At 35.7% G+C, this 71,744-nt stretch overlaps 5 protein-coding genes, 1 non-coding gene and 1 pseudogene across 6 annotated transcripts; 6 read left to right on the top strand and 1 right to left on the bottom strand.

Annotated features, from left to right (window-relative positions):
• The first annotated feature begins 28,443 nt into the window (after positions 1-28,443).
• LOC148568902 (uncharacterized) lies at positions 28,444-29,037 on the top strand. Its single transcript, XM_088484816.1, has one exon. It carries the CDS (start codon positions 28,444-28,446, stop codon positions 29,035-29,037), a length of 594 nt encoding a protein of 197 aa, XP_088340942.1.
• Positions 29,038-33,488: 4,451 nt separating this feature from the next.
• Positions 33,489-34,823, top strand: LOC148568901 (uncharacterized; annotated as a pseudogene).
• Positions 34,824-44,406: 9,583 nt separating this feature from the next.
• Positions 44,407-45,905, top strand: LOC107639683 (la-related protein 1A). Its single transcript, XM_021121445.2, has 6 exons — positions 44,407-44,437; positions 44,553-44,588; positions 44,710-44,850; positions 44,954-45,017; positions 45,627-45,704; positions 45,862-45,905. The coding sequence occupies exons 1-5, from the start codon at positions 44,430-44,432 to the stop codon at positions 45,651-45,653; spliced, it is 276 nt and encodes a 91-aa protein (XP_020977104.1). The 5' UTR covers positions 44,407-44,429; the 3' UTR covers positions 45,654-45,704; positions 45,862-45,905.
• An 8,548-nt stretch (positions 45,906-54,453) lies between these two features.
• On the top strand, positions 54,454-57,333 carry LOC107639685 (uncharacterized protein At5g01610). The gene is made up of 3 exons (XM_016343243.3): positions 54,454-54,673; positions 56,162-56,216; positions 56,791-57,333. Exons 1-3 carry the CDS (start codon positions 54,587-54,589, stop codon positions 57,159-57,161), a joined length of 513 nt encoding a protein of 170 aa, XP_016198729.1. The 5' UTR covers positions 54,454-54,586; the 3' UTR covers positions 57,162-57,333.
• Positions 57,334-57,448: 115 nt separating this feature from the next.
• Positions 57,449-57,519, bottom strand: TRNAG-GCC (transfer RNA glycine (anticodon GCC)). The gene has a single exon. It is a non-coding gene; the product is annotated as a tRNA-Gly (tRNA).
• Positions 57,520-59,850: 2,331 nt separating this feature from the next.
• LOC107636918 (uncharacterized) lies at positions 59,851-61,688 on the top strand. Its single transcript, XM_016340388.2, has 3 exons — positions 59,851-60,607; positions 60,688-61,167; positions 61,612-61,688. Exons 1-3 carry the CDS (start codon positions 59,866-59,868, stop codon positions 61,686-61,688), a joined length of 1,299 nt encoding a protein of 432 aa, XP_016195874.2. The 5' UTR covers positions 59,851-59,865.
• A 217-nt stretch (positions 61,689-61,905) lies between these two features.
• On the top strand, positions 61,906-67,117 carry LOC107639688 (uncharacterized). Its single transcript, XM_021121443.2, is given in 13 exon segments — positions 61,906-62,115; positions 62,204-62,879; positions 63,179-63,263; positions 63,347-63,436; positions 63,736-63,809; positions 63,999-64,083; positions 64,197-64,286; positions 64,629-64,760; positions 65,736-65,817; positions 65,900-65,946; positions 66,107-66,179; positions 66,290-66,393; positions 66,826-67,117. Coding segments are annotated over 13 exon segments (1,746 nt in total). The 5' UTR covers positions 61,906-62,024; the 3' UTR covers positions 66,943-67,117.
• Positions 67,118-71,744: the final 4,627 nt, after the last annotated feature.

Raw genomic sequence — 71,744 nt, 5'->3', positions numbered from 1 at the left:
GCGTGGAGCACGCGGTCGCGTGGTTGGGGTGAAAATGGGAGTGACGCGATCGCGTGGGGCGCGTGATCGCATGGAAGGGGTGGAAGAGGGGATGACGCGATCGCGTGGGTCGCGCGATCGCCTCGCTGGAAATTGTGCTAAACGCACGACTCCAGCAATGTTTCAGCGCAACTCTCTGTCTCTTCCTAGGGTGTTGTGCAATCCATGCGATGCGATCGCGTCGCTCACGCGGTCGCGTGGGATTGGTATTGTGCAAGTGACGCGATCGCGTGGGACTCGCGATCGCGTGGGTCAATTTGTGCAAAACGCACAAGGGCCGCATGATTCCTGCCTAACTCTCTGGACGTTAGATTTTTTACGCCGATCTCCAAGGCACGCGGCCGCGTGGATGACGCGGTCGCGTGGATAGTGTTTTCGCAGTATGACGCGATCGCATAGGGCATGCGGTCGCGTCGTGCATCCTTTTTTTTTTACTGAATGCAAGATGCAATGCTTAATGTGAATGCTATGCATGATTCCAGGTTCAATAAAATAAAATGAAAATAAAATAAAAAAAATGAAAGCAATTAACAAGAAATAAATTGAAAAAGAAGCGACCATACCATGGTGGGTTGTCTCCCACCTAGCACTTTTAGTTAAAGTCCTTAAGTTGGACATTGGAAGGGCTTCCTGTTATGGTGGCTTGTGTTTAAATTCATCCAGAAATCTCCACCAGTGCTTGGAATGCCAATAGCCTCCGGGGTCCCAAACTAGGCATGTAAAGCTTCTGAGCAGCTTCAAACAGATTTTCAGGTTCCCGGGGTGACGAATGTCAGAATAGATTCCAGGATCCCAAGCTTTGCTATTAAATCCGCCTCCGTTTTGATCTATATGTTTCCATCCAGGCGGTTTAAAAAGTAGAATCTCACCATGGTGACCAAACATTCTCCGTGATCCATGCAATTGAGCATGATACCAATCCGTGTACTTCGAGGTGAAGCGTAGAACTTTATTGAACCTTGTGCACCAGCTCTGAGTACGAACCATTTCCCTCTTACTCTTAAAGCCGCAAAGAGCTCTAAGCTGGCCATCTGTTTCAAGCAAACCATATTCAAGTGAATAAGTAAAGTTATAGGTTAAGGATTGTACCCACTTGAAGCTTGTATTAGGTGGCAATGGCCTTGGGGTAGATGTTTCTGGTGGTTCTGTAAGTTCTTCTCCCTTGGGCTCTTATGTGAATTCTTCCACTTCCTTGCAAGGTTCTACAATTGTATCTATGTCCTGGTCAAAGTCTTCTATGTCTTCCTCATCACTTGAGTCATAGATTGGAGGTTGAGAGAAATCTACCTCCGCATCGTCTTCGTATTCACTTGGGGAAGATACTTCGATCTCAGAGAATTCACTTGCAGATGCAAATTCATTACTAAGAGAATTTGACTTGTGACTATCATCATCAAGGGAATTTGTGTCCTGGGTTATTCCGTCCGATTCTTCATAAACAACTTGCCTTGGAGATTGTACAATATCCTCCTTAGCATCAACTGTAGCGTCTTTGACGGAGTCCTCTTTAGTTCTGGGTTCCCATAGAGGTTCAGCATCTCCTAGATCTTCAACCAACTCTTCTTCTTGAACAATGACAGCTTCTTCTACTTGTTCTAGTACAAATTCATTTTCTGTCTTGTCCACTGGAGTCTCCGGTATCTCTTTCATGCTACGCTCTTCGTTAGACTGTTCACATGGGGCTGTGGTTGATCCTTGTGTATTTGAGCGCCTAGAAACCCATTGAATTATTATTTGCTCCAGTTGTCGAATGGTTGTTTGAAGTTTATTTACTGTTTCCTTTAGGCGAACCTCTTCTTCTCGGGTTGCTAGACTTGGACATGATACAAAGGAAAGTGGTGGTGATTGGGAGTGATTGGATTGGTACTGGAGTAAGAAAGGATCATATGGTGGCGAAAAGTGAAGAGAAGCTTGTGAGTGTGGTGGTCCGAGGTTATGTTGAAAGGATGGTTTATATGCACGGGGTGGGGCTTGTTGATAGTTACAAGGTTTTCCACCATATCTTTCAGCTGGGTATGCACGGTAGAATGGTCGTTGTCCAGGATATCTCGGAGGGTGTTGCTGCCTAAAGGGTTGATTAGATCCTCTTGGCTCCATCCATCCTTGATTGGTCTGACCTTGATGCATATTCCTGCTGTAACTTCTATTTCCTTCAACAAAATTAGAACCAAACTCAAAGCGAGAGGGGTGAGAATTCATGGTAGTAAATAAAGATAAAAAAGAAAAACAAAAATAAAGAAACAAGCAAAAGAAAAATATTTACAATAACCAATAATAAGGCACACGTTAGCAGTTCCCCGGCAACGGCGCCATTTTGACGTTAAGATTTTTGCCAGTAAAGAATTTCATAAAACAGTTGCGTTGTAGATATAGTCTCTAAACCAACAAAAATCCCTTCGTACAAACGTTTTGGTTGTCACAAGTAACAAACCCCTTAAAAATTGTTAACTGAGTATTCAAACCTCGGGTCGTCTCTCAAGGAACTGCAAGGAAGTATGTTCTTATTATTGGCTATAAAGGTTGTAATCGGGGTTTAGAAGGTGGGAAGCAAGTGATTTGAATGACAAGTAGAGTAAATGGCAATTAAAATAAATAAATACTGTAAAGCAAACTTCTGGCAAGGTAAGAGAAATTGGAAGTCCAACTTAATTATCTCTTTCAATAATAATGAAAGTTGAATCTAAATTCCACTTAGTTAACCTTTACTAGAGCAAAGGAAAGTCAAGGAACTAATTAGTTTGACCTTCGAATCCTATTTATTTCCTAAGAAAAAGTTGGGATTATTGAAGTTCAGTTCAATTAGCAAGATAGCGATTATCAATTATGCTAAGTTTAATAATGTTGAGTTACTGATTTCTTAACCAAGACCAAAAGGGGAAGAAGTAAAATTGCTGGAATAAAAATGTCCTTAGATGGAAAGCAATGGTAACACAAATTAAAGAGAAAGCAATCAATAACTGAAATACCTCAAATAACCATTAACTCAAATCATAACATGGAAAGGGTTCATAAGTCAAGTTGGCAACATTTATAGATACGAATAAAAGCATTAAAGTAAATATTAAACCTGGATCGAGAGTCACTCTTACAAACTAAGAGAAGTCCTAAATCCTAATCCTAATCCTAAGAGAGAAGGGAAAAAATCTCCCACTCAAAACTAAATCTAAATCATGGAAAGTAATAAAAAATGCGAGCTCCCTTTGAATGGATGCATTCCCCCACTTTATAGCCTCTAGTCTGTGTGTTCTGGACTTGGAATTGGGCCAAAAAGGGCTTCAGAATTCGCTAGGGGCGTATTCTATAAATTCTGATACGTGGCCTCTGTCACGCGTCCGCGTGGGTCACGCGGTCGCGTCATCTGGAGCTTTTCCTTGCCACGCGGTCACGTCAGTCACGCATCCGCGTCGTATGCGTTCTACTTAAGGCGCGCGGTCACGTCAGTCATGCGGCCGCGTCGTTGCTTCTTCGCTTCTGGCACACGATCGCGTCGTCTATCCGATCGCGTGGATACTAGTTTCTGCAAAACTCCGTTTCACACTTTCCTTCCATTTTTGTACGTTTCCTTTTCCATCTTTTAAGTCATTCTGCCTTAGAAAATCTGAAACTACTCAACACACTAATCACGGTATCGAATGAAAATATAGGTAATTAAAATAATTGATTTTAAAGCTTAGGAAACATGTTTTTCACATACATCACATAATAAGGAAGGGAAAGTAAAACCATGCAATTAATATGAATAAGTGGATGAAGGATTGAATAAATCACTCAAATTAAGCACAAAATAACTCATGAAATATGGGTTTATCAACCTCCCCACACTTAAACAATAGCATGTCCTCATGCTAAATCCAAGGTAAAGAATAAGGTAAGGTTAAAGTGGTGGAATGTTATGTAATGCAACCTATTCTAAATGCATCTACTTAAATGAGTCATGCAATTCCAATTTATCCACTCATATATAAAGCTTACATGTAGTCAAATTAATTCACATTCTCAAGGAGTCATATATATATATATATATATATATATATATATATATATATATATATATATATAGCCAACCCTTAAATAATAAAGCATTTTAGCAAATGAGATGGGAAATAAAAATATTGTACAAACTTGTAAAACAATTAGTAAATTAAACACAGATATATGTTGATGAGCTATTGAACCCTCACTGGATTTTGTGTTTACCCTCTAGTCACTTAGTGTTTATTGGGTTTATTCACTCTACTTTTCTTTTTTTTTCCTACTTTCTATAACTTTGTTCTTCATCTAACCAATCAACAATTATAGAGTACAGTCATACCAAAAGTCATGAGGTCTTTAATTAAGGTTGTAATGGGGTCAAGGTAAAGGTAAGGATATATGTATAAGGCTAAGTGAGCTAATAAGTGAATCCTTAATTAGACTAAGATCTCACCTAACATACATATTTAATAGAACAAAACTTCTTTACCAATTTTCTCATATTATCCCACTTGTTGTTACATGCTCATGTTTCAATTTTATTTTTATTTTTATTCCATGTGCATTGCTTTTAATTTGCATTGGGGAATTCTTTTGTATCCCCTTTTTATTAAATGCTGAAAAAAAATAACTTTTTTTTAATGCACATGGTAATTGAATCACTTTTATTTCTCATGAGCATGCTTCCCAAATTTTATTTTATTTCTTTCAACTTTTCTACCTTTTGTTTCTATCATCCATGTTTCCAATAGGTTTCCCACATTTTAATCTATTCATAATTTTCTATCTTAAGCTAACCAAGGATTCAACTTGGGATTTTTATTTTGTTTTTCTGCTTAAGGCTAGTAGTGTGGCTAAATAGAATAAAAGGGGTTTTAAAGGCTCAAGGGGGCTAACAAGGGTGATGTGAAAGGTAGGTTATTTTTGGGGTAAGTGAGATAAAATCAAATGATGGCCTCAATCATTCTTTTGGCATGTATCTCTATTCTATAATTGGACATATAGATTAAAGCAAAGTAAAGAACATCAGAATAAAAAGAAGCGAAACACACAGAAATGAAATTATGGTTTGAATGCAACCATACGATTAAGCACAAGACTCACAGGCTGTGTGTTCTCTAACTCAAGCATCATATATCATTCATATATGTTATGTAGGTTTAGTTAAAAATTCTCATTATTCTCATAAAAAAATTATTTAGGGTAGCCTTTAAAGTTTTGATGTTCCTACTTGATGAAATGTTGTCAACTTAACTATATGATGTAATGCTATATATACAAGGTTTATGGATTTAAATCTGTTATGTTCAATTTCCTAGCTTACTTCCTTTTTATATTTTTCAATTTAACTATTCTATCTTATGCTAAAAAGGGTCAACTATACTAATTAATCCATTAATAAGTCAGAATTGTCAACTAAACTAAATAACTAAAATATGAACTAAAAATGCAAAATACAAAAATAGAGTAAAAATACATAAAAGCAGCAATGTATAAGTACTCAGAAAAAAAAAAAGAAAAATACAGAAAAATATCCAAAATAAAAGAAAAAGAGATGTAGTGGTTCACCAAAATAAAACGCCAGAGATGGCGACCTCCCCACACTTAAAAGGAAGCATCGTCCCTGATGCTCAGTCAAGCCGGGTGTGAAGGAGTGTCATCACTGGTAGGGATGGTGGTGGTGGGCTGAGGGTCTGGCTGCTCTAGAGGCGGTGCGGACTGGATCGGGATCTCCGGATCTGCAGCCTCGATCTGATGCGTAACCTCCTGATGTGGGGTAGCCTGCTCTGTGTCTGCCTGTGGATGGGTCTCCTCCTGGAGCTCATCCTCCTCCTCCTCTGATGGCTCTGATGGTGTGTCGGGCTCGGAGGGGATGTCACCACCCTGTCGGATCATCAGCTTCAGATGCGAATAGCGTCGCTGGCTGCGACGCTCCAATCTCTCATACCGGCGCCGGTTACGGCGCTCCATCTGATCAAGCTGTCGGAATAAGCGGTGCACGAGGCGGTATACGGGCTCCGAGGCAGGTGGAGGTGCAGTGGTGGCAGCAGGGGCAGCAGAGGCAGCCGTGGAAGAAGAGGGTCCAGCAGACGGTGGGGCTGTCTCATCAGTAGCAGGGAAGGGTGGTGGTCTGGAGCCCAAAGCTAGGAAGTTTTTGCTGTGAGGAATGATCTTTATGCAGTATGCTGCTGGTGGTCTCTCATCGGCATCCTCCCATGGCACGTCAGCTTGACGGCCTAGCTGTGTAACCAGATACGGGAAAGGGAGGGTGCCTCGGACGTGGACCCTGGCCATATAATGCCGGATAAAGCGTGGTAGATAAAGGTCCTTACCCTCCAACACACACCATAGGAGAGTGATCATAGCAGCCGGGATCTCCGTCTCATGAGTACTCGGCATGACATAATTGCTCAAGATCTGGTGCCATAACCGAGCCTCATCATTTAAGTACGCCCTCTTGATCCCTCTAGGCATGGTGGTGTCCTGACCCATCTCCCAAGGAACCGTCGGGTCGTGAGCTATCCGTGCCTTTACAGCATCCCAATCAAACTGCAACAGGCGCATGTCCTCCTCAGCCTTTGAATAACCATCAGGCTTATCGGACTTGGCTGGGAGCCGGAGAATGTCCTCTAAGGCCTCCTCAGTGACTAGAATTTGTTTTCCTCTCAGGTTCACTGCATCGAGGGTGGTGATGTAGTAGTTGCAGTAGAATTTCCGGACCCAAGATGCATTGACCTCTGTCAGTGCTCTTTCCAGAAAGAACCAACCTCTTTGCTTGATTTGATCAGTGGTGTACTGCTGGAGTGCTTCTGGAATCCTCAGAGTTCTCTCCAGGTATAGATTCCTAGAGTTCGCAAATGCCGTATACTTCAACTCGCAGTACCGGTTTGCAAATTTTATTGGATCATTTGCAGGGAGCAGCTGGTCAGCTTTTTCCTGCTGTGTAAAGTTCTTCTCCCGCCATGAGGAATCATGCATTAGGTCAATGATGGATTGGGAGGAATCTCTTCTCTTGCGCTTGCCAGTAGCCTTGCCTTTTCCTTTCCTCTGTGAGGCAGACATCCTGAAAAATGGAAAACCAGGATATGGATAAAATAGGAAAGCAAATAGGCAAATAAACAAAGAAAATTCAAAGCAGCAAAAGAGAATTGGAAATAGGTAAATGAGTTAAGTAATGGTGTATTAAGGATTGTATAGTAGTTTAAAAGTTTGAAAGGAAGAATTTACAATCCAAAATTTATCAGAATCCAAGTGAAATAGAAAAATAGTCATTATGCCATGGTTAGAAAGTTAGAGGAAAGTGAAAAATCAGAAAAGAGACTTTGAAAGGTTAGTATGGTTACAATTTGAAAAAGAAGTTAGTAAATTAAAATTAGTGAGTCAGTAAGTGGCATAAAGAAAATAGTCCATGAAACAAGGATTCACAATTATGACTAGAAATAACTCATAACCGAACAAGGAAAACAGGGTGATATTGATTCAAATAGATATAAAGAAAGCAAGAACTGGAATCAGAATATCACAAATGCAGTTTATAAACCAGGAAATCAAAGAGGAAAAGAAAGTCTACCACAGCATTCATGAAGTGGTTTGGGTAAAGCAGAGGACAACAGATTTCAGATTGCCAAACCAAAACATGAATGAAAATAATTCACAAAAAAAATTTGGGCAGCATTCCGGCTAAAGTTGAATTATCCCGGAAAATAAATAGCAAACAAGGCAGTTCATATGAATTAAAAAAAACTTGCTGCAGTTACCTATAATTAATAGAAACAGGAAAATTCAGAGTAACAAGCAGCAAATGCAGGAAATTACAGCATATGAACAAGGTCACAGGAACAGCAGAATTGCAGTTTTGATAAAACAGAAGCATGAACAGTGCAAGTAAGCAGACCTAGATCCACTAACCACAGCCTAATCTATTTAACAACCTAAAAATCCACTACAGCATGCATATCTATCTATCCTAATTATGAACAAAAACAGAAAAAAATTGTAAAATAACTGCGAAGGACAGAAAGGCGGCGTTCATCGGAACCTGGTAGGCGGGAGGAGGAGATCTGGGAAGAAAGTGGCTGGGTGGTGGCTGCGGCGGCATCCGGCGCGGTGGAGGGGCACGGCGGCGCGGTGGCGGCTGAGGGGGTAGTGGAGAAGGGGGTAATGGGGATAGGGTTTAGGGTAATTGATAGAGGAGGGGAGGGGGGTTGCGTGTGGGTGGCGGAGGGGGCGCGGCTGGGTTGGGTGCGGCGGTGTAAGGTGGGCAGTGGCGGAGGGCAGGGGCGGAGAAGGAGAGAGAAAGAGGAAGAAGGAGAAAGAGGAAGAGAGAAGGGGTGGGGGTGGTACGGCGGTGGCTGGACGGCGGCGGCATCTGGGTGGTGGTCGGGGCGGCGGCAATGGTGGCTGGGTGGTGGTTGGGAGAAGAAGAAGAAGAGAGGGAGAAGAGGGTTGGGGGGCTGCGCGACTGATAGGGTTCGTGTGGCTGGGGGTTATATTTTCGAATCCACATGGCTGCGTGGAGCACGCGGTCGCGTGGTTGGGGTGAAAATGGGAGTGACGCGATCGCGTGGGGCGCGTGATCGCATGGAAGGGGTGGAAGAGGGGATGACGCGATCGCGTGGGTCGCGCGATCGCCTCGCTGGAAATTGTGCTAAACGCACGACTCCAGCAATGTTTCAGCGCAACTCTCTGTCTCTTCCTAGGGTGTTGTGCAATCCATGCGATGCGATCGCGTCGCTCACGCGGTCGCGTGGGATTGGTATTGTGCAAGTGACGCGATCGCGTGGGACTCGCGATCGCGTGGGTCAATTTGTGCAAAACGCACAAGGGCCGCATGATTCCTGCCTAACTCTCTGGACGTTAGATTTTTTACGCCGATCTCCAAGGCACGCGGCCGCGTGGATGACGCGGTCGCGTGGATAGTGTTTTCGCAGTATGACGCGATCGCATAGGGCATGCGGTCGCGTCGTGCATCCTTTTTTTTTTACTGAATGCAAGATGCAATGCTTAATGTGAATGCTATGCATGATTCCAGGTTCAATAAAATAAAATGAAAATAAAATAAAAAAAAATGAAAGCAATTAACAAGAAATAAATTGAAAAAGAAGCGACCATACCATGGTGGGTTGTCTCCCACCTAGCACTTTTAGTTAAAGTCCTTAAGTTGGACATTGGAAGGGCTTCCTGTTATGGTGGCTTGTGTTTAAATTCATCCAGAAATCTCCACCAGTGCTTGGAATGCCAATAGCCTCCGGGGTCCCAAACTAGGCATGTAAAGCTTCTGAGCAGCTTCAAACAGATTTTCAGGTTCCCGGGGTGACGAATGTCAGAATAGATTCCAGGATCCCAAGCTTTGCTATTAAATCCGCCTCCGTTTTGATCTATATGTTTCCATCCAGGCGGTTTAAAAAGTAGAATCTCACCATGGTGACCAAACATTCTCCGTGATCCATGCAATTGAGCATGATACCAATCCGTGTACTTCGAGGTGAAGCGTAGAACTTTATTGAACCTTGTGCACCAGCTCTGAGTACGAACCATTTCCCTCTTACTCTTAAAGCCGCAAAGAGCTCTAAGCTGGCCATCTGTTTCAAGCAAACCATATTCAAGTGAATAAGTAAAGTTATAGGTTAAGGATTGTACCCACTTGAAGCTTGTATTAGGTGGCAATGGCCTTGGGGTAGATGTTTCTGGTGGTTCTGTAAGTTCTTCTCCCTTGGGCTCTTATGTGAATTCTTCCACTTCCTTGCAAGGTTCTACAATTGTATCTATGTCCTGGTCAAAGTCTTCTATGTCTTCCTCATCACTTGAGTCATAGATTGGAGGTTGAGAGAAATCTACCTCCGCATCGTCTTCGTATTCACTTGGGGAAGATACTTCGATCTCAGAGAATTCACTTGCAGATGCAAATTCATTACTAAGAGAATTTGACTTGTGACTATCATCATCAAGGGAATTTGTGTCCTGGGTTATTCCGTCCGATTCTTCATAAACAACTTGCCTTGGAGATTGTACAATATCCTCCTTAGCATCAACTGTAGCGTCTTTGACGGAGTCCTCTTTAGTTCTGGGTTCCCATAGAGGTTCAGCATCTCCTAGATCTTCAACCAACTCTTCTTCTTGAACAATGACAGCTTCTTCTACTTGTTCTAGTACAAATTCATTTTCTGTCTTGTCCACTGGAGTCTCCGGTATCTCTTTCATGCTACGCTCTTCGTTAGACTGTTCACATGGGGCTGTGGTTGATCCTTGTGTATTTGAGCGCCTAGAAACCCATTGAATTATTATTTGCTCCAGTTGTCGAATGGTTGTTTGAAGTTTATTTACTGTTTCCTTTAGGCGAACCTCTTCTTCTCGGGTTGCTAGACTTGGACATGATACAAAGGAAAGTGGTGGTGATTGGGAGTGATTGGATTGGTACTGGAGTAAGAAAGGATCATATGGTGGCGAAAAGTGAAGAGAAGCTTGTGAGTGTGGTGGTCCGAGGTTATGTTGAAAGGATGGTTTATATGCACGGGGTGGGGCTTGTTGATAGTTACAAGGTTTTCCACCATATCTTTCAGCTGGGTATGCACGGTAGAATGGTCGTTGTCCAGGATATCTCGGAGGGTGTTGCTGCCTAAAGGGTTGATTAGATCCTCTTGGCTCCATCCATCCTTGATTGGTCTGACCTTGATGCATATTCCTGCTGTAACTTCTATTTCCTTCAACAAAATTAGAACCAAACTCAAAGCGAGAGGGGTGAGAATTCATGGTAGTAAATAAAGATAAAAAAGAAAAACAAAAATAAAGAAACAAGCAAAAGAAAAATATTTACAATAACCAATAATAAGGCACACGTTAGCAGTTCCCCGGCAACGGCGCCATTTTGACGTTAAGATTTTTGCCAGTAAAGAATTTCATAAAACAGTTGCGTTGTAGATATAGTCTCTAAACCAACAAAAATCCCTTCGTACAAACGTTTTGGTTGTCACAAGTAACAAACCCCTTAAAAATTGTTAACTGAGTATTCAAACCTCGGGTCGTCTCTCAAGGAACTGCAAGGAAGTATGTTCTTATTATTGGCTATAAAGGTTGTAATCGGGGTTTAGAAGGTGGGAAGCAAGTGATTTGAATGACAAGTAGAGTAAATGGCAATTAAAATAAATAAATACTGTAAAGCAAACTTCTGGCAAGGTAAGAGAAATTGGAAGTCCAACTTAATTATCTCTTTCAATAATAATGAAAGTTGAATCTAAATTCCACTTAGTTAACCTTTACTAGAGCAAAGGAAAGTCAAGGAACTAATTAGTTTGACCTTCGAATCCTATTTATTTCCTAAGAAAAAGTTGGGATTATTGAAGTTCAGTTCAATTAGCAAGATAGCGATTATCAATTATGCTAAGTTTAATAATGTTGAGTTACTGATTTCTTAACCAAGACCAAAAGGGGAAGAAGTAAAATTGCTGGAATAAAAATGTCCTTAGATGGAAAGCAATGGTAACACAAATTAAAGAGAAAGCAATCAATAACTGAAATACCTCAAATAACCATTAACTCAAATCATAACATGGAAAGGGTTCATAAGTCAAGTTGGCAACATTTATAGATACGAATAAAAGCATTAAAGTAAATATTAAACCTGGATCGAGAGTCACTCTTACAAACTAAGAGAAGTCCTAAATCCTAATCCTAATCCTAAGAGAGAAGGGAAAAAATCTCCCACTCAAAACTAAATCTAAATCATGGAAAGTAATAAAAAATGCGAGCTCCCTTTGAATGGATGCATTCCCCCACTTTATAGCCTCTAGTCTGTGTGTTCTGGACTTGGAATTAGGCCAAAAAGGGCTTCAGAATTCGCTAGGGGCGTATTCTATAAATTCTGATACGTGGCCTCTGTCACGCGTCCGCGTGGGTCACGCGGTCGCGTCATCTGGAGCTTTTCCTTGCCACGCGGTCACGTCAGTCACGCATCCGCGTCGTATGCGTTCTACTTAAGGCGCGCGGTCACGTCAGTCATGCGGCCGCGTCGTTGCTTCTTCGCTTCTGGCACACGATCGCGTCGTCTATCCGATCGCGTGGATACTAGTTTCTGCAAAACTCCGTTTCACACTTTCCTTCCATTTTTGTACGTTTCCTTTTCCATCTTTTAAGTCATTCTGCCTTAGAAAATCTGAAACTACTCAACACACTAATCACGGTATCGAATGAAAATATAGGTAATTAAAATAATTGATTTTAAAGCTTAGGAAACATGTTTTTCACATACATCACATAATAAGGAAGGGAAAGTAAAACCATGCAATTAATATGAATAAGTGGATGAAGGATTGAATAAATCACTCAAATTAAGCACAAAATAACTCATGAAATATGGGTTTATCAACCTCCCCACACTTAAACAATAGCATGTCCTCATGCTAAATCCAAGGTAAAGAATAAGGTAAGGTTAAAGTGGTGGAATGTTATGTAATGCAACCTATTGCATCTACCTAAATGAGTCATGCAATTCCAATTTATCCACTCATATATAAAGCTTACATGTAGTCAAATTAATTCACATTCTCAAGGAGTCATATATATATATATATATATATATATATATATATATATATATAGCCAACCCTTAAATAATAAAGCATTTTAGCAAATGAGATGGGAAATATAAATATTGTACAAACTTGCAAAACAATTAGTAAATTAAACACAGATATATGTTGATGAGCTATTGAATCCTCACTGGATTTTGTGTTTACCCTCTAGTCACTCAGTGTTTATTGGGTTTTTTCACTGTACTTTTCTTTTTATTCCTACTTTCTATAACTTTGTTCTTCATCTAACCAATCAACAATTATAGAGTACAGTCATACCAAAAGTCATGAGGTCTTTAATTAAGGTTGTAATGGGGCCAAGGTAAAGGTAAGGATATATGTATAAGGCTAAGTGATCTAATAAGTGAATCCTTAATTAGACTAAGATCTCACCTAACATACATATTTAATAGAACAAAACTTCTTTACCAATTTTCCCATATTATCCCACTTGTTGTTACATGCTCATGTTTCAATTTTATTTTTATTTTTATTCCATGTGCATTGCTTTTAATTTGCATTGGAGAATTCTTTTGTATCCCCTTTTTATTAAATGCTGAAAAAAATAACTTTTTTTTTAATGCACATGGTAATTGAATCACTTTGATTTCTCATGAGCATGCTTCCCAAATTTTATTTTATTTCTTTCAACTTTTCTACCTTTTGTTTCTATCATCCATGTTTCCAATAGGTTTCCCACATTTTAATCTATTCATAATTTTCTATCTTAAGCTAACCAAGGATTCAACTTGGGATTTTTATTTTGTTTTTCTGCTTAAGGCTAGTAGTGTGGCTAAATAGAATAAAAGGGGTTTTAAAGGCTCAAGGGGGCTAACAAGGGTGATGTGAAAGGTAGGTTATTTTTGGGGTAAGTGAGCTAAAATTAAATGATGGCCTCAATCATTCTTTTGGCATGTATCTCTATTCTATAATTGGACATATAGATTAAAGCAAAGTAAAGAACATCAGAATAAAAAGAAGCGAAACACACAGAAATAAAATTATGGTTTGAATGCAACCATACGATTAAGCACAAGACTCACAGGCTGTGTGTTCTCTAACTCAAGCATCATATATCATTCATATATGTTATGCAGGTTTAGTTAAAAATTCCCATTATTATCATAAAAAAATTATTTAGGGTAGCCTTTAAAGTTTTGATGTTCCTCCTTGATGAAATGTTGTCAACTTAACTATATGATGTAATGCTATATATACAAGGTTTATGGATTTAAATCTGTTATGTTCAATTTCCTAGCTTACTTCCTTTTTATATTTTTCAATTTAACTATTCTATCTTATGCTAAAAAGGGTCAACTATACTAATTAATCCACTAATAAGTCAGAATTGCCAACTAAACTAAATAACTAAAATATGAACCAAAAATGCAAAATACAAAAAATAGAGTAAAAATACATAAAAGCAGCAATGTATAAGTACTCAAAAAAAAAGAAAAATACAGAAAAATATCCAAAATAAAAGAAAAAGAGATGTAGTGGTTCACCAAAATAAAACGCCAGAGATGGCGACCTCCCCACACTTAAAAGGAAGCATCGTCCCTGATGCTCAGTCAAGCCAGGTGTGAAGGGGTGTCATCACTGGTAGGGATGGTGGTGGTGGGCTGAGGGTCTGGCTGCTCTAGAGGCGGTGCGGACTGGATTGGGATCTCCGGATCTGCAGCCTCGATCTGATGCGTAACCTCCTGATGTGGGGTAGCCTGCTCTGTGTCTGCCTGCGGATGGGTCTCCTCCTGGGGCTTATCCTCCTCCTCCTCTGATGGCTCTGATGGTGTGTCGGGCTCGGAGGGGATGTCACCACCCTGTCGGATCATCAGCTTCAGATGCGAATAGCGTCGCTGGCTGCGACGCTTCAATCTCTCATACTGGCGCCGGTTACGGCGCTCCATCTGATCAAGCTATCGTAATAGGCGGTGCACGAGGCGGTATACGGGCTCCGAGGCAGGTGGAGGTGCAGTGGTGGCAGCAGGGGCAGCAGGGGCAGCCGTGGAAGAAGAGGGTCCAGCAGACGGTGGGGCTGTCTCATCAGTAGTAGGGAAGGGTGGTGGTCTGGAGCCCAAAGCTAGGAAGTTCCTGCTGTGATGAATGATCTTCCTGCAGTCTGCTGCTGGTGGTCTCTCATCGGCATCCTCCCATGGCACGTCAGCTCGACGGCCTAGCTGTGTAACCAGATACGGAAAAGGGAGGGTGCCTCGGACGTGGACCCTGGCCATATAATGCCGGATAAAGCGTGGTAGATAAAGGTCCTTACCTCCAACACACACCATAGGAGGGTGATCATAGCAGCCAGGATCTCCGTCTCATGAGTACTCGGCATGACATAATTGCTCAAGATCTGGTTCCATAACCGAGCCTCATCATTTAAGTACGCCCTCTTGATCCCTCTAGGCATGGTGGTGTCCTGACCCATCTCCCAAGGAACCGTCGGGTCGTGAGCTATCCGTGCCTTTACAGCATCCCAATCAAACTGCATCAGGCGCATGTCCTCCTCAGCCTTTGAATAACCATCAGGCTTATCGGACTTGGCTGGGAGCCGGAGAATGTCCTCTAAGGCCTCCTCAGTGACTAGAATTTGTTTTCCTCTCAGGTTCACTACATCGAGGGTGGTGATATAGTAGTTGCAGTAGAATTCCCGGACCCAAGATGCATTGACCTCTGTCAGTGCTCTTTCCAGAAAGAACCAGCCTCTTTGCTTGATTTGATCAGTGGTGTACTGCTGGAGTGCTTCTGGAATCCTCAGAGTTCTCTCCAAGTATAGATTCCTAGAGTTCGCAAATGTCGTATACTTCAGCTCGCAGTACCGGTTTGCAAATTTTATTGGATCATTTGCAGGGAGCAGCTGGTCAGCTTTTTCCTGCTGTGTAAAGTTCTTCTCCTGCCATGAGGAATCATGCATTAGGTCAATGATGGACTGGGAGGAATCTCTTCTCTTGCGCTTGCCAGTAGCCTTGCCTTTTCCTTTCCTCTGTGAGGCAGACATCCTGAAAAATAGAAAACCAGGATATGGATAAATAGGGAAGCAAATAGGCAAATAAACAAAGAAAATTCAAAGCAGCAAAAGAGAATTGAAAATAGGTAAATGAGTTAAGTAATGGTGTATTAAGGATTGTATAGTAGTTTAAAAGTTTGAAAGGAAGAATTTACAATCCAAAATTTATCATAATCCAAGTGAAATAGAAAAATAGTCATTATGCCATGGTTAGAAAGTTAGAGGAAAGTGAAAAATCAGAAAAGAGACTTTGAAAGGTTAGTATGGTTAGAATTTGAAAAAGAAGTTAGTAAATTAAAATTAGTGAGTCAGTAAGTGGCATAAAGAAAATAGTCCATGGAACAAGGATTCACAATTATGACTAGAAATAACTCATAACCGAACAAGGAAAACAGGGTGATGTTGATTCAAATAGATATAAAGAAAGCAAGAACTGGAATCAGAATATCACAAATGCAGTTTATAAACCAGGAAATCAAAGAGGAAAAGAAAGTCTGCCACAGCATTCATGAAGTGGTTTGGGTAAAGCAGAGGACAACAGATTTCAAATTGCCAAACCAAAACATGAATGAAAATAATTCACAAAAAAAATTTGGGCAGCATTCCGGCTAAAGTTGGATTGTCCTGGAAAATAAATAGCAAACAAGGCAGTTCATATGAATTAAAAAAAACTTGCTGCAGTTACCTATAATCAATAGAAACAGAAAAATTCAGAGTAACAAGCAGCAAATGTAGGAAATCACAGCATATGAACAAGGTCACAGGAACAGCAGAATTGCAGTTTTGATAAAACAGAAGCATGAACAGTACAAGTAAACAGACCTAGATCCACTAACCACAGCCTAATCTATTTAACAACCTAAAAATCCACTACAGCATGCATATCTATCTATCCTAATTATGAACAAAAATAAAAAAAAATCGTAAAATAACTGCGAAGGATAGAAAGGCGGCGTTCATCGGAACCTGGTAGGCGGGAGGAGGAGAACTGGGAAGAAAGTGGCTGGGTGGTGGCTGCGGCGGCGTCCGGCGCGGTGGAGGGGCACGGCGGCGCGGTGGCGGCTGAGGGGGTAGTGGAGAAGGGGGTAATGGGGATAGGGTTTAGGGTAATTGATAGAGGAGGGGAGGGGGTTGCGTGTGGGTGGCGGAGGGGGCGCGGCTGGGTTGGGTGCGGCGGTGTAAGGTGGGCAGTGGCGGAGGGCAGGGGCGGAGAAGGAGGGAGAAAGAGGAAGAAGGAGAAAGAGGAAGAGAGAAGGGGTGGGGGTGGTACGGCGGTGGCTGGACGGCGGCGACGTCTGGGTGGTGGTCGGGGCGGCGGCAATGGTGGCTGGGTGGTGGTTGGGAGAAGAAAAAGAAGAGAGGGAGAAGAGGGTTGGGGGGCTGCGCGACTGATAGGGTTCGCGTGGCTGGGGGGTTATATTTTCGAATCCACGCGGCCGCGTGGAGCACGCGGTCGCGTGGTTGGGGTGAAAATGGGAGTGACGTGATCGCGTGGGGCGCGCGATCGCATGAAAGGGGTGGAAGAGGGAATGACGCAATCGCGTGGGTCGCGCGATCGCGTCGCTGGAAATTGTGCTAAACGCACGACTCCAGAACCGTTTCAGCGCAACTCTCTGTCTCGTCCTAGGGTGTTGTGCAATCCATGCGACGCGATCGCGTCGCTCACGCGGTCGCGTGGGATTGGTATTGTGCAAGTGACGCGATCGCGTGGGGCGCGCGATCGCGTGGGTCAATTTGTGCAAAACGCCCAAGGGCCGCATGATTCCTGCCTAACTCTCTGGACGTTAGATTTTTTATGCCGATCTCCAAGGCACGCGGCCGCGTGGATGACGTGGTCGCATGGATAGTGTTTTCGCAGTATGACGCGATCGCATGGGCATGCGGTCGCGTCGTGCATCCTTTTTTTTTTACTGAATGCAAGATGCAATGCTTAATGTGAATGCTATGCATGATTCCAGGTTCAATAAAATAAAATGAAAACAAATAAAAAAAATGAAAGCAATTAACAAGAAATAAATTGAAAAAGAAGCGACCATACCATGGTGGGTTGTCTCCCACCTAGCACTTTTAGTTAAAGTCCTTAAGTTGGACATTGGAAGGGCTTCCTGTTATGGTGGCTTGTGTTTAAATTCATCCAGAAATCTCCACCAGTGCTTGGAATGCCAATAGCCTCCGGCGTCCCAAACTAGGCATGTAAAGCTTCTGAGCAGCTTCAAACAGATTTTCAGGTTCCCGGGGTGACGAATGTCAGAATAGATTCCAGGATCCCAAGCTTTGCTATTAAATCTGCCTCCGTTTTGATCTATATGTTTCCATCCGGGCGGTTTAAAAAGAAGAATCTCACCATGGTGACCAAACGTTCTCCGTGATCCATGCAATTGAGCATGATACCAATCCGTGTACTTCGAGGTGAAGCATAAAACTTTGTTGAACCTTGTGCACCAGCTCTGAGTATGAACCATTACCCTCTTACTCTTAAAGCTACAAAGAGCTCTAAGATGGCCATCTGTTTCAAGCAAACCATATTCAAGTGAATAAGTAAAGTTATAGGTTAAGGATTGTACCCACTTAAAGCTTGTATTAGGTGGCAATGGCCTTGGGGTAGATGTTTCTGGTGGTTCTGTAAGTTCTTCTCCCTTAGGCTCTTCTGTGAATTCTTCCACTTCCTTGCAAGATTCTACAATTGTATCTATGTCCTAGTCAAAGTCTTCTATGTCTTCCTCATCACTTGAGTCATAGATTGGAGGTTGAGAGAAATCTACCTCCGCATCATCTTCGTATTCACTTGGGGAAGATACTTCGATCTCAGAGAATTCACTTGCAGATGCAAATTCATTACTAAGAGAATTTGACTTGTGACTATCATCATCAAGGGAATTTGTGTCCTGAGTTATTCCGTCCGATTCTTCATAAACAACTTGCCTTGGAGATTGTACAATATCCTCCTTAGCATCAACTGTAGCGTCTTTGACGGAGTTCTCTTCAGTTCTGGGTTCCCATGGAGGTTCAGCATCTCCTAGATCTTCAACCAACTCTTCTTCTTGAACAATGACAGCTTCTTCTACTTGTTCTAGTACAAATTCATTTTCTGTCTTGTCCACTGGAGTCTCCGGTATCTCTTTCATGCTACGCTCTTCGTTAGACTGTTCACATGGGGCTGTGGTTGATCCTTGTGTATTTGAGCGCCTAGAAACCCATTGAATTATTGTTTGCTCCAGTTGTCGAATGGTTGTTTGAAGTTTATTTACTGTTTCCTTTAGGCGAACTTCTGCTTCTCGGGTTGCTGGACTTGGACATGATACAAAGGAAAGTGGTGGTGATTGGGAGTGATTGGATTGGTACTGGGTAAGGAAGGATCATATGGTGGCGAATGGTGAAGAGAAGCTTGTGAGTGTGGTGGTCCGAGGTTATGTTGAAAGGATGGTTTATATACACGGGGTGGGGCTTGTTGATAGTTACAAGGTTGTCCACCATATCTTTCAGCTGGGTATGCCTGGTAGAATGGTCGTTGTCCAGGATATCTCGGAGGGTGTTGCTGCCTAAAGGGTTGATTAGATCCTCTTGCCTCCATCCATCCTTGATTGGTCTGACCTTGATGCATATTCCTGCTGTAACTTCTATTTCCTTCAACAAAGTTAGAACCAAACTCAAAGCGAGAGGGGTGAGAATTCATGGTAGTAAATAAAGATAAAAAAGAAAAACAAAAATAAAGAAACAAGCAAAAGAAAAATATTTACAATAACCAATAATAAGGCACACGTTAGCAGTTCCCCGGCAATGGCGCCATTTTGACGTTAAGATTTTTGCCAGTAAAGAATTTCATAAAAACAGTTGCGTTGTAGATATAGTCTCTAAACCAACAAAAATCCCTTCGTACAAACGTTTTGGTTGTCACAAGTAACAAACCCCTTAAAAATTGTTAACCGAGTATTCAAACCTCGGGTCGTCTTCTCAAATAACTGCAAGAAAGTATGTTCTTATTATTGGCTATAAAGGTTGTAATCGGGGTTTAGAAGGTGAGAAGCAAGTGATTTGAATGACAAGTAGAGTAAATGGCAATTAAAATAAATAAATACTGTAAAGCAAACTTCTGGCAAGGTAAGAGAAATTGGAAGTCCAACTTAATTATCTCTCTCAACAATAATGAAAGTTGAATCTAAATTCCACTTAGTTAACCTTTACTAGAGCAAAGGAAAGTCAAGGGACTAATTAGTTTGACCTTCGAATCCTATTTATTTCCTAAGAAAAAGTTGGGATTATTGAAGTTCAGTTCAATTAGCAAGATAGCGATTATCAATTATGCTGAGTTTAATAATGTTGAGTTACTGATTTCTTAACCAAGACCAAAAGGGGACGAAGTAAAATTGCTGGAATAAAAATGTCCTTAGATGGAAAGCAATGGTAACACAAATTAAAGAGAAAGCAATCAATAACTGAAATACCTCAAATAACCATTAACTCAAATCATAACATGGCAGAGAGTTATGATGGAGCGGGGCTGGAATGGTGCTAGCATCACAAGCCCCACCACGCGAACGCGTCACCCACGCGTCCGCGTCATATTGGAAATAAGGCCACCCGCGCGATCGCGTCAACCACGCGAACGCGTCACCCTGGAATTTGGCAATAATGAGTTTCGAACAGAGAGTTGTGCGAGCGCGAGGCTGCCCTCGCGCCAGTAGCACAAAACGAGTCACGCGTCCGCGTCGCCTGCGCCGCACAACTTATCCAAATCAGTGCCAATTATCTTATCTTTTCTTTTCTAATCCTAATTTCTTCTATCTTTTCTTCTTTCTTCTTTCTTTCTTACTTTATTTCTTTCACTTCTCATTCCTTTTCACCTTCATTCTATTTTACTGAATTTATTTTCATATTTCATTCATTACATTTTAATTTTGTGCATATTTTTATTTCTTATTTTACCATTGGTGTTAAAAGTTCTTATTCAACTGTCACTACAACAAAAACGCCATTTAGCGGCGGTTCCTGGAGCCGTTTAGCGGCGGTTTTGAACTACCGCAAAACATTTCGCGGCGGTTTCATGAAACGCCGGAAGTAGGGCGCGGCAAAATAGATAGCGGCGGTTTTAGTCAACCGCTGAAATAACCGCCGCAAAATGCAATTTGGGTTTAGCGGCGATTATTAACCGCCGCAGTATGCCAAGGAAAATTGTAATTGCCCAATTTGCGGTGGTTACAAACCGCCGCTAAATGTCGAACAGGAAGAAAACATATTATAGTTTTGCGGCGGTTTCAAAACCGCTGCCAAATTTAAATTTCCCATTAAATCCCAGTCCATAGTTATTAGAATCAAACCGACCGGTGGTCCAATGGTCCAACCGACTCAATCATTAAATCTGCGCCCACCAATAGACCCACAACGTGTGGATCATTGTAGAATATCAACTCTATGTAAACCTTCCACAAATGAAGAAGGCAGGGCTCGAACCTGTAACCTGGAAGAAGGAAAAGCTTTAACAATGTCATGTTACCACCAAGCCAAATGACTCTTCGATGTATATAGCGCTAATAATTATATAGATGATTGATTGGTTTTCATATAAAAATATTTTTATTCTATTTAGTATTTAATTTTGATAAAACATTAATTAATTTTGAATTTAGTTATTATGAATTTTTATATCTAAGAATACAAGTTAAGATTGTTATTAAAAAAATTTTAAATTTTTTATTTTAATAAATGCTCAACAAACCATTAAAATAAAAAATTTAAAATTTAAAATTATAATTTTGGTAAAATTATAAAGTTTTGAATTTTTAATGACTTGTGGAAAATATTTTTAATTATTAATTTTTCGCTAGGTCAATACAATATTGGAGAGAAATTTTGATTTTTTTATTATAAGAGTTATGTTGATTCCCTTAATTTAATAATTTGGGTCGCAGGTTTACATGTTTATCTACTCTTAGAGTTTCCTGATTTATGTTTAGTAAGGCATAACTTCAAAGAAGAGTAACTTTAATATATGCTCGTTACAAATTTATTTTAACTTTATAAAATCAGCCTATGACTATATTTTCTTATTTTATATTTATGTTTGAATGCAAATTTAAATGACAATAAAGTAAACGAGAAAATCTTATTGGTAAATTTGTTCACATGAGTTAACATATATAGCTTATTTAATTTGTGAAATTTTTTACGTAAAACAGATCTAAAAAAAGTGTTACGAAATTAAGTAACAATGATTAAACTATATGTAGGCTAAAATAGTAGTCTTAAATTAATTAGATTATATCCAGATGGTTGTTATTAAAGGAAGGGAGCCACTTAGATAAAGACGCTTAAAACGTCTTTTTTTAAAGATGTTTTTAAGTAATTAAAATTCAATGCATATAATTGATTAAACTATATTATTTTTATCAAAATTAGATCAGATAAATTGATTTGGCCAAAAAATCAATAAATTATACCTTAAACCAGTCTAAATTTATTTTTTATTAAAAATAATTACAATATTTCTATTATAAAAATTGACTAAAATATTCTTTTATATATATATATATATATTAATATTCCTAAATTTTAATATTTTTTCCTTTTTTTGTATCGTTATAGGGTTAGAATTTAAGATTTTTAAAATTAAAAAAAAATATATAATAAAAATATTTTACTCAGTTTCTATAATAAGATTATTTTAGTCATTTTCTATAAAAAATATTAATTTAAATCGGTTCAAGGTTTGGTTTATCAATTTTTTGACCAAATCAATTTATCTGATCTTTGACAAAAATAATATAGTTTAATCAATTATATGTATTAAATGTTAGTTAATAACAAACATCTTTAAAAAAAATACGTTTTAAGCATCTTTATCGGAGTGTCTCCCTTAAAGGAAACCAATGAAATATGTCGTTATACGCATTTTGCGGCAGTTGAAATAAAAACCGCCGCAGAATGTAACATGACGAGTCACTTGACGTTACAGATAGCGGCGGTTCGCTGAAAAACCGCCGCCAAATACAATCCTGATTGAAGCATCGCCGCTAACCGCCGCGATATGCGCCGTAATATGTCATTTGGCGGCGGTTCAAGAAAAACCACCGCTAAATACAATCCTGATTGCAGCCTCGTCTCTAACCGCCGCGATATGCGCCGCAATATGTCATTTGGCGGCGGTTTTGTAAAACCGCCGCAAAATTTCCGCCGCTATCTGCCGGATTTGTTGTAGTGTGTTGCATCTTTTCTTGAATTATTTTGGTGCTAAGTGACTTATTTTACACTATGGGGTGTTATTAATTATCTGCCAATGCCAATCTTTTATGATACTTGCACTTCATTTGAATTGACATGAACTTATATTGATATTTTCATTTACCCACACTCCTCCCCTTTGTTGCAAATTTTGCACCACTGGTATGGCATGTGCTTCTATTATTTTCTCACGTACATGTTGAAGCTTCCATGTAAATGAGACCCTTATCAGTTGGCATTAACCTACCCATACTTCATTTATTTTCTTATCTTTATCTCTGGGTTACTGTTCTTCTTTTTCTCTTCTTTCAGGCTGGCCACCGAAGACGGAAAAAGGGAGACACTTCTAAAAAGGGAGACAAACAAGTCCATCTGCACAATCCTTGAAGAAAAGCATCAGTTGGAACAACCCATCCACCTACACATCTCAGCATGCACCGAGGACGGTGCAATCTTTAAGTGTGGGGAGGTCGATACCGATCTCCATGGGTTAGTTACCTTCTTCTCAACACCAATGTTTTATTTTCTTTGTTAATTCATTGTTGCATTTGCATATTTAATTGCATATTTGTTTGATTTTATGCATTTAGTTACTACTTGGTTGAAGCAATATTTTCTTTTTCAAGAAATTTTTATAGTATTTCACTAATCTAAATTGAAAAAAATTTCTATGTTAAACTTGTTTGAAGTTGTATTTGGAACATGAATTATAGCTAAGAACACACGACCTGTGAGATTTTGAGCTTATTTACATGGTTACATTATTTAACCATAAATTTTTATTCTTGTGTGTTTTCTTCTTTATGATCGCAATCTTTGCTTTGTTCCATTCTATATGTCCACTATTTAGTGTATTTACATGCTTGCACATGATTGAGGCCATTATTTGTTATTAGCTCACTTATCCCAAATAAGCCCACCTTTTACATCACCCTTGTTAGCCACTTTGAACTTTTTAACCCCCTTCTATTTTCATAACCACATTACTAGCCTTGAGCAGAAAAATAAAATAAAAATCCCAAGTTGAATCCTTGGTTAGCTTAAGATAGATATTGTGTATAATTTAAGTGTGAGGAATTTTATGGGAACATGGGATGATATGAAAAGTAGAGAATTAAATTGAATAAGTTATTTAAAAATTTGGGAAGCATGCTCATGTGAAATCAAAATAATTAAATTACCATGTGCATTGAAAAAAAATATTAAGTAATTAAATAAGGGGATACAAAAAAAAGAGAAAAGAAAAGAGAAGAAAAATAATATTACCCCAAATGCAAAATAAAAAGGATCAATGCACATGGGACAAAATTCAAAAAATAAGTTTGATACATGAGCATGTAATACAAAAGTGGAAAAAATTTGGGTAGCTAGGTAAAGCATTTTTTATTATATAAAGTATGTATATGTTAGGTGAGATCTTAGACTAATCAAGGATTTACTTTATAAAGCTCACTTAGCCATATATATATACCCTTACCCTTACCTTAGCCCCATTACAACCTTGAAAAGACCTCATGATGTTTGCATTGATACATTAAATATTGTTGATTGGTTAGATGAAGAACAAAGTTTTAGAAAGCATGACTAGAGAAGAGTAGAGTGATTAACCCTAGACACTTGAGAGATTAGAGTAATATACACTACCAGTAAGGGTTCAATGCTTGATTCTATGTTCCCTGCTTTCATGAGCTATCTTCTTACAAGTTTACTTGTCTTTTATTGTATAATTTGAATTAGTGAAATCTGATTTATGTATATTCTTGGAGAATTTAATTTACTTTTAACCAAGTAGGTAGAAATATTTTTGCATGTAGTTGCATTCATATAGGTAGGTTGCATTTCATACATTCTATCATTTCTCTTCACTTTTATACCTTCTCTTGAGCTTAGCATGAGGACATGCTAATGTTTAAGTGTGGGAAGGTTGATAAACCACTATTTCATGGTTTATCTTGTGCTCAATTGAGTGGTTTTTATCAACTCTTTACCCACTTATTCATACTATTTGCATGGTTTTACATTTGTCTTCCTAATTATGTGCTTTAATTGAAAACATGCTTCTTTGGCCTTAAGTTCCCTATGTTTAATAATCTCTTATTACCATTAGATGCCTTGATATGTGTGTTAAGTGATTTCAGAGATTACAGGACAGGAATGGCTCAGAGGATAGAAAGGAAGCATGCAAAAGTGGAAGGAGTACAAGAAGTTGGAGAAATTGCTAAGCTGTCCAGCCTGACCTCTTCGCACTCAAACAGCTATAACTTTAGCTATAGAGGTCCAAATGATGTGGTTCTAGTTGTGTTGGAAAGCTAACGTCTGGGACTTCGATTTGATATATAATATGCCATAGTTTCTCTGACGCTAGGCAACACGAACGTGTGCTCCACGCGGACACATTGCAGTGGCAAAAATCAACGTGGCAGATTTCTTCTCCAGCGATTTCTGTGCTATTTTTGACCTAGTTTTCAGCCCAGAAAATACAGATTAGAGGATATAAAGTGGGGGAATGTACCCATTCATAATCATCAGCTCATAATTCATAATTTTTAGTTTTAGATGTAGTTTTTAGAGAGAGAGGTTCTCTCCTCTCTCTTAGGATTTATGATTTAGATTTTTAGAATTAAGATTCTTCTCAGTTTATGGTTATTTCTTAATTTCAGGTTCAATGTTCTTCAATTTATATTTCTCTTATACTTTTAGATACTCTAATACTTTTATCTGTTAATTACTTATGTTGCCCATTTGATTTATAAATCTTTCCATGTTAGGACTTAAATTTATGTTTAAATGCAATTTAAGGTATTTCAGATTTATGATTGTTTTATTCTAGTTAAGATTGCTTTTAATTTAATTTAGATAATTTCTTCTCTTTTGGATTTGGTTAGGTAATTGGTAACACTTGAGTTGTCAAACTCAGCAGTGGTTAAAATTGGCAGATTCTAATTGATCTAGATCGCTCTAAAGCTAGTCCTCCCACAGGGATTGACTAGGACTTGAGGATCAAGCTAATTAGTCCACTTGACTTAACTAAGTGGGATTAAAACCCAATTCTCATCACATCTGATAAGGATAACTAGGATAGAAATTCCAAATTCTTATACCTTGCCAAGAGATTTTATTATTATTAATTTATTTTTCTCGTCATTTAAATTACATGTTCCTTATTTTAAAAACCCAAAATTCTACCTTTTTCATAGCTAATAATAAGTCATACCTTCCTGCAGTTCCTTGAGAAGACGACCCGAGGTTTAAATACTCGGTTATCAATTTTATTGGACTTGCTTAAGTGACAAACAAAATTTTTGTAAGAAAGGTTGATTGCTTGGTTTAGAAACTATACTTGCAACGAGAATTTATTCTGAATTCTAAACCGTCAATCTTCCGTTCTTCAAAGGGACATGCTTTTTTCTTGGTTGTGAAGGCTTAGATTGTAATTGCTAAAATTGCTTGCAGTATCACTACCGTCATTTTCAATTATTTTCTCTACTTGACCAACCTTGATCCAATCGCCAATGCTTTCCACTTTAATATCACCTGAAGCGGAGTCTGACATGAAGATCTGGCAATGCTTTGAATCATGTTCAAGGTGAGCACAATAAATGTAAAAGATCCCAATACGCTCATATCTCAATCCAATTTCTATCATTTTATTTTTACCTCCTAGAGTTGCAATTCAAATCAAGTCCTACATTCATATCTCAATCCAATTTTCAGTACTTTACCTTCTAAAGCAACCATTCGATCCTTCACCCTTTTATCAACATTGATCAAAATTCTAGATTTAAGAATTATGGATTCCTTTTTTCTAATAGAGAAAATCCAATATTAATAATCTTACCAATTTTCTCACCCAATTTACGACTAACTTCACTCTTGAATTTTTCTGGAAACCCCCAGAATTAAATCCAAAATGGAAAAGAACTAATTTTCTCGTAGTCTTGAGAGTTAGCATCTATCCACTTCTGAACATGTAAAATATAATCCTTCAATAACCATGAGGATCCCTTCTCAATTTTGAGTATATCTAACTCGTTCTCAAAAAAGAATTAGAATTGGTTTGATCCTAATTTCACTCGTCTAAATTCATCCGACCTCTCCTAAATAGCCTTCAATGCATTGTCAATGGTTCTTATTGAAAACACCTTGTCGGCAAACACATGATCAAATAGACTTTTAGTACATGTGTATAGCCTTTTAGAGAAGTTTTTCTTTATCACAAATACCAATTTCTCATCTTCTTCCATGCTCCTTGGGTTCAAATGTGGATTCCCCCCCCCCCTTTTTGAGTTTATGATATGAATGAGGGTGTGATGATGATAAGGTTAGAGAAAAATAAGAAGAATAGAAAGAGTGGAAGAAGGAAAGAAAGTTGTAATAAGGAACGGATTCGGATAAGAAAAGGATTTGGAAGAATAAAAAAAGAATTAGAGAATTAAAGTTGGAAAGAAAGAAAGAAAAAGAAAGAAAAATCCTTTGGGGCATAACAAAATTCTAGTAGAACAATTTGAAAATCAATCACAATTTCGCTAGATAATCAACAAGGGTTTAGCCAACAAATATTTTTAAACTGTACTCCATATTAATTAATTGTCATTAATTAATAATTGTTTAAATTTATTGTTTAAAATATAAAATTAATTATTATTAATTACAGTTGTTTAAAATTAGTTAGTTATGAGTTGTTTACCTATACTTTTTCAATTAAATTAGATTGCTTTTTTTAACGTTAATAACTTTTGCTAAACAATGACTCCTAAGTAGCTTAATGGTAAGGAGAAATGATATTTGTTAAACTAATTGAATCTTAAGAAGTAACATAAGTTATATTTGATTTAACAGCGACCAATGCTTTTTTCTTTTTGGGGCCCAGACAGTGGCCAATTTATTGTTGATATAAAAACTCATAACACCACAAACCAATGCTAGAAAAGTAGGGAGAAAAATTGGTCCCTCCCCACAACAATAACAAAGTGGATCTAAATTGAATAACCAAAATGAGCATAATGGTCATGTCATAACAAAATTACAAAAGTTTTATATCACATGGGCTAATAACTTAAGCCCACTATAACCATGAATTTGGATCAAATTCTAATTAAAAAAACCTAAATCCAAACCAATTATTTTCTTAGCTTCTGTACCTGTAGAGGAGGCCTAGACTAAGTAACAATCATATTACCTCTTAATCAAGTTACATTGAGTTCAAACTCCAGCTCAGATTGGGATGAAGTTTACGAAAACCTCAAAGTATGGGTGTGTGGACGCATACTTGACATTGAAGATGACGCTGTTAAAAACTTAAAATTATAGATTCTCCACTAAGGAGCTCTTCTTCTCTCAATAGGAGAGTCTTTTAAGAACTTTGGGTTTTTCTCCAAAAGGGAGTTTTTTCAACTTGTTTCAATACACAAATCTATATTCCTACATAATCCTCGCTCAACATGAACCTTCAAAACCATTGGAAAACCTAAAATACACAACAACATTTTTAGCAACCTACAACATGAAAGCATCGAAGGAAAAGTCATCAAGCTCAACAAGTCTGGAGAACTGGGATATAAGAAAGACTGCTTAAATGTGGTGGGAAAGTTAATAAGTGACAAGGAGATAAATTTTAAAACATATAAGAATGCTTTACTGGGAATGTGGGAAAACCATCAAGATGTTGCAATTATAGACATTGGTTGGAAGAAGATGTTATTCAGCTTCAAAGACAGGAAGAAAGGGCTGCAGAATATTCAGAATGGTCCATGGAATGTCAAAGGAAATATGGTCAATCTTAGATTATGGAGGGAGGGCGAATCAGTTTTTGAAGTTGATCATGACTTCATGGAGTTTTTTATTCAAGCGCATGGCATTCCACATGATCTCATGGACAAAGAGACAGGTATTCTTATCGGCGAAATATTGGGAGTCTTGGCCGAGGCTGAAGATTCAAAAGTAGATGGCATCCTCAGAAGACCATATCTGAGAATTAGGGTTATCATCAACATCACCAATGCTCTGCCTATAGGATTCTGGTTAGATATAGAGAAGACGCGACCATTGTGGGTCTTTTTCAAGTATGAGAGGCTGCCGGACAGCTACTGTTTCAACTGTGGTATACTAGGGCATGAGAAGAAAATATGCAAGAATCCAACAGTCATGGCATACTGGGATCCAACCAAGAACAAGTACTCACCAGGACTGGGAGTAAGCCAAAGACGACCTGGTCCAACCATGGGAGGAAGATTCTGAAAACAACAAGGATGGAGAGAGGAAGGAGAGGAGCAGGCGCAGGAGCAACTGGACCCCGATAGAGATAGTAGTGATGAACAAAGTTCTGGGGAGAGTAGGATTAGGGCTGAGCAAGTACTAAAGCAGAAAATCAGGCAAGAAAGTGTTTGGAAAAACCAAATGAGGAGAGAAGAAGAGATGGCAGAGGCAAAAGAGCAAGTAGAAGAAGTACCAAAAATCCATGATTTTCAGGAAGAGAATGATACGCAGCGTGACCTAGGAACAACCTAAAAACTCAGCAATCTCATTAAGGAGATAAAAGAGAGGAACAACAAATGGGCCAATAACAAAAAGGCCCAAAGGGAGAAAAGAGGTATGAGGTGCAGAAATCAAATGGAAACGGACCAATAAGGGATATTGGGCCCTACACAGGAGAATTACATCTGCAAGCTTGGAACGTTGAAGGAAGTGGGCTGAATCATTATATAATTGAAAAAAGGGGAGTGAACAGCTATAAAATGGAAGATTGGAAGTTGGGCCCGGAGAAAAAAAAAAGAAAAAGAAACTATAAGCCAGGAATTAAAAAGACTTATGTTAGCAAGAACGAGAGAAAAACAAGCGTGTAAAGCCAGAACGGAGGGGAAGGAACATCAAGAACTGCTGAAGAGTGTAATGGAAGAGAATGCATTAAAGAAGCTATCCAAGGAAGCTCATAATAGAGAACATGAATCTGTGGGTCAGCATGTTAAGTCGGGTGAGATCATCTACTATGTAGAGTTAGCAAGTGATGAAGATGAAGATAAAGGAACAGAAGCACAGACAAATTGGGAAACATGACTAGCTAAGAAGTTGGAATTGAAGCTGAACTTGAAAAGAAAACGAGAAAAGAAACAGGTTCCATTGCTAACAAACAGGGAATGGAAGGAGGAGCAAGAGGACATGGAACCCAAGAAATTAAAGAATAGCATCACTGCTCTGGGCACAGGGGAGTATCAGTTAGCTATGTATATCTTTGGTCAGATTAAGAGAATACAAATGGCTGAGGAGGCGGGCTTTAACATGCCCCAACCTCAGCCATGAGTATCATTAGTTGGAATTGTCGGAGAATAGCAGTTGCCCCAACAATTTCTGAGTTGTATAATCTATGTAAAAAAGTAAAGCCGCTTTAGTGTTTTTAATGGAAACTAAATCCAGTCAAGAAAAAATGAATAGGATAAGAAGAAGGCTTAATTTTGACAATATATTTTGCGTAGAACTCCGGGGCTTGTCCGGTGGACTATGTTTGCTATGGAAATCTAATACTAATATCGATGTTTATGAGTAGTGTGATAACTATATTAAAGCTAATATTAACATCAATAATATTCTGAAATGGCAGGGTATTTTTGTGTATGATAACCCAGTTTTCCAAAAGCGAAGGAAACTATGGCAGGAGCTTACGGTAAGTAATAGGAGCAGGGAAGAACCTCAAGATTATTTGGGGGACTTCAACTATATTTTAAGTCAAGACGAAAAGGTAGGCATTCATCCACAACCACGAATTTATTTAGATACTTTTAGAAGGTTTGTATATGATAATGGTTTAATGGATGTTGACCTTAAAGGAAATAAATATACATGGTTCAGTAATGCAAAAAACAACTTTAGTACTAGGGAATGACTAGATAGGGTGTTAGTAAATTAGAAATGGCTGCATATATACCAGAATGTTATTCTAAAAGCTGATCCGACTATAAGTTCGGACCATTGTGCCTTAATTTTGAAAACACAACCGCAAGTTAGGATAAAAAAAAAAGAGTTCAGGTTTGAGGCTTTTTGAATAGAGCATGAGGAGTGCAAAGAGGTAATAAGGAGGAGTTGGCAACAGGATGACGGAAATAGGAATTGTTGGAATCAATTTACAAGAGAAGCAGATGCAAAAAGGAGTTGATAAAGTGGAGCAAGGGAAAGTTTAAAAGAGCAGATAAAGAAATAGAATGAAAGAAAATTGAGCTACATCAAATGGAAGAGGCTGATATGACGGATAGAGATCAAAGAAGAGAGAGAGAATTGAAGAACCAGATATCAGGTCTTTGGAAACAAGAGAAAAAATATTGGGGACAAAGATCAAGGTTGAAATGGTTAAAATGGGGCAACAAAAACACAGCCTTCTTTCATGCAACAACCATTCAGAGAAGAATGAGGAATAGAATTAACAAATTGAAAGATGAGACAGGACATTAGATACAAGGAGAAGTAGACATAATGATGTTAGTAGAAAGACATTTTACTAAGCTGTTTACTTCTAAAGGAGATTGAAACCTGGAAGAGTGCATAAGAGATATACCTATAAGAGTCACAAGAGAGATGAATGAGGAGCTAATGGCAAAGATCAAAGACAAGGAAATTAAGCAAGCAGTCTTTAGTATGGGAAGCTTAAAAGCTCCAGGGCCAGATGGTTTAAATGGGTTATTCTATCAACAGCATTGGGATATTTTGAGTAAAGAAGTGTGTGGTGTGGTGAGACAAATATTTGAAGATGGTATCTTACCAGAGGACTTAGGAGAAACAACTGTTGTTTTGATTCCCAAAGTGAGTCGACCGGAGGGCCTGAATCATCTTAGACCCATAAGTTGCTGTAATTTTATATATAAGATTGTAACAAGGGTCTTGGTTAGAAGGTTAAGGAAAATGCTAGATGTCATCATATCTCCAGTTCAGAGTGCTTTTGTAAAAGGAAGACTCATACAGGATAATATAGTAATAGTACAGGAAGTGTTTCACAAATTAAATAGAGAAGGAGATCTTGGAAGCAAAGACACAGCCATCAAATTGGATATGAATAAGGCATACGATAGATTGGAATGGAATTTTTTGAAAAGGGTCATGGAAAAGTTCGGTTTTAGTAAAAAATGGGTGAAGTTGATGATGAGCTGCATGAAAAGTGCTACTTATAGATTTAAAATTAATGGAAAATTGTCAACCAAGATCTACCCTCAAAGAGATCTCAAACAGGGAGATCCTCTATCGCCCTATCTCTTTATCTTGGCAGCGAAAAGTTTTGCTGTTCTCATGGAAAAGGCGTTGAGGGATAACCTTATTTCTTGAACAAGGTTAGCTCCAACTGCACTGATTATCACTCATCTATTATTCGCTGATGATTGTATTATTTTTGCAGGTGCGCAAGAAGAGGAGATTTATCAACTAATTCAGATCATAAACAAATATACGGAGGCATCAAGACAAAGAATTAATACTGAAAAATTCGGACTGATTTTTGGAAGTCGGGTATCTATCCAGAGGAGGGTGAACATTGAAGAGATCACTGGAATGGCGTCGTGGGAGGATTCTGGAAGATACCTAGGGTTACCAGCAAGATGGGGAAGATCTAAGAATAAGGCACTGGAATGGATACAAGAGAAGATTCTTGACAAAATGCAATGATGGAAAGAGAAATTATTAAATCAAGCTGGAAAGGAGGTTTTGATAAAGGCATTTATACAGGCAATTTCAGTCTATGCCATGAACATCATCAAATTTCCTAAATCGTTTTGCAAGAGAATTGAATCAGAAATTGCGAGATTCTAGTAGACAAACAATGGAAAGGAAAGAAGCATTCATTGGAAGAGCTGGACAAAAATGACCAAGAGTAAAATAAACGGAGGCTTAGGGTTTAAGGATTTAGAATGCCAAAATATAGCACACCTGGCTAAACAAGCTTGGAGACTTCTAAAAGAGGAGGATGCAATTATGGGTTCAGATACTAAAGGCCATTTACTACCCTAACTGCAGCTTATGGGAGGCGGGAGAAGGAGGAAACGCGTCATGGATATGGAAGAGTATGTTGGAGGGAAGAGATTTCCTTGGAAGGAAGGGAAGGTGGAGTGTAGGAAGTGGAGCGGGGATAGATATTTGGAAAGATAATTGGGTGGTAGGATCAGACAAGTTGAGGAGAGGCGGAGAAAATCGATATAGAAGAGTGAGCGAGTTGGTAAGAGAGGACGAAGGCTGGGACTTGAACAAAATTCAAGACATTTTTCATGGTAATGTAGCTGAACTGATAACCAGAACACCCATTAGTCTGATTAATAAAAAGGATCGTTTTGTTTGGCCGTATAGAATGATGGACAGTACTCAGTCAGAACCGAATACCATGCTGTGAAGGAGGAGAAAGACACAAAGGAAGAGACAAAACTCAGCAAAGCATCGACAAGCCAAAATTTGAGGGGGTATGGGAGACTATTTGGAGATTACCGGTGCCAGAAAAGGTTAGAATGTTTTTATGGAAAGCAGTGCACAGAATTCTGCTAGTGAACACGAATTTATACCAGTGTAAAAGTGTAATTACACCCAGGTGTAGCATATGCCAGGAAGAGGATGAAACAATAAAACACGCGTTACTTTTGTGTCCGTGGACTAGAGCGGTGTGGTTTGGATCTAGCCTTCAAATTGTGCCTACAGCTTATAATGTGAGATCTTTTGAAAAATGGATGATGAATACAATCGAGAAAATCAAGAATGAGACAAGGAAGGAACAGGACAAATTTTTGTGCAATTTGGGATGTATTTATTGGTGTATATGGAAAGCGAGGAATCAGCACATATTCCAGCAAACAAAAGTCAATTCAGAAAAGGTAATAATCTATTCAGAGCATCTAGCAGCAGAATACCATAATGCAACAAAGGGACTCAATATAGATAACAAACCTAAGGTAGGCAGGAATGGTGAGAGTAAGAGAATTACTTGGAGGCCTCCGCCATACAACAGGGTGAAAGCGAACACAAACGCGGCGTTCCACAGGGAAACGGGCATGGCAGCATTAGCAGCGCTGGTCAGAGACTGGCAAGGAAAAATTATCACTGGGACAACATCAACATTTAGAACAACATCAGCATTAGTAGCAGAAGCTCAAGCATATAGAGAAGCTCTCATTCTCATTAAAAATATACAAATAGCGAATTGCATAATTGAAACAGATTGCTTACCTCTGGTTCAAGCGATTAAGGCAAGAACGCCCTTAGCTGAAGCAGACACAATCAGCAAAGACATTCTCCAACTGGTGGTTGAGGCTTCGGAAGTGGGAGCTACTTGGACTCCACGAGATGGCAACAAATTAGCTCACCAACTGGCAGCGATGGCAGCGGAGAATCAACTATAGAGGTAGTGGACAATCAATCCGCCTGTTCAGGTCAGGAATACAATCAGAACAGAAGCAGGATTTGCGATTCTTCAGCATAATCAATACAATTGAAATCAAGCCAACCAGGTTTTAGTTTCAACCAGCCTTCAAGGATACCAAAGAGAAGAGGGGTTACCTGGGAGGGTGAAAACGGAAACCTGCGACAGGCACGATGTTAAAGGGGAAGAGCGATTTCGACCCACGACTTTGCAACGGCCTATTAACGGCACCAGCAACGACACTATCAACATAGGGAGAAGGGACAGCAGAGGGGACGCTGAGGGACTTATTGCTTGGCGGGAGGTTATACGGCAGAGAAGTAGCAGCGGCCATAGGATGACGGTGACTCCAGGAACCTCAGGACGGACCCAAGTGCACCACTAGGAGCTTCAGCGAGGCACGTCTTCGGCGCGGTGTGGTTGCGGTAGAAACCAAGTGGAAAAGCTGCAAATGCAGGCTGGTGACATCACTGAGGAGGACCGATTACGGCATCAGCTCCATGCATCAAGTCCCCGGGTTCCTGATGGAAGTTCCAATGACAATAGGAGAGCGTCGAGAGATTAGCTTCGAAGAAGAAGAGAAGAGTTGCGATTAGGGTCGGGCATTAGCGGGTTGTGTTGTTGGGCAAATTCAGGTTCTGGTTGTTAGGCCGGGTCAGTTCTCTGACCCAAGGCCAAGTCCAAAAAAAAAGTATGGGTGTGTGGGTATGTGAATAGTATAATGACAAAAAAAACTTATGATAAAGAAAAAATAGTAAATTAAATAAATAAAAATTTATTCTTATAAATTATTAGGTATTTATCTAAAAAAGATGTTATTTTATTTTTATTAATTTTTAAAGTAAATTTATATACTTCTTTTTATTCTTTTTATATAAAATCTTCTTTACCATAAAATTATTCTTTCAGAAAATATATAGGAATAAAAAATAAGCCTTTTGTGTAAAAAAAAGCCTTTGGTTTTAAGAAGAAATCAAATGGAAGAAATTAAGGAATGAACGGTAATATCTGGATGATAATGCAGATTTTTTTTTTGGGTCAAATACTGAAATCATCCCTAAGGTTTGGGGTGAAAATCAAAATCGTCTCCGACCTTTTTTTGTTATTAAAATCATCCCCAACGTTACAAAACGTTATAAAATCGTCCTTTTTTACTTTAATTTCATTTTCTTGACCAAATTACCCTTAAAATTAATAAAAATAAAATTAAAAAAAAAACAACACCCCCCAACCCACATCCTGTGTCTCCGTATCTCTCCCTCTCTTCCCTTTCATCTCCTTCTTCCTACCCCTCTTCGGAACCCTCCCTCCCAACCACAACCCCAATTCTTCCTCTCTCTCTTTCCGCCATCGTATCATCTCCGCCCCCACCTCCTTCTCCAACTTCTTCTCCCTTTTCATCACTAACCTCAACCCTTCCTCGATTAACGTTGGCCTTACCTTCCTCATCTCCTTCTCCACCTTCTTCTCCCTTTCCATCACCGACCTCAATCCTTACCCCTCGACAAAAACCATGTCCTCTGACTCTTCTTCGGCGCCGACTCCTTCTCCGTCGCGCTCTTTCTCTCGCAGCATCGGCATGCGTTCTTCCTCTCACAGCGCCACGCCTCCGATCTGCCTCCTGCAGTGTTGCGCATCTGTTCTGCCTTCTTGCCGTATCGCTCCTCCTTCCAGATTCAGATCTATTCTTCTTCCTGTTCTGCTTCTCTGATTCTCTATTTTGCTTCTTGGAGCTCACCACTTTCCATGGGGATCGATGCGGGTAGAAGAAGTGAGGTCAGTTGTGAGAGGTTGGGAAGGTGGAGAGCAGATGGTGGTGGGATCGATAGAAGCGTCTTCGAGTTTGTCGTCTTCAGCCTCGAATCCCTCTTCTTTTTGTTCTTCCTTTTTTTATTTTTTTTTTCTGAAAAACATAAACTGATGAATATCATTTCTTTTTTTTTAAATTTCTGTTGCTGTTGAATTTGGATCTGAAGTTGCAATTGATGATTGCTGAATTGTTGTTAAATTTAAAATTTTTGTTGATTTATTTTGTGGATGTTGTTATTGATGTTGTTCATTTTGTTGTTGCTGTTGCTAAATATGTGTTAATGTTTCTAAATTTGTTGGTTAATTTATTGTTGCTGTTGCTAAATTTAGTTTGTGGGTGGGTGATAGTGATTTAGAGAGAAGAAAAGTGTGATAGTTATGGAGGCAGTGGTGATGGCCATGAGAAAAAGAAGAGGGAGAGGAAGAGAGTTGCCTAAGGATGATGAAGATGATGCAGAAGTTATGGACAAAAGGTGATAAGGATGATGAAGATTATGCAGAAGTTATGAACAAAAGGTGATAAGGATGATGAAGATGATGCAGAACATGATGCGTAGGTGTGATAGTGAGGGAGTTACGGTAGGGGAGGGGAGGGGTGGAGAAGGGAGGAGTTTGTTTTAATTTTTTAATATTATTTTTAATTATTTTTATTACTAATGAAGGATAATATGGTAAAAAAAAATAATATTGAAGTGAAAAAGGACGATTTTATAACGTTTTATAACATTGAGGATGATTTTAATAACAAAAAAAAATCGGAGACGATTTTGATTTTCACCCTAAACCTTAGGGACGATTTCAGTACTTAACCTTTTTTTTTCTTGGCCTACTATTCCTATCAGCCCATAATATGGAAGAGGAGATAAAAACATCAAGATAGTTCATGTCAATAAAAAAAGAAAAAAAGAAAAACTAATGAACCACCTTAGCTTATTGACTAGAAAACTACACAAATAATGGGGTAATTAACTACCAAACAACTTATATATTTAACTACGAAAGTTGTTCATCGATAAACTAATTTTTAAGGACCAAGATAGAGGGAAAAAAATTGGAAAAACCAAAACAATGATCTTTATTTACCGTTAGAGTTAGAAGTGAGTCGAGGCAGCTCATGAGCCAACTCGAGCTCGGCTCATTAATAACTCAATAAGCTAAACTCGTGAGCTGGTGAGTCGAGTTTGAATCTGAAATTGAGCTCATAAATTAAATGAGTCGAACTTGAGTTTGATTAAGTTCAGCTTATTAGCTCGTGAGTTGGCTCGATTATATATAATTATTAATACACATATGATATATGAGCATTTAGTATATACTTTTAATATTATATATATACATATGAAATAGTAATATATAATATTATATATATTAATGATCTTAATTATTTAAAATTTTATATTTATTTTGTACATATAATTTTGATGTAGAACATAAATAAAAAATTTATAATTTATTGATAGATAGATAATATATAAAATTAATTTTTTTAAAAATATTTTTTAAAATATACAAGTTATAATTTATTAATATAAAATTATAGATTATGTTCCTATTATTTGAGCCAGCTCGTGAGCTTTCGGTGAGCCGAGCTTGAGTTTAAGAAATAGACTCGATTGTTAATGAGACGAGCGTGAGTCAAGCTCAATTTTTGTGAGTCGAGCTTGAGCTTGGTCTAACTCAGCTCAACTCGGTCACTTCCAGCCCTATTTACCGTGTATATATATATATATATATATATAACACAACAATCAATTTATATAAAAAAACTAGAGAAAATGATAAATTGATCCTTGATTTTTTAGTTTGTGAATATTTAAGTTTTTAAGAATTTAAAAATATATTTAAATATCTAACCTCTTTAAAATTTGGACACATTGATTCTTCGGTCTAATTTGTCCCATTTTAAAAAGTTTCGAGTGAACTACCAACCCTACTCTTGTCTATTTTTTAGAATAACAACGCGACCCTTCAAAAGAAATAGACAGGCCCGAAGTAGATCGTTTTTATCTTGAAGGGTCGTGGTATCATTTTGAGAAATAGATAGGAGTTAGGTTGATAGTTCACGTGTATATCCGTATCAATCAGGTCAGTATAACAAAAATTACGTTTGATTTTTTTTCGTTGGGTCTGACAGACCCAATTAAACACGAGGGATCGATATGTCCAAATTTTAAAAAATTAGAAAGTTAAATGTATTTTCAAATTCTTGTGAATTTAAATATTCCCAAATCAAAAGATCAAGTTTTGTTATAACTTTTTTATTTTGTTATGCTCTATAAAAATGGTTGAAATTTAAAAAGGTTAACCTGATTAACTTTATTTTTATATAAAAAAAAAGTTTCCAAATGTGGTAAATCTAGTTTTTTACATAAAGAAAAAAAATATATAAAATCCATAGCTTGTTCCTTCATTTATTACTTCTAATAGCAGATTATTTCTTAAGGGGTCCATCTACTGTACAGATACATCTTCGTACAGATTTACAGATTTAAAAAACGTATCACTAAAAGTGTTGCTTAAAGAGAAAGTGTTACCCTTAATCGTTAACTTGGCTCTGATACCAATTTTTTAAAGTCGACTTTTCTTTTAATTTCTTTTTCGAAATTTCTATTAACTCTTCATACTTTACTTTGAATAAGTTTATAATTTGTATAGATTCGATTGGTGGTGCTTTATTTAAATAATTTGCAAATTCAAAAGTGTTGACCATTTCTACTATTACTAGGTATTTATAATTCTGATTTTAATTTTATAGTTTTTCAATCTTGTTTTAGTTTATAATATTCTTTTTTGCTTGGATTATTGTATATAAAATCTTTTATCTGTTTGTCTTTTTCTTTAATATAATTTCTCAAATCTTCAAAAACTTCTTTTATTTCTACACTTTCTGTTGTTTCTAAATATCTTTTTAATTTTTCAACTTCATTCTCCATTTTTTCTTTCAACAGTTTTAATTCTTTTAAGTCATAATATGGTTTTCCAGGCATTTATAAATTTTTTAAGTTTAACTCCAACTTGTTTATATTTATTCTTATTTCTATCCTTTTTATTATAAGGTCATCAATTTCGATCTGAAGATTATTTAATTCCCTTTTATACTCCTTTATTTTACTTTTTAATTTTTTCGCCCTTTTTCTTTTTATTTTATTTTTTGGTCTTTCAATCTTTGTATGCTTCATTATTTATCTTAGAATTTCTGCAAATTCTATCATCGATTCATCACTATTCTCTAGAGATTCTATTAATTTTTCTAGCTCTTCAACTTCTCTTTTCAACTTGTCATAGACTATTTTTAGAGCTTTAAATGCTCTTTGATTTATTTCAGAAAACTGTAAATAATTCAACCGATTTTCTCTTTCAAAGAGCTCTTGTTTCTTGTCTTGATAAGTTACATATATTTTTTCTTTATTTATTGTCATAATTTAGTGTTTAGGGTTTCATTTAATTTTTCGACCTTTTTTGTTAATTCTTTTATTTCAGAATTTTCTTCTTTAATCTTTAACTTAGATAAACTTAAAGGGCTATTAATTTTAGATTCTCTTATTTGAAAATTCGATGAAACTAATTTTCCTGATGGTTCTTTTAATAATAGAACTGGGTTTTCAATAGCTTTATATTTTGGTATTTCTGTTTTTACAATTTTCTGAAATAATTCATCGACATAAATTCTTTCTCTGTTTTTAAATATTATACTATGATGGCTATTTGTTAAAGCATAATTTATTGCATATGTAATTGAAAATGGTTCATCGTCTTGTTCCATTAGATTTTTTCTGTGAAATTTATAAGCCAAACTTATAGATCTTCCAAGATTTTCAGTTGATAAAGGTATAGCATATCCAAGATGAGCATTGAATTTAACATTTACGTTTGCTAAGTTTCCATGAACAATTCTAATTATTTGATCTATTGGGTCATCAGTAATTCTTTTGTCACAGATTGCTAAGCTTATTGGTGAATTAATTCCTTTCATATATGTAGATTTGATTAAGACTTGTATAGTACTAATATGAATCCATCCAATTTTAGATCTTTTTTGTTGATCCTTAATTTTCTCAATCTGTTTACTCAATTCTTCATCATTTATCAAAACTATTTCAAGTTCTCCATTGACGGATTTTATCTTTATAGGGGCTTCAAGTTGAATTTTTCCATAGTATATTATATTTTTTCTATTAAAAACTTCTTTTAAAAGATTTTGTTTATTAAAATTTTCATTTGATTTGAGATTCAATTCTGTTTTTAGAACAGCCTGTTTTTCATTATCTAATAAAGCAGTTAATCTATAATAATCAGATTCTTCTGTTAATTCTAAACTTTCTAAATAATTCATAATTGAAAGACTAGGATGAAGATGTACCTTTCTGGAGAAAAACTTCCTTTATTTAGTATATTTTACATAAGGTGTTTTTATCTCCAGAGGGGAGATTGTAGATTCTAACTCCAGAGGGGAGTTTAGGATTATTTTTTCCCTAAGGGAATTCTTCTTCAGACTATAGAATCGCCTCGGCAGCTTCCTCCTTGCTCTCCTAGCATATGAGTACTCTTAGCCTCCTGCTTTCTATTGTCTGATGATTCTACAATTTGCTAAGCAACCTATTTATAATATTTGGGTTTGATGGACAATTCCCATCCTTACCCTTCTTATGACGTCATTGCTTACGTCATTATTTGTTCTCTTGCACCAGCTACATTGTTGGTGCTCTATGACCTAAGTGCTTACGTCACTATGCAATAATGTTGAGAGATGCTTCAGATGCACTGTCCTCCTCTTTTATCATGTGACCCTCAGATGCATTGTCTCCTTCCTTCATCATGTGAGTTGATTCCGTTTCATTATTGCTTTCTTCAGATATTTCTAAGGCACATAGCTGGCACTTGTAGTCTTCTCTGTCTTTTATCAAATAGCAGAGATTCCTCTTTATCCCTTCAGGGAGCTTTTCTAAAAGTCCAGATAAGTTATAGAATGCTGATTCAAATTCCACCAAGAGTCTCATCTCTGTTTCCTCAATTTCATTTCTTTTACTGGACACAAGCAGAGTATTTCTACTTTTATAATTAATCCTTGTGTGAGATTCCTTCGTTATTTTTTGAGTTCTTTCAAAGACCCTTGCTAATGTGCTGGCTAGCCTTCCTTCATGACTGTAAATCGTTAAATCTTGAATCTAATCAATTGGTTGAAAATTTCCTGGGAAGACGGACATGAATATTACTTGGTATGCTGGAACCAAGCATTCTTCTTCTTCATTAAAAATAGGTTGACTGTTTGTAAATTTTAGGGATATATCCCTCGGATTTACATTGTCAATCATATTTTTAAATCTCTTTACTGCATCAACGAATCCTGCAGGAAACTCACTAATAATTTTTAGATCATTAAAAATTAAAATTGTATCAATTAATCCATACTGGAAAAACTGATAGGTGTCAGATGGAAAAGCATCTGAAAATATAACCAACTTTGTTAGCTGTTCTTTGGCAATAGGATAATATCCCAAAATTGCCCTTTTTTCTTCAGTCCAATTCAGGACTATATTAAGGGTTTCTCTGAGATTTGATCTACAGACCCTTTTCTTTTCCTTGATTTCAGCCCTTGTAGGAATGTTTCTTATTATCCCTGTTCTCACTACTAGAAAACTAGTTATTACAGACGGATATTTCCGACGGATTTTATCCCACTGAAATACAGAGGGAATTTCAGAGGGATTTTTTGTCGGAAAACAAAAAAAATGGATTAGCATAAATTACAGACGGAAAAGAGAATCCGTCGATAATTCCGTCGGAAAAATTAATTTTTTTTCCATGAAAAATAATTACAGACGGATTTGAAATGATTACAGACGGAAAATCCATCTGTAATTAAATAGACAAAATGCTGCGTTTTATTTAATTATTACAGACGAAAAATCCGTCTGTAATTTAAATTTTTCGTCGAAAATATTGAAAACCCTAATTTTATAACCACCCATTTCACACTCCATTCACACTCCATTCGAACACCATTCACACTCCATTCACGCTCCTCTTCGCCTCATCCCTCAAACTCTTTTCCCTGCAGCCCGCAGCCACCGCAGTCTCTGCCGCCACTGCAGCCACGCAGCCCCCGCATCAGCCCTCGCAGCTCCCCGCAACCCCCACAGCCTCGCATCCCCGCAGCGGCGCAGCCACCGCAGCCCCTACACAGACACAGCCTCCACCGCCACCGTAGAAGATCTGTCGCCGTCGTAGGAAGCTGCGTCGCCGTGATTGGAAGCTCCCTCGCCGTTGTTTGGAAGCTCGTTGGCCGTCTCCTCTGTTCGAGCGGTCTCCTTCTCTCTCTGTGTCGCCGTTGTGTTCGAGCGCTCTCCTTCGCTCTCCAACAACGCCCTTCCTCCTCGCAGCCGGTGAGTACTGTGATAAATTGAGAACATTGAATGCTCATTTTGCTCATAATTTTGCTCATAGTTTGTTAAACAGTCACTTTGCTGTTCATAATTTTGTTCATAAGCACTGATAATATTGAATGCTGTGTACTTTGTGAATTTTGTTCATAAAATGTCTGTTTGCTGTTCATAATTTTGTTCATATTTGTTCATATAAGTATATTCTGAAATTCTAGTGCACTCTGCTGATCTATAATCCATAAAGGCCAAGTAAGAAAGCGTAGTTAAACCCCATTGGCATCATTTTCAAATTACAAAGTTTTGTTTGTTTATCCTTAGTTGAGCTTCTTAATTTAAGATACAAAGCTTACTAATAAATTGGTATGTTGAGCTACTTTCTAGATTATACCAAAAGGCAAAAGCTTCTTTAAAAGCTACTTTTTTTTGGTGTGTGAAGAATTGTCAATTGTCAGTGAAGTAGGTTAATCCTAGGCAATATGTTGCTGAAATTCCTCAGGTTTGTTGTTTTCTTTCTCCTATCGTTTTTCCACTATGGCATTGTTTGAGCTTCATAACTCTATCTTACTTTAAGAATAGGTTACTCAAGTTATGACTAGTTTCTTACTAAACATTGCTTATGCTTTTGATGGGGCTATCTTCCATGCTTCACTATATGTGTTTTGGTCTCATTCTAATTGATTTAAAGCTATTTGGCTGTAATATATATGTAATCTTCTTTTTCAGAGGAATTAATCAAGAATGTAATTAATGCATGTTTATGAGGATGTTGTAGCATATGCAGATGGCTGGAATTAATTGCAATGAGAACACCCGGTTTTAGTGGATTTTGATCATGACCAGGGGTCAAAGTTTTGCAAGAAAGTAGAAATGCATCTTTCAAAACAACATCTGAGAATAGTTTGCTAAAACTGCTTCTAAGATTTGTGTTCATGTGTCACAGAAGATGAATTCACGAAGAGATTGCTGTCTTTAGATGAGATTGCTGTCTTTCCCCGACGACCAGCCAATATAGCAGCTTCATTCAATAGATTTGCAAGATCAGCTCCACTAAGTTATCAGGTTTGAATTTTAATCCAAGCTCTAAGTTATTTGTTATTTGTTATTTGATATTTAAATAACTACACTTTTGGTTTAAACTAGCATGTGATTAAGTTATTTCTGACTTATGATATCTTATCAAAATGATTATGTTTACATCTTTAATGGAAAAATGAATATTTTACACACTATAGGCCTGCAAAAAAAATCTGTCTAACTTGATAAGCGGCAGATTGATAGATTGCTGATCAATTATGAAGTGGGTTTGGACCACCTGGTACATCTCTAAGAGAGACTCCATAAATAGGGTGGACCTTCTCTTTGCTTGGTTCTTGTTGTATCCTTGTATAGGAATGCCATGTGAATTGCTGAAAATTAATTCTCTATTCAATTAAGTTACTCAACTTCCCTTGAAATTTGATTATGCAGGGTCCATATATGTATTTGTTGCTTTAGGAATTGAGAGTTAGTGATGGCGTGGGTGTAAAGTCTTTAATGCAACTTGTGTTAGTGATTAGATAAATAAAATAAAATAGAATAGAAGTCCATATATGTATTTGTTGCTGCAATAAGCAATAAGCTACTTCGGACCTTTTTTTTCCTGATCTGTTTTTCTATTTCAGGCTCTAGAACCTGCTACTCTTGTTCCTCTTCAGCTTTTAAAGTCAAGTGGAACCAAATGCATAATGGTAAGTGTACTTAAAAGGTTTCTGTTAAACTTATCATGTTTGAACACAATGAAAACCTGGAAACACGAGCTGATAACTTGGTCTACAAGGTAAAAATGGGAAATTAAAAAGTTCCGTGTGCCTTACTTTCCTTAGTACTACTGGACATGGAAACAACTGAGTTTTGAAACCCAGGGTTCTTATGTTGTTTTCTCTTTTCAGCAAAGGATCCCAAGCGAGAAACTTTGTCTAAGGAACTAGAGCAGCAAGAAAATATTTTGAAACAGTGTGTTGAAAGTCTTAAATTAATTGAAGCAAGTAGAGCGGCACTTGTATCTCAGTTGAAAGAAGCTTTGCATGAGCAGGCAAGTTATCACTTCATATTCTCAATAGTTTGTGCTCAAATTCTGCTGTTACTAGGTTTCACATTGATATTTTCAGTTCCTGATACATCTTGCAATCCTCTGTATACATTTTCAGGAATCTGAACTGGAGAATGTTCGAACTCAAATTCAGGTATATATCATGATTGTTTAACTCAGAAAACTGTCCTATTTGGACTAGCTTTGTATTGGTAGTTTGATTCTTTAGTTTGATCACTGAAAAGCTCTTTCCAATTATTCTCTTAATTTTGCAGTCTCAAACCCTCCAAATTGAGTAGTTCGCCACATGGTGGTCTTTCGAGTAGTCCTCCTGTGGGCTCCATGCCAAAATCTTTCCCACCTTTTCAGCATCCAAGTAACCAACTTTTAGAAGAAAACGGTTTCCAACAGCAGAAGTATGTTATGATACTTGGCTATGATATACGTGTAATAAGGTCTAGGACTATATTGAACATGTTGTAATTTCAGAATTTCTCATGAGGTTATTCTTCCCTTCAGGTACGTGAAATATCATAAACGATGCTTGAATGATCGAAAGAAACTTGGAATCGGTTGCAGTGAGGTGGATTTCTGTCAACTTCCTATGAACAACCATATTTTTGTTACTATTATTTTTATTCAGTTTATAGTGAATTTGCTGCAATTGTGCAATTTTCTTTTTGTTAGATCTCTATAGAATCAAGGGTATGAGTTCCTGTAAATAATGGTAGAAATGTCTAGCTAATATAATGGATGTCCTCTATCTGTTTGTATTTTTGCCTGCATAACTAGGTGGGATTCTTCTTCTTCTTCTTCTTCAGCCAAGCTAATTCTTCTTCTTCAGCCAAATCTGTCGCTTCTTCTTCGTTTTCTGCATAAATAGACAAAAATGAATGCTGAATTATTGCTCGATCTGCCAGCTCTGTTGATTTTATTTGTTGTTGAGGTTAAAATGTAAAATTGAAATCTGATGAGTCTCCTTCTTCTCCTTTGATGTGAACTTCTTCTGTAAGTTTTAGATTTCTTGCTGAATTCTGAAGCTTTTGCTGTTGTAGACTCTAATTCTGCAATTTTATGTTCTGAATCTGAATTTCAAAATTGGAGATATGTGATTATTGAATTTTCTGCCGCTAGCTTTGCTGAATTGTTGCTGAGTAGTGAAAATTTTGCGTTTGATTTGGCCTGAATCTAGAAAATTGGAGGCTCCTTGAGTCGTTGATGATCATTGATTTGGCTGTGGTTACTGTTCTAAGGTCGTATAATGAGACTGGTCAGTTTTGGTTACTTTTGGTACTTTTTCGAAAATTGATTTTATCTTAGTATCAAATTAAACACTGGTCTGTTTCACAATCACATTACTGAACTCAATTATCTTGTTTGTTTTTGTTTTGTTTTGTGTTTTTAATAAGAAATTATCACAATTGCAGGTGATGATGTTATTGTTAAATAAGCATTGGATTCAGCTGATGAGTTTCAACAGGGACGAATTCTATTACCGGTGAGTGCTTGTGTTGGTTCCTTTTTTTGTAACAAACATGTGATTGATTTTAACTTGGGTGACTAACGAAAACCATTTGTTTATTGTTGACAGGCCCACAGAGCCGTTAGGATGGTGGGCCGGCGGCATTATATTGGGCGGAAGGGATGAGCTCGGCGGTGGTACATGGTTGGGCTCCACCAGAGATGGAAGGGTGGCTTTCCTCACCAATTTCAGGGAAGTTGAAAGGCTTTCCAAAATCCTTTTTATATATACAAAAAAGGTGTTTATTGCAATTGTTTCCTTGGTTGCAAACTAATAGTACTATATGATCAATGAATAAACAAATGATTTGATTATACATACAGTGATAACTACGCAGAATCCACTTTCTAGAGACAGCTTTCTGATGAATGGTTATGCTCTAAATACTGGCCGTGCAGCTCAAGGAATGCCTATAAACAGCTGGATTTGTGAGTTTTAGTTACTTATGATAATGGGGCATTAAAGTATACAACCACTATTTGATAATGGTTCAATTGAGAGTTTTTGTTTAGCTCTTCGTATATTTTGGTATTAAAGTATATGATTGTACTTTGTTATGGCAGGTATACTTTATTTTGGATAATGCTACTACTTAGCAAGCATTCAGCTACTATGTGGAGGTATTATGTCTCCAAATTTGACTACAGTACCTCCTTTACCCTCCCTTAAGAAGCTCATGGTTCTTGCTTTCTAAGAAGAGATGTGATTCTCTATGTACCGATTCTTTTATAGAAAATTGTTCATGCAAAAGAGACTACTTCCTGAGTGCAAAATGCTTTAAATAATATGCTTTATTTTTATTCAAGCATTCCAATTCACTCCAATTCTAATTTGGGTTTTAATTCTATTTCAGTCAGGAGATGTCAAAATTAACTTTCAATATGGAGTTTGATGCTGCCAATGCAACTTAGTTATCTATTAATATTTTAGATTATTCTATCTTTAAGTGCTAAGTGTAATTTGTGACATTCATGTAACATTGGGATGGTCATCTTATTTATTTTTGGTATTTTTTTATTAAGACAATGAGATATTGGCCAATGATGTTGAAAAATAACATCCAATTTTATAGGTATCATGTAATGAATATTATGTTTATTTATGTGATTTTTGGCTTTCTTTTTTCAATTTACAGTGTTTGATGGAGTAAATTTAGAAAACAAATTTAAAGTATTCATTTTGCAATGAAAAAATCTAAAAAAAATTCTATTTTATCTTACTGACGGAATTACAGACGGATTTTCTGTCTGTAATCAGAACGGGATGATTTTCCAAAGTTCAAATTACAGACGGAAAATCTGTCGGAAAATCCGTCTGTAATTACAGACGGAAAATCGGTCGAAAAATCCGTCTGTAATTACAGACGGAAAATTCGTCTGAAAATCCGTCTGTAATTACAGACAAAAAATCCGTCTGAAAATCCGTCGGAAAGTTCGTCGCCTTTGGAAAATGGATAGAAAATTTACAGAGGGAAAATCCATCGGTAATTGCTAAAAATCCGTCTGTAATTTTCCGACGGAAAAAAATCCGTCGGTAAATAATTTCCGACGGGACTTTTACAGAGGGACAAAATCCGTCGGTAATTTCGTCGGTAACCAAAAATCCGTCTGTAATAAAGACTAAATCCGTCTGTAAATCTGTCTGTATTAATCCATTTTCTAGTTGTGTTCTCTGGGTTTGAATTGGAGCTTTATCTGCTCTTTTTAGAGTTTGCTCTGGATGGAGAGCTTCATATTCCTTGAAGGATTCCTTTGCCTCTTCCAGTGTTAGAAACACTCCTTTATGAATTATCCTTGATTGATGTGTGAATGGTGCTGCTTTTTCCCAGGCATCATATACTCCTTTCATGGAGCCATTATAAATTACATAATATTTTTTATCTTGGGTGGATTTTTTAATGATTTCAGCAATTATTTTATTTTCTGAAATTTTTTCTTCACCTGATTTGTCCACCATGCTTAGCTGGCTGAACTCTGATGGTTTTGCTTGTTGTGTTGATTTCATTGCTTCAATGGCCTTCTTGAGAGATTGGATCTGTGTCCTTATTTGCTGACAATGCTTGCATTTTTTGAGTTCTTGCTCATATTTTTGAATTTCTTGATCTAATGCGTTGTAGACGAACTCCATTCTCTTGTTAATGTATCTGCAATAACATTTTTGTCACCCTTAATATATTCAATTTTTATTGGATATTGTAACAAAAATAATTGCCATCTTACCAATCGTCCATGATTATAATCAACTTTTAAATTATATCGTATGAAACCTGTTAGGTAACTTGAATCTGTCCTTAATGTAAATTCTCTGGGTAGTAAATCAATTTTCCATTTCTTAAGAGATTTAATTGCTGCTAGAGTTTCCTTTTCATGAGTAGTATATCTCTGTTCTGTTGGAGTAAAAGTCCCTGAAATATACCTGCAAAGTAATTCCTTTGGGGAATATTTAGAATCTAGTGATTCTTTTTCTTGTTCCAAACTTTTTATAGCTTTCTTAGCTTTTAGACATCCTGACCAGGTTATGTCTGAAGCATCTGTTTCTACTATTAAGTAGTCATTTTCTTCTGGAATATAAAGTTCTGGAAGTTTTTCACATAATTTTTTAATTCTTTAAATTTGCATACTATCTTTTTCATCCCATTTCCATTCTTTTTTAGTACTTATTTTTGGAAATAAGCTTTTAGTGTATTCTGTTATATTTTTTAAAAATCCTTGATCAGAAATATAATTTATACACCCTAAAAATCTTTGTAATTGTTTTCTATCTTCTATTTTATTAAGAAATAAATTTACCTTTTCTAGAACATTTGGTTGAAGTTTTAGCTTTCCTTGAGTGGATAGAATTAATCCAAGAAACTCTATTTCTTGTTTTGCTATTCTTGCTTTCTTTTTGCTAAGAACTAATCCTTTTTCTTTACATCTTTCTAAAACTATTAATAATTTTTGAAGATGATCTTCTTTATCCTATTTTGTAAAAATTAGTATATCATCAATGTATACTAAAATAAATTCATTTAACTCTTTTAGATTTTCTTCCATAAATCTTTGATAAATACCTGGGGCTTGTTTTAATCCGAATGGTAATACATTCCATTCATAGAGCAACACACTTGTTGATTCTTTTGTTGGGCAAGTAAAAGCAGTTAATTTCCTTGTTTCTTCGTCTAAACGAAGTTGCCAATATCCTGATTTTGCATCAAGAGATGAAAACCAAGTTGCTCCTTTGATTTTTTCTAAAATAGAATCTTTTCTTGGAAGTTTATGAGCATCACCAATAGTTGCTTCATTCATCTTCTTATAGTTAATAACCATTCTTCGTTTTCCCCTTTTAATTTCATTATTGTTTTCGACATAAAAGGATGGAGCCGTATGAGGACTTTTACTTAATCTTATAATTCCTTTTTCCAAAAGATCTCTACATTCTAATGAGAACTCTTCTCTATCTCTTGCGGAATAAGGAATTTTATTTGGAACATTTATCTCTTTTGTAGGATCTTTTAATTTAATGCTTACTAATTCGTTATTTGTATTTTTAACATCTAAAGGATTTTCAGCACAAATTTCATCCAAAAGTTCTTCTATCTTTATTTCAGGATTATTTTTTGGAATATTTATCTGAAAGTATAAATTTAAATAACATGTCTCTAATATAGAAAATATTTTAAATTTTAAGATCTTATCTATAGTAGTAGTTGGTATTTTTATACGTTTTGATTTTTGATTTATTGAAGAATCGTGTGGAGCTTTTAAAACTATATATGTTAATTCTTGAATGAATGGATGATATAGCTTTAAAAAGTTATTTCCTATGATAAAATCCATTCCAGAATTTAACATATATATAGATGGAACAATGAACCTATAATTTTGAATAAAAATTTCAGCCATTTTGCTTTTTGGTCAATTTTATGTATTGACTTGTCAGCTATTCTAACTCTTAATGGTTTCTTTAATTTTTTCCAATCAAGTTTTATATTTGAACTAGCGAAGCATTGTGTTGCTCCAGAATCTATAAAAGCATTTATAAACTTTTCTGTTATTTTTATAGTAATAAATGTGGCATTATTACTCAGTCTCTAAGTCTGTTTCTGAGACATATTCAAAAATATAGTCTAAGTTATCATCAGATTCCTCTAAAGGTTCCATAAAACAAGACTTAGCAATTTCTATTTGTTTAGTAAGATCCTTTTTATCCTTCTTTTTCGGACATTCATTTGCATAGTGTCCTTCTTCTTGGCAATACCAACACTTACAATTTTCTTTTTTATTCGGGCAATAATCACTTTTTTGTCTTTTATTTTTATTGTTATTTCTTTTTCTAAAATACCTCTTTTTTCTCTAGTTTGGATAGTATTTTCTTTTTCTAAATTGGTATTTTCTTTTTCTTTGGAAATTTTTATTAAGCCCATATTTTTGGGGTATCTCTTCATTATCCTGACAGCAAATTCTAATTATATTTGCAAATCTTTTTTGAGTTGCTTCTTGCATACAACGTTCTTTTATTTCCTCTCTTATTGCAGAGGTTGCTCCACCAAAATTATTTTCAATTGTCCCTCTATTTATTTCTCTTATAAATCTTCCCATTATAAATTCATTAGCAGGATATGGAAGTTTTGTTATATACATACTAAGATAATGATTTTTATCTTCCTCTTTTAATTTGTAATAATGTATTCTATATTCACATATATAAGACTCCACATTACATAGATCATATATCTGAATATTAGCTAAATGGTTTTTTGCTTCTTGATATTCTTTATTATAGACTTCTTGTCTATGATCTATAATATTTTTCCAAAAAATTCTTTATATAGAATCATCATTATATATAATATCTTATCATAAGCTGTTGTTTTTGTTGCTAATTCTTCTATTATTTGGTTTTCTATTGATGTCATATAATCTCTTATAGTTCCTTTAGTATGAAACCCTATGTAATTCCAAATATCTCTTCCAGACAATTCACTAAGTTTTGGATTAGTAAAGGCTTCTAATAAAAAGGAATTCAACCAATTTTCGAAAAAAAAATTTTCATTCTTTTTGCAGTCTAAGTCAAGCATTCTTTCTCCTTTCATTTCCTGAATTTTAGGAACGTATTTTGATGGTATTTTTGTATATTTTGAATCTTTATTTATAAATCCTTTTTTAAAAGCATAATTATCAAAATATATTTCCCATTTAAATTGAGATTGATTATCCTTAGATGTTCCAGCTTTATTTTTTACTTGTATTGGAATTGCTGGTTCTTCGTCACTTGAATAATCTAGGATGTGTTCTTCATTTTCTATATTTTCAGAATTTACTAATTCTTCTTCTATTTGAAATCCATGTTCCATAATATTATTTTCTTGAACCATTTTTAATTGTTTAAAAAGCATTGTAACTTCTTCTAATTTTTCTTCAATATTCATAATTTCAATGGTGATTTTACTTTTAAATCTGTTATGTTGATTATATTTTGACATTTTTCTTCTTTGGGATTCTCTTTTTCCTTATTTCTTTGAAATTTTATGGATACTAATATTTCTTCAAGCATATCTACTATAGAATTTAATTGTGGGTTAAAAGTATGATAAAGATGTGGGGAATCATTTCCATGGTAACATTTTTTAGAAATTCCGTGTGAAAAATAAGTTTTTTCAGGTTTTTGAAGTCCTTCAATAAAACTTATAGTAAAATAAAGATTTTGAGAAAAATCATTTTGTATTGATTTTAAGAATTCGGTGTCATTACAGTTAACATTAGTTAAAATCATTAATTTTTGGTCTATTAATTTTGATAACTTAATTATTTCTTCTCTTAAATCTTCTAATTTACTTTTTCCCATTAGGTGACACTTTTCTTTGTGAAGAGTTACAGTTTTAAGTGAAAAGTGTGGCTTTAGAATGTGTGGTTTAAGTTTTGCCACATAAACATATCTTTAAATCTGTATACTTTTTGATCTGTACCGTATAATTTTCTTTTCTTAAGTAACATTGTATTTTCTCCCTTATTTGGAATGCTAGTTAAAAAAAGAATGATAGAATTTAGATATTAATGGTGTGTAAAAGTATTATATTGTTATCTAATCAAATTATTATACTCATAAGACTATTTATATTATGGGTAAAGTATTATTTTAGTTTTTTAATATTTAGGTTAAATTTTAATTTAGTCTTTAATATTTTAAATTTTTATTTTAATTTTAAAATGTTTAAATATTTTATTTTAATCCAAAATTTTTTTAAATTGATTTAATATTGTCTTATTGTTAAATTTGACACAAATAATTAACATATTAAAACGTAAATAATATTTGATTTTATTACTTAGATAAGTTGATCCATGATCACCAATTTAAAAATTTTTTCTTAGATTCTGGATTATTGATGATTGATTGATAGAATTTTAATTTTTTTTTACAAATAGATCGAGAAAAAAAAAGTATTACAAAAAAAATTTTGATTATATTTTTCTAACATAAAGAGAAAGGTATAACTTAACAGTAATATTGTCAATGTTATGTCACACATTTTATTAATTATTTGTGTCAAATTTAACAGTAAAATAACATTAAATTTATTTAAAAATTTTTGAAATAAAAATTAAAAAATTTAAAATGTTAAAAATCAAGTTAAAATTATCACTTTTTAAAAGACCACCTCTAAAAGAATGATCACTTTTTCTGGTAATAATTTTTATATTACAATCTAATGAAATCGTTATATCTGTAGAACTTTTAAATGTTTAAGCTAAATAATAATACAAGTTTAATTTTGATTTATTAATGGTATAAAATATTTTATATAATTATTTAATTATATTTATTTTTATTGATTATTTATGTAATTAATATAAAAATTAATTATTTTATACTGATAATATCAAAATTAAATTCTAATAATATTGCTTCTTATGATAATTTGTAGTTTCTTAAAATTAAAATTTTGAAGTTTATATTTATTTATACTGAGTTCACATGTACATTTTTTCAAACACTAAATAACAGATCAAAATTAAATGCATATATATAGTCTATCTATTCTTAATATATAAAAGTAGGTACATAGGTTTATCCACATTACTTCTAAGTTATTTTTCTTTTTCTACTAATGCCATGTCAGCACCAACGCTTACTTGACAAAATTTTAGAATCCACCACTCAAATCTTGCCAAATCAACTTTTATTTTCACATAAAAAAAAACACAAAAAACAACTAAAAACACAATAAAAACCAACAAATTAACTTTTTCCAAATCAATCCTAATTTCTAAAACAATAAAAACACAAATTAACATTTACCCCAACAAAAAGCTCTCAAAACCAAAGAGCTTATTACCTTTCTCAAACCCTCACCCTCTTAACACCTCTCCATACCAAGATCCTATTTCCTCCGTCCTCTTCCAGTCCCATCCTATTTCCTCCGTCCTCTTCCGGTCCCATGAGCCATTGTTTTTTCCTTAAAACAAATTGTACATCGCGATGTCCATTTCTGGCAGAGCAGCATTGCATAAATTGCAGAAATCAGGACAAACTCCATTCCTCCTCTTGCGGTTTCCCTGCCAGAGCTCGATTTTGAGTCTCAGACCAACGTCACCATTCGACGCCGCCAACATAGGAAATTTGTCTCAAGTATTTTCCTAAAGATTTTTAACTTTGCCGTTTACTCTTCTCATTATTCAATATCATTTTCAATAGTCCTATTTATTTGTTATAAATAATAACATTTTAATTGTGAACTCATTGCAAGTAGCACAAGTTTATGTATTCCTCTTTTGTAAACGGTTATGTCCAACACTCACAACCAAAATTAATGTGCATTTAAAATTATTGCTCCCTATATACTATCGATGTCTTATTCTCTTTGTTGTAGAAGGATTTGCCTGGTAATGACCGGAAGAGTTAATAACCAAAATTGTTAGATGAAAATCAACCAATCACTATTTAGTAAAATGTTTTAAAAAAATTAAAACAAAAAACTCTTATCTATTATTATTCAATTGAAACATCAAGTACTAATTAAATGCAATAAACATACATTAAAAGTGTCATAATAATAATAATTATAAAAAATTTCAGTTACAAATATTCAAATTCTACAACTTATACATATTAAGACTCTTACTACTCTTCATTTCTTAATCTCTTATACTAATTGTCAAAAATTCCTTAAATTTAATATAAAATTTTTATATGTTTTTCATTTTCATTCATTTATTTTTTCACTATTTACAAACAAAAAAACCGCAAGAAAAGACAAAGTGTAGCCATTAATGCAAATCAAAAAATGAAAAAAAAAAAAGAAAATGCAGTTTTGTATAACTCTAATATAAATAACTTATGTCTTTTTTAAAAATAAATAAATTCAAAATCTATTTATAATATGTTCTCTAAAATATTTTTAATATAACATTTATTAAAATATACTATATAGTATAAATAATTTACCTCTCCGCGCATTGTGCGGGCCTCACTCTAGTTTATATAATTGTCCAAATAATTGAAAAAAAAAAAGGTTTATACAAGGAAAAAAGGTAATTATCTAAGGCTTGCACTTCAAAGTACCAAGAGATTAAAAGAGTGCAGACTTAAGAATTAAGACTGCGGTGGTGGATCTTGCAGTAGAGTAGAAGGAGGATTGAAGGAGAGAAATGGATCAGATTCTGAACAAAGTTGGGTCCTACTGGTTCAACCGCAAGGCTACCAAGCAACTTGACTCTGTTGGTGATGATATCAATGTACCTAATTCTTCACACTCTTTCTCTTCTTTTTCTTTCACTCTACATTTTTCTTTGCAAAATTTCAGGTTTTGATCATCTGGGTACTTGAGTTCTGGCTAATCAAATGAAAAAAATCGAAACTTTTTCGATTTTTATGCTTTTATTGATGCTGGTTTCATGGCTTTGATTGATGAGTATTTCTTGAAGCTCAATTGTTGATTATCCATGTCCTCTCACGATCTGTGCATTATGCCAAAATTTAGAAAATTGTATTCTTTAATTTAAATTTCTTCTATGTATTATATAGTAAGTCAGTCTCTGAAAAACGAATTAGGAAGAGATGTTTGGTTTGTTTTAGGTTTTTTTTTTTTTCTTTCTTGTATGGACATTTGGGTTAGGTATGGGAGGGGGGAAGGTGTACTGAGATAAGTAGAAGGTAGGAAATGTTTCTAATCAAGTGAAATTGATAGGGTTTTGGTTTGTTTTTATATCAGCAGGGAGGTGAACCCTTTTGGGATCAAGGGGTAACCTTTATCAGGGGTATTGGTTTGATATAACAATGTAAAAGATTGAGTTGACTCAATTGAGAATTTGAGTTGGTGCCTCCTTGCCCTGATTGTAATTCTCTTCTTGCAACGCCCACAATTGAATTTACACGTTGTAGTTAATTAAAGCCAGAGGTGTTGACTAGTTAGCTTGGAATTCTTAAAACAAAATCAGGGGTGTCATTGGCATTAATCTCCGAGAAAAGTTGAGAATCTCAAATATTTTATTGCCGAGGGGAATACGCGATTGAGATTATGACATTATGTTTGGTTGGGGGTTTAAAAATGGGGTGAAAAGTTTTGGGGATGAGATCCGAGATCTCCATAAATTTCAACTCAATTTTTACCCTCTAGCCAAACAAACCCGTAAATGAGATTTTGTTCAAGTGAGATAAAATGTTTTAAGAAGAAAAAATGTGGAAATGGATAGAGAGGGGAACAGAACATTGGAAAGTTGTGTGTAAGAGCTGCTGCCATTTTATGCAGGGGTTTATTTCTAGAATCAATTTGGTGAACTCTTTATCTGTATCAGTGGTCAGTAGATTGATGCACCTATAACTGTTAGTTTTGACTTTTGACTGAGAGTTAATTACGATTAGTGTCACTGAAAGCCTTAGTTCTGCCTCGAATCAGTTTGGTATTGACAGGTTTTATTTGTTCATTTTATTTTGCTAAAAATTTCAGACAGAAAGATCTTATTTTGTTTATGACTTAATGATTTGTTTGGCTCTGTATTCTTATTGCTTTGTGTAAACTGTAACATAAGATATATAGATATTAGTGATGGTGGCATGGTGCAATTCTTAAGATTGATTTATCCTCTTGCTGATGATTAAAATCACTTGTGACTTGTTAGTATTGGGATTTGGGAGTGTAATGTTTCCATTAGACTATTACTAAATGTTGAAGATGAGATTCAATTGCTTAATTTTTAGATAACTCTTTATCCGTTGTTGAATAGTCACTGTCAGACAGTATTGGAGGCGGAACCCGATGGTTGGTGAACAAAATAAAAGGTTTGTATTTCTTAAATTTTTCTATCTATTGTTCAAACATTTGTTTTTAAACTAATGTAGGGTGTGAAATGTGTACTGCATAGCAATTTCTTTAGTATAAATAAACTCCTTGAGTTACTAAGGCCATTTTACATGTGCTTGAACCTACATTATAGTGTCATTATGTTCATGTGGTGAGTATTAAGTATCTTGAAAATTTTGAAATTAGAATCACTAATTACTATTTAGTGTAAACAGTGGGAGTTTAATTCCAGCCACTGCTTTTCAAGATCATAGTACTTTAGTTATGCTGCTAATAACAATTAGATACCCTGAAATGGTTCTTAGAGCTTTTGTATTGGAATTAAACATGCTTTGTAGGATCCTTACATGTTATCAAGTTATCAATAATATGTTAGATATCACATACATACTAACTGAAACTATTTAGGTACAACTACGGATTTTGAAAACCTGCTAAATCCTTTCAAAATCGAGTTTGAAACCCTTCTCCACTTGTTGCTATCTTGGCGAGTGTCATCGTGTAATTTCTGATAATATTGCCGCCCTCTAACTTGAAGATTTATGTCCACAGGAAAGATGCAAAAGCCTTTGACTGAGTTGCTAAAGGAGTATGATCTTCCTGTAGGGATCTTTCCTCGTGACACAACGAACTACGAGTTCAATGAAGAAACAAGGAAGCTCGTCGTTTACATTCCTCAAGTGTGTGAAGTAGGCTACAAGGATTCGTCGGTCCTGCGTTTCACCACCACCGTGACTTGTTATCTCGAAAAAGGGAAGTTGGCGGATATAGAGGGAATGAAGACCAAAGTATTGATCTGGACTAAAGTGACCGCGATTTCATCAGAAGGATCAAAGCTCCATTTCACTGCTGGTATGAAGAAAACAAGGAGCAGAGAAGCATATGAGGTTTCAAGGGATGGTGTGACCGTAGAAAAATTCTGATGGATTAAGAATATATATATACACCATCCTTTCGTGTCTGTAATTTGACAATATGTGATATAATTTTTTTTTCTTCTTTTTTGAAAGTTATATAAATTGTCTGTTCAATGTTGTGATTTGTTGGAACCTGAGACATAATAGTAAATTCAGATCTTGCTGTGTGGGTCGATCATTTTACTCTTTGTATTTCATCCTATGGATATTTATAGCCGAAAAATCCTTATTGGTTGGAGTCTGCATATAGGAATCACTACAAAACAAAGTCAAGCAAAAATACAAAAACGGTGTGCACCAGCCGGGAATCGAACCCGGGTCTGTACCGTGGCAGGGTACTATTCTACCACTAGACCACTGGTGCTCTTATGTTCTGTTTATAGAAAATTATAATATTCTCTGTTGCTGTAATGGCTACATTGAAACAAGGTTCTGAAAATAGTATATTTATATATAGAATATATAATTTTGTAAAAAAATATTTTTTTATATTTTATTATTTTAAATCAGTTAATTGCTAAAAATTAAATTATTTTTTTTGAATTTCTAACTGTTTTATTGTTGGCCAATTTTTATCTTGAATCGAATTACTTAATGACTAATTTTCAATTTCCAATTCTCAGAAGTCAGAACATTGCTTTAAAAGGACGGTACTATAAATGGAAAAGTTTAGAGGCCAGCAACTTTATCAAATTCTGGCCAGCATATAACCATCAAAGAAAAGTGAGCCATTGGATGAAATCTCGCACTAATCTTACACCATTAAAAACCTCATTGATGACTATTTGATGGCTATAAATCCTAAAAGTTGCTGCCCCTAGCATTCCTCACTATAAATTTACAAAAAAAAATTAATTTTTAAATCTAATATCCATCTGTTGAATAACAACCGTTTGGATTTTCAAAACCTACGACAGTTTGACGGCACTTGAAGTGAGGCTACGACCAGTGTTTTAAAATTGCGGCCATGGCGGCGCCATGGCGGAATGGCGTGGCGGAATTTGACCTCGCCGCCATATGTAGGTCACCGCAACGTGCTTATCACGGCGGGGCAAAAGGCGCCGTAATTGCGGTGGCGCCATGGCGGTCCGCCATTGAGAATGGCGAAAATGGCGGGTTTTTTCGGGTTTTTTAAAAAATTTCGAGAGTGATTGGGTAATTTTGCAAAACCCTAAATGAAAGAGTTACCCACGTTCAGCCACTGCAGTTCAAAAACGAGCCTTCCTCTCTAAACATAAAAAACGGCTCTTTCTCTCTGTTCTCTTTCTCTCTTCTCTCTGCCTCCAATCACAAACGATCTTGGCCACTGCCCGTCGCCGTCCGTCGCCCGTCGCCGTCCGTCGCCGCCCGTCGCTGCCACCTGTTGCCGTTCGTCGCCGACCGTCACTGCTGGTGGTCACCGCCGCTCATCACCACAATTCCCTTTTTTTCTGGTTTGTAGAAGTTACCGTTCCCTTTTTTTTTCATTCAGTTCACTCACTTCCCTGTCTCCTTCTCCTTCTCTTCCCTCATAAACCTCTCTTCCTCCAATTCTTTTTCCTTTCAGTTCAGTTCATCTTCATCATGTCAACTTCTAGACCAGCCCGTAATTCTGATGCCCTTGCCTCTACCCCTGTCCCTATCCCTGCCCCTGCCTCTGCCTCTGCTGGCCATGTTGCTGGAACTGCTTCTCGTCCTGCAGCTGCTGTCCGTGCCACTAGGATTGATCCAGGGTGAAAATATGTTACTGCTGTAGAAGAGGGAAATACCAATGACACCATATGTAATTTTTGTGGAAAAATTACGAAAGGAGGAATTACACGGGCAAAGGAGCACTTAATGATTAAGCCTGAGAATGTTGCTGGATGTAAAATGGTCCCAAAGGATGTTATTGCTGAATTATGGGAGTTCTACAACCAGAAAAAAAAATCGAGGAAGACAAAGTTCTACGCCGGCAAGCACTGAGGAACAAAGTGTCAATGCTAGGGAGCTTGATTTAGATAGTTTGGGTTTTGGATTGTCAGAGGAAGATGCTCAAGGAATTGATGAAATTCCAAATCCAACTCCAATGGCAGCAGCTAGAGGGGGGGCAAGTTCTATGAGAGGTCCAATGGACTTGTATATGAAAAGACCCGAAACTGCCATTGCAAGAAATAAAAAGGAGAAATTGAGGCAACAGAATATCAAGGAAGCATGTAATAAGGAAGCGGTTCGTAGAGTTCATCGATACATAGCCCGGTGGTTCTACCAAGCTGGGATTCCATTGAATCCAGTGAGGTTGAAGAGTTTTCAAGAAATGTTGTGGGCTGTTGGAAGCTTTGGTCCTAATTTACCTGCTCCCACTTATCATGCTCTAAGGGTGCCACTCCTTAATGAGGAATTAGAATACACCAAAGACTTGTTGAAGGGTCATAAGGAACAATGAAAAAAGTATGGCTGCTCTATTATGTCAGATGCTTGGACGGATAAGAGACAACGGAGCATTATCAATTTTCTTGTAAACTCTCCTGCTGGGACAATGTTTTTGAAGTCAATTGATGCCTCTGATTATGTGAAGACGGGTGAAAAAATGTTTGAGCTTCTTGATGGTATTGTTGAGAAAATTGGGGAGCAAAATATTGTTCAAGTTGTAACAGACAACGGGAGCAACTATGTTCTAGCCGGTAAGTTGCTGATGGAGAAAAGACCGAATTTGTTTTGGATCCCGTGTGCTGCCCATTGTTTGGATTTGATGCTTGAAGACATTGGGAAGTTACCGTTAATCCAAAAAACCATAAAAAGTGTCATTTCTTTGGTTAGCTTCACTTATAGCCACTCTAGCACTTTATCCATGTTGAGACAATTCACAAATGGCAAGGAATTGGTGAGGCATGCAGTCACCCGATTTGCCACTTCATTTCTCTCTTTGGAAAGGCTTTATGAGGAGAAAGGAAATCTAAGAAGAATGTTCACTTCGGATGAGTGGGTAAGGAATAAGTTGTCAAGGGAGGCAAAGGGGAGGGAGGCAACAAAGATTGTTATTAGGCCCTCCTTTTGGAATCATGTCAAGTACACCCTTAAGATCATGGGGCCTCTTGTTCGGGTGCTTCGACTTGTTGATGGGGAGAAGAAGCCGCCAATGGGTTATATATATGAAGCAATGGAAAAGGCAAAGGAATGCATCATGAAAACATTTTCTAATGATGTGAACAAATATTCTGAAGTTTTTAAAATCGTTGACAACAGATGGAATTGCCAACTTCATCGTCCGTTGCATGCAGCTGGTCATTTTCTGAATCCGGATTTGTTTTATGATAATCCTCGCATTGAATTGGATTTAGAAGTTACAAAGGGATGGTTTGAGTGCATCACTAGATTGGTGCCAAGTATAGCTGTGCAAGAGAAGATATTGGAGGAGCAAACATTATATAAGGCAGGCTATGGACTTTTTGGATCATCCTTTGCAAAATCTCAGAGGAAAAAGATTTCACCTGGTAAGATTGTTATAAATTTTACAAAACTTTTTAAATTTAGTTCGATTAAAGGCTTAGATAAATTTATTTTAATTTTATAGCATTTTGGTGGCGGACATATGGGCATGAAGCTCCAAACATGCGAGACCTTGCTATCAAGATCTTGAGCTTGACTTGTAGTGCTTCTGGATGTGAACGCAATTGGAGTATATTTGAGTATATTCATACTAAGAAAAGAAATAGGTTTGATCATGAAAGGATGGAGAGCTTGGTCTTCATAAAGTATAACCAACAACTCATCGAGAGGTACAACCTTAAAGATGAAGTTGACCCTATTGCACTCAATGACATTGATGAGTGTAATGAGTGGTTAGTGGGAGAAATTGGGACTGCCACCTTTCGAGATGATGATAATATGGATGATGATGCTGATTTGGTTCATCAAGATGACAACACTTTGAGTTGGAACCTTGTTTTTGAAGCAATGGGAGGACATGAGCCTATGACATATACTAGAAGACAACAAAATAGAAAAAGAAAAGAACCTGCAACTGCAAGAGGTGGTGCAAAGGGTGGACCAAGTGGGTCTAAGGCTTCAAAAAAAGGAAAAGGAAAAGCAGTAATTGTGAAAGAGGAAGAAGAACCACAATTTGAAGATGAAGAGAATTCTGAAAATGAAGAAGAACAAGAAGAGGAGATTCAATTCAATGATACTGATTCAGAGGATGATGAGGGGGTAGAGGGACACGATAATAATCATGTTAATTTGGATGAATTTGATGAGAGCTAGAATGTAGATGATTTTATAGTTTTTATGTTTTATGTTTTCTATTTTATGGCTTGCTATGACTTTTGAGTTATGATTTGAACTTGATGTTATATTTATTTGCTAAATTTGCTACTATATTTGCTATATTAATTAGATGTTTTATGACTAGAAAGTTGCTTATATAGATAAATTTTATAGTTTATTATATTTGCAATTTTTCTGTATGTTTTTTTTTGTATATATATGTATATTTTAGGTAATCCGCCATTTCCGCCATTTTTCGCAACGCCATCCGCTATAACTTTATGGCGGATTTTTGGCTCACCGCCATGAGCCGCCATCCGCAATAAAAAACTATGGCTACGACTCGGGAGATTGACATGGGCAGAGGCAGGAAGATAAAGCTGGGTGATTGAATCAAATCCAAATATAATGAAGTGGAAATGTGGAATTGAATGAGTTGATTTAGAGGAAATTCAATCATTATCGAATCACGATGTGAATTAAATAGAGAATCTCGAAAAAATAAAAACTGGGAACCCTTTCTATTCCCATGCAACGCTACACCAACAGCTGGAGCAGTTTTTTTTTTTTTTTGGTGACTGACAGCTGGAGCAGTTACTAGACCCCACTCTCCTCTGAAACTGAAGTCTCCACAAAAAGAAGATAATGGAGTTGGACCCCAAAACCATGCGAACCACCAAACCCGGCATCAAGCCTGTCATCCTCACCCTCATTGTCCCCTTCTCATTCATCCTAGGTAACCGAATATGCAGTTGGTCAACTACTTTGACCCAATCCAGTGTTGGTCAACTATTTGACTTTCTTTCTGTCCTGTTTATTTGCAGGTTTCCCGCTGCTATGGAAATCCGTCGAAATCTACCGTTCTCCGCTCCCCTTCTGTGGAATAGAAGCATTCTCTTCGCAATTGGACTCCAAACCCTTACACTTCCGTTGCCAATTCCAAGCCATGTTCCTTGGTTTCAACTTCACCGCCTCAAACGACGTTGCAGAAGCAATTATCAACAAGATGTCCCTACTGAACCCTAACTCCTCGCAATGCGGTAATTGCGGTGCCTATGAGGTCTCTGTGGTGATTGATTCGGGCACAAGTTGCATGCGGACGGAGAATTCGAAAGCTCAGTGTCCGTTTAAGTGTGGTGAAGAAGTTGCTTTTTTTGGCGGGAAGTTGAGTGATGAAAATGTTGATGAGTTGCTGAGGGGTTGTTTGGGGAATGTGGATGGTGGAGGGAACGTGTATAGTGTGGTGGTGGTGAATGGGGGCGACAAGGAGGCAGAGGTGAGGGCTGTGGTGGGGAAGTATCGGCACGCGTGGATACTCGGCGGTGTTTTGGAGGAGAAGGCACTTTCGAGGGTGGCTGAAATCTTTGCCAAGGTGTTCATGAATGGTAGGAGTGAAGGGGATTCGATTCGCGCCAAGTTCATGCCGGTTGGTGCTGATGGCAGGATTGTTCTTTCCTTCAGTTTGCTCAATGCAGAGCCGCGGGATTGGATATATGATTGGTATGGATTGTGAAAACTGTAATTCCCTTGGAGTGTTCTTGTTGTGTTTTATAGATAACATGCATTTGTTTTGCTATACTGGGAATTCTTCTAGATATGCTATAAAAAGTTTGGCATAGAGAGAACTTGCTTTGAAATGAAATGTGGAGTTCACAGAGATTAATGGCAACGAGGCTTTAAATGTTACATTGTAGATTGTTGAAATTTATTTATTTATTTTTTTGATGTCCTGTCATTAAAAGTATTACCTTAGTTTTCTTTGTAATCATTTTGAAGTTTCTGTTGTGATCTTAATGTAGGAATTTTCGTGAAATTGATGAGATTCTGTTGCAACCTGTAATCCAATCTTTGCAACCTATAGCAAACATAACAGTTGAAAGCCAGGTAAATTCTTGTTTGCATGTAACAATTAAAAAATGTTGTACGGTTTAGATTTGATTGATTTTATAATTATTCGTAATTGGCAGGTTTTATATCATACGCAAAAGTCTTCATTTTCTTACTGGGATGAGGTGCTTGGAAGCCACATTTCTAGTACCAAGGATCTTCCTTTCTTTGTACGCATTCTCTGAGGCTCCGACTTATCATTTATAATTTAAGTGTACTTATTATTTAGTTCTAGCCCAGCCTATCAGATAAATCGCAAATCAATGCTTTGATTATTGAGAAGTTTATTTACCTTTTGAGTTATGCAAGTCATATGTAAATTTGGTTCAAATTATGTAAATTTGTTATCATTGCTAATGCATTAAAAAGTATCTGCTGAGGGTTCACATGTGTCCTTTTCATATTTCATTTAATGTCTACCTGAGACAAGATAATAATATATTTGTGGTGGATTGACTATGTTGAACAGGTTGATTCTAATGAGTGGCACTTGGATACTTCAGTTGCAGCGGGTGGGAGATCTAAAGTGTTGCAACTTTTGGTGTATAATTTTCATCTCAATCCTAGATTTATTACTTTTACTTTCCAGAACCTAAAATAGCAGTACAATTGAAATTACTTTATCTCATTCTCTCTACTGGTATACATATTCTCTAGCGTGATTTCAATGTACTAGTTGTGTTCTGCATTTAGACAGAGCTACATTGCCAGTTTCCTTGTTCATAATTCCAGGTATATACCATCTGCAAAGGAATGCCCTCTCCAGTTGGAGCTTCCAAACGGGGACCTGTCTAATACAAATGGATTTATATCCCGAGTTATTCATCTCGCCTTCAAATTCTCATTACTTAATGTTTTTGTATTATTACATGTTGTATAGAATCGCCAATTTTTTTGTTGTTATGAAGAGGCTATTTTGGAATATTGCAGATGTGGGGAGGTGGTGTTGTATGGAATCCCCAAAGCTGTATAAAGGATTTGGAAAGTAAGGATCCACCCAGACATATGATTTCAACCCAGGTTTTCCTTTCACTCATGAATTGCCACTGTTTAGTAGTTTGTTAACTCTCAGGCAAAATTTCTGGCTATATACAATGAAAGTTAAGCAACATTTGGTGTTTTTTATTCTGTGTGTAATATGCTTATAACTTTTAAACAAATACTTGATAGATTCTTGTTCCAAACCATTTAATTTCAGTAAATTTTTTTGAAAGAGTTTTATTATATTTTGTTTTATCTTGGTGTAGATAATGAATATTATGCAACTGATTTATGCTGGTATTCATGTATCCCAGTATCCCACTACTGCTAATTTTCATAAATTCAATTGCTGAACATGGAATCATGCAAGTCATGAAACAGGATCTCTAGAAGCTTTCCGAAATTCTAATGGGGTAGTTGCAGCAACTGCTTGGTCTTAAGTCTGATAACCTCTACGTTGGTCAATCAGGCACATACGTTCTCCAAGGGAGTGAAAGAGGATTCACCTATGATGCACGGATACTGACACGGACACGGGACACGACACGACACAGGACACGCAGACACATGAATTTTAAAATCTTATAAGATACGGGGACACGGCATATATATAAAATATAAAGTATTTTTTGGGATTAAAATATAAAATATTTTTTAACTGTTTTTAATGTCTTCTTGTAACTATATAAAAGTATTTAAAATATTTTTTGTTTTAATAAATAATAATATATATTATTTCTAAACTCATTTCAAAAATATGTGTTAAGAATAAGGTTGGACACGCTGACACGTGATGGTATTTAGGTGTGTTCAAGTGCGTCCGGAGAAGAATTTTTTATTTTTTATTAGACACTGTTGAACACGACAGACACGTGTGTCAGACGAGTGTCAATGAGTGTCGTGTTTGAAATGTGTTTGACACCCAGACACGGCAACTCAACGAAGTATCCGTGTTTCATAGGGATTCACACAATGTATGGTATGAGTGATATGTTAAAATATTTATTGCATGGTTTACAAAGTAATTTTCTTTGTTATGTTAAAATAATGCTTTTTAGCTTGATCATGACTACATGTTTTAACATGATTTTGGGATGGTTGAATGAGCATTATATTTCACATCAATTTCGTTTTACATGTTCCTCTGTACATCTTCATGGGGAAAATACTTTTTTTTATTAAAAAATTTTATAACCCATTTTGTATTCTTTTTGTTCTTCTATAAATGGTTCCTAAATGAAATAACAAGACTAATATTCCTGCTTTAGATATTTAGAATAGACTTGGGAAAGAATTGAATTTCACAAAGCCTGAGGGGGATGCTACAACTCTACAAGGCATAACAAATTGTAGTGCCTTTGTTTCACATAAATATTTATATCTGTAAAGTAATATTTGTTATTTTTTCCATATTTTCAAAGAAAATAGTCCTTAATATATAAAACGTTGTCAAATTAGTTCTCATTGATTGTGATTATATGTAGGGAGTTGGATGTTTTGTCACAGAATCATGTTTGCCTTAACCTCTATTCTTGTGCGGCGACACTTGGATCTCTTTCCAGATTGGTACGTATAATCTTATCAACTGAGTCTGTTAACTTCAATCTGGCTAGTATTTGGCGTAAGCTTCTTAAAATTCAATTCCATGCAAGTTCAATCATTGCCAAGGATGATTATCACTGATGAAATTGGAAAACAGGTGATTGTAAATGCTTATTGGATGATATTTTGGTTGGAAACTGTAGTTTATCTTCAAGTGTATTAAGAATGATAAAGTTGCTTGTTTTAATTCACCTTTGACTGATTAACTGATATGAAAATTTCATACTCTTGTTAACTTTAAATCCCGCTTTGACCAGGTGATGATTTCTTTGGAAGCTGCAAAATTTGCTCAAAGTAATGCATCTGCTGGAATTTATGATGCATCTGCTGGTATGCTTTCTTTAAGCTTATCTTTGATTTCAAAAGCTTGTTAGCGACTTTGATGAAGATTTTTATACTATTGCCTAATGCTAAATATGATCAATCTGTTTTCTTGTCAGTATCATCAAGGCAAGCAAGAGCTCTGGCAGAGGACTCCTTTTTTCATCCTTCAGTTATGTCTATCAGCTATTATTCGTATTGGCATTCTGTTAGCATCTATGCGGTTGGTTCTTTAACTCTTCATCTTTGTCCTAAATACTATAAGTTAACAGGCATATGTGGGTTGAGACACTTGATAATTGAATGATTCAACCATATTAGGGCTCATTTTTTTTCCTAGTGGCATCATAATTAGGGAATGCACATTACGAGTCAACATAAGATGTAAACATAACTCTGGTTTAGTTTGATGACATTTTATCATAAAGTGTGCACATATAAAAGTTGTAAGGATATGTATAGCTCATTGTCATTTCCTTTTTGTTCATGTAACTCTCAATTCTTCTGCTACTGTCACTGGATTATGGAAATGAGCACGACTATAATTTCGAAAGCTTGATCAAGCATTTCACAAAAAAGAACTAAGATGCCCTCATAATTTTATATTACAAGTTGAAATATACTGATTTTTTATTTCTACTTTTCTAAATTGCAGCCATATTTTCTGCTTGTTATAAAGCCAGTCATCTTACCTGTTTTGAGTGAATGGAAAAGATACAAGCAAGAAAATATGAAATTTGTCGCATGGAAGGCCAAAGCAAAAGTAACATAAAGCAGGTTTCCATGTACTTTAAGCCTAATGAATTACTAAGTACTTCAATACAACTAAACCCCTCTGTCCTCCAAAATAGTGGCCCGCGTGGGTTACCTATATATTAGGCTATGTTTGGTTTTGAAAACTAAATAATAGAGGATCAAGAACATAACACAAAAGATAGAGACATAAAGATTAGTGTTTTTGTATTGTTTAGTGATAAACTGAATATAAGATAGAACAAATAAGGAAAAGTCTAATTTAGCTTTATTTTTTCTTTCATACAAAATTTAGAAAAAAAAAAATTAGGATGATAAAAAATGTAATTATGAAAAATTAATAGCGATAATAAAAAGAAAAAAAATAAGTTGTATCTATTTGCCTAGTGTCTCTACATTTTTATTAGGAAAGACACAAAATGTACAAATTCAATGTTCCAAGATACAATATTTCTGTCTGAATTTTATCTATCAATGTGATCTTAGAGAAAAAGACAAATAGGTCCTTTATCTTTTGGCTTGTGGATATTTATGTCCTTGAGAATTTGAAAATATATTTAAGACCTTGACTTTTTTAAAATTTAGACATTGATTTCTGGGTTTAATTTGTTCCATTTTAAAAATTCTCTTACGTGTGCATCTGTATATCACCAGTACATCGGAAGCCATGTTTGATTTTTTCGTTGGGTCTGTCAGACCCAAGTGGACAGAGAGATTGATGTATCCAAGTTTTAAAAAAGTCAGGAATCTAAATGTATTTTCAAATTGTTAGAAATTTAAATGTCTGCGGACTAAAAAATTAAAGACCTATTTATTCTTTTCTCGTGATTTTGTGTCGACTTCATGAGAAGAACCTACTCCCACGGCCTACTTCATGTCTCATCCTACGTATAGCTGCATGTACATACATTTTGGTGTCATGCACTAAGGAGCTCATTGCATGCAATTACTTTTATATATATAATGAGAATGAATTATTTATATAAGAAGTGAGAATGCAATTATTATTGTTAGATTAAATTTAATAGCCAAGATTAAATTTATTTTAAAAGCTAAAATTAAAATTATTATTCTCTCTTTCTTTATCTCTCTTTTTTTGACCAAAAGTAGGATTTTCTCTTATATTTTTTCCTCTTCTTCTCCTCTTGTGTTTGGATACCAGATTTTCTCTTATATCTTTTCCTCTTCTTCTTCTCTTGCGTTTGGATACCAAAAATTAAATTCCTAATTTTTGAACATCTATTGGTACTGCTTTATTTCCTTCACTATTAGTCTTGTCACTGTCATTGCTCCTCCTTGTGCTCGTGTCGTTGCCACAACTCCTCTCTACGTTTTCGATTTTAATTCATCTTCACATTTTGGAATGCCGTATCAAAGACCATGCCAACTTTCGATTTCAATTCATCTTCATATTTTAGAATCCATTCTTCTAATGCGTTTAACGTATCATTTAAGTCATTTGAACAAGCATCTGAATCAATTTCATTGTCTTGAATTTTCATTAAAATATACCTAATAAAACAAATTAAAATTCTTTTTAATATGCATAAAAAAGAGAGAGACACAAGTAACAGAGAACTAATTTGGTTTTATGCCAGATAATTTCACCACTGAAACTATATACCTGTTAAGAAGGATGATGGAGAGGTACTATAATAATAAAAGAGATCTACATTTGGTGTTTATTGATTTGGAAAAAACGTACAATAAGGTGTCAAAGGAGGTCTTATGGAAGGTTTTGTAAAGGAAGAGAGTGAGAATCGTATATATTCGTGCAATTAAAGACAAATATGATGGGCTACAACTATTGTGAAGACTCAAGGTGGTGTGACTGAAGAATTTCTTAATGATATAGGATTACACCAGGGATCTTCCTTAAATCTATACATTTTCACATTAGTCTTGGAAGTACTCACAGAGTATATCCAAGAGCCTGTGCCATTGTGCATGTTTTTTCTCGGTGATATCGTCCTTATGGTAGAGTCAAGGGAAGATCTAAATAAAAAGTTAGATTTATGGAGCTCTAGAAGTGTATAGTCTGTGCATAAGTCGTAGCAAGATGGAATATGGAATGTAAGTTTGGCCGTCGATGGAAAAACCCTAATATAAAGGTGAAGATTAGAGAAAACATCCTACGAATTGTAAAAAATTTTAAATATCTTGGGTGCAACATACAGGATAATGGTGAGATTGATCATGATGTAAATCATAGAATTCAAACAGGTTGGTCAAAATGGCGGAGTGCGTCTGGTTTTATATGTGACAAAAAAGTGTCTTTAAAACTTAAAAGTAAATTCTATCACACTACTATCAGATCGTCTATACTTTAAGGTACAGGGTATTGAGCGGCCAAATGAGAACACGAACATAAGTCAAGTGTGGCAGAGATGAAGATGTTGAGATGGATGAGTGATCATATGCGATTGGATTGAATTAGGAATGAAGATATAAGAGAGAGAGTTGGAGTAGCACTTATTGTGAAAAAGATGGTAGAATCGCGTTTCAAGTGGTTTGAACATGTGACAAGAAGGTCGACAGAGTACCCCGTCAGGAGGGTGGATGAGATGGAAGATGGACAATGAGCGAAAGGGAGAGGAAGACTTTAGAAGACTATCCATGAAATAGTCAAACGAAATCTACATGTAAACGATCTCTTTATAGATATAATATATAATAAAGTTCAATGGTACTATTTGATCCATATAACCAACCACACCAAGTAAGACAACGACTCGTTGTTGTATGCATAAAAAAAGACTTATATTTAATTAATTTTACACAAATTTTATAAAATAAAATATTAGATTTATATAACTAAAAAGTAAAAAAAGCTTTCACATAATTAAAAAATTATATACCAGCAATGCTTTAAAGAAATTATACTAATATAAAAATATTTTATTTTTAAATGCACATTCATTCAGACTATGAATAAAAAAATGACACATACAACTCTGTTTATTTTGAATATGAATAAATGGCTTAACTAACAACTTAGATACTAGAGGGAACACCAACAAAAACATAGAGAAGAGATGTGACAACAACAAAAGTAACAAAAACATAGAGAAGAGATGTGACAACAACAAAAGTAACGAATACAAGGAGGAGTGATGATAGTGATAAAATTAATAGTAAAAAAAATAACACAATAAAAAGAGATGTTCAAAAATTAGGGATTTAATTTTTGGTATCCAAAGACAAAAAGAGAAGAGAAAAGAATGTAGAAGAGAATCCCACTTTTAGCCCAAAAAAAAAAAAAGAGGGAGTAATAATTTTAATTTTAATTTTAACTTCTAAAGTATATTTAATTTTAATTATTAAATTTAATCCAATAATAATAATAATAATTACATTCTTATATTCTCATATAAATAATTCATTCTCAATATATATATATATATATATATATATATATATATATATAAACTTTTATAATGCAAGTATTCTTTAGAAAAACTTGCATGTGCTGTAATAAGTTGATAATTGAATGAGTGAAATTATAGTTAGTGAAGAGTTGCTTTGGTCGATAATGGTAGAAAATTTATACGGAAATGGGAAAACAAAAAGTTGAAATAAAAATTGTGTTTATATCAAGAACTTGAAACTGAATGAATTGAAAGAATTTTGTTTCTGTTTTGTCCGAAAGAATTTGGATTTTGAAAAAAATGAAATTGAATGCGTTAGCATATCTAAGTGTTTGTTTGAGCGTCATTATTTTGATAAAAAAAAAATTTTAATGAAAAAAGATCTTTTTTTTATTTTTTAGCGTGTTTGGTAAATTTCTAGTACTAAAAATAAAAGCACTAGAAAAATAAAAAAAAAAACATCTTTTTTAAGAAGCTATAATTTACATCTTTTTTTAAAAGATCTTTTTCTCTTAGAAAAAAGATGTTTTTTATGTAATAAATAAACAAAAAAATACTTTTATATTGTTATACCCAAACATAATTAATAGATAAAAGGATCTTTTTGCATGAGATATTCAAACATAAAATTACTTTTACTTTTCCATAAGATCTTTTAAAAAAAGATAACTCGAAAAAAGATTTTTTCTTAAAAGCTCACACAAACAAGCTTTAAGGAGAGAATGAAAAAATAAGTTACAATACTAATAAATTATAATTTAAATGGCATAATTTTCTCATATTTATTTAAGAGATCACAAATTTAAATCTCCCTATCTTCCATTTTAAAAAAAAAAGTTACAATAAACGGAGTTATTCTTAAGGTTATATATATAGCAAGAGGAATTTATCTATCTATCCATCTATCATTCCATCTATCTATTTTTATTATTATATAAATATAAAATTGATACTAAATTATTATGAAATAAATTTATGTTATATAGTTATTTTCTATTATGTTATGTTAACTATTTTAAATTAGATAGCAAATTGACAATTACTAAAAAAACTTTTTTGTTGTTGGACTATGTCGCTCATTTTAAATAGATGACATCATATTTTTTTTATAAAAAAAAATTCTATTAATTAATATTCTTAATTATTTATATTTACTACGGATCATTAAGTATTTTAATTATAAAATAACGGTTAATACAATTAACATTTATATTAAAATTGTAATATAATAATAATAATAATAATAATAATAATAATAATAATAATAATTTTTAATTATAAATATTCAAATTATTGCATATTGTTATAATCTACTTATATATATAATCAACAATACTCTTATTACTATTATAGTACTACCTTATCCATCTCATAATTTCTTACAAGAATTATTAAAGGGGCACTCTACTGTACAGATTGGAATGGTATAGAGAGAAAATATAATTTTTTTTAT

This window comes from Arachis ipaensis, chromosome B4, assembly GCF_059453495.1.
Source record: "Arachis ipaensis isolate K30076 ecotype BB chromosome B4, ASM5945349v1, whole genome shotgun sequence".
NCBI lineage: Eukaryota > Viridiplantae > Streptophyta > Magnoliopsida > Fabales > Fabaceae > Arachis > Arachis ipaensis.
Note: the sequence above shows the minus strand (reverse complement) of the source record. Positions and strands in the feature narration are given on the sequence as shown.

Bases quoted from the DNA above. Each gene is read 5' to 3' on its own strand.
- LOC148568902 (XM_088484816.1), top strand. From the start codon at position 28,444: ATGTGGGAAAACCATCAAGATGTTGCAATTATAGACATTGGTTGGAAG.
- LOC107639683 (XM_021121445.2), top strand. The intron at 44,589-44,709 runs GTATATATCATG...TTAATTTTGCAG, and splicing joins ATGTTCGAACTCAAATTCAG to TCTCAAACCCTCCAAATTGA. The intron at 44,851-44,953 runs GTATGTTATGAT...TCTTCCCTTCAG, and splicing joins AACGGTTTCCAACAGCAGAA to GTACGTGAAATATCATAAAC.
- LOC107639685 (XM_016343243.3), top strand. From the start codon at position 54,587: ATGGATCAGATTCTGAACAAAGTTGGGTCCTACTGGTTCAACCGCAAG. The intron at 54,674-56,161 runs GTACCTAATTCT...GTTGTTGAATAG, and splicing joins CTGTTGGTGATGATATCAAT to TCACTGTCAGACAGTATTGG. The intron at 56,217-56,790 runs GTTTGTATTTCT...TTATGTCCACAG, and splicing joins GTTGGTGAACAAAATAAAAG to GAAAGATGCAAAAGCCTTTG.
- LOC107636918 (XM_016340388.2), top strand. From the start codon at position 59,866: ATGCTTGAAGACATTGGGAAGTTACCGTTAATCCAAAAAACCATAAAA. The intron at 60,608-60,687 runs GTAAGATTGTTA...TTAATTTTATAG, and splicing joins GAGGAAAAAGATTTCACCTG to CATTTTGGTGGCGGACATAT. The intron at 61,168-61,611 runs GTGGGTCTAAGG...TGTATATTTTAG, and splicing joins TGGTGCAAAGGGTGGACCAA to GTAATCCGCCATTTCCGCCA.